Below are 60,183 nucleotides of genomic sequence, written 5' to 3'. Positions count from 1 at the left end.
CGGAATATAAATTTTTTGCTATTATCAAGCATGTTCTTATATTAAAAAATTGTTTCGAGAAACGAGAAAAAAATTATTTCACGTTCAAAAAATTATTTTCTCGAAGGAGAAACGGTACCCTTAGGCCCCGCATGGAAATATTTTTGTTTTTTTTTTTGTTAAATGCAAATAAAAAAAGTGTTTACGTTCCGAGGAACGGTTTTGAACAAAAGAACGTGTTTGGTAACGTTTGTTTCAGGAATAAAAAATGAATAAACACGTTTGGTAAATTTTTATTCTTTTTGTTTTTTTAATTTTTTAATATTTTGATTTTATTTTCCATTTTTCCTTTCTTTTTATTTTTCTTCTTCGGCGACGTGGCCGACGGGACGGCGGCCTCGCCCAACCACGGCGAGGCTCGTCGGCCCCAACGAGGCCAAGCCTCGCCGTGGTTGGCGTGGCTCTTGGGACCGGGCGAGCCTGAGCTCGCCCGCCCAAGGCGAGGCCTTGTCATGTGATCCCCGAGGTCGCCGAGGCCCACGGTGTCGTAGGCCCCGAAATACCTGGAGAGTCGCCATGTCGATCCCGAACTCCAAAAGAAAAAGAAGAAAAAGAAGAAGAAAAAGAGAAAAACGCTTATTCTCTCGAATTAACAAAAAAAAAAAAAAAAAAACGATTAAGAGAGGATTTAAAAAAGAAAAAAAGAAAAATACTTGCTCTTCCGGTAAACACCAGAAAAGGCGCACGGTTCGTCAGGCCACAAGCCTTGTGAAGTCCGGTCCACACCGCCCCGTCGTTTAGTTTCGACAACAAGCGCGATTCGGATTTCCCCGATCATGGCCGGAACCGGCGGCGATCCCCGTCTCCGGCCTCTCCGTGCGCTAGCCGTCCTCCTCCTCCTCCTCCTCCTCCTCGAGGCTCCGGCGGTCCTGGCCAAGTCCCGCATCCCGATCTCCGTAAGTCCCGCCGGCGCCGTTTCTTGATTTCCGCCCCCCGCTCGTTCGGGACCTTCGTCAGCCGGAATTTTTCGGTTGATTTTTCGTGCATTTTGTTCTTAATTTTTTTATGCCTTTTTTTTTGTTTTCGTCTTCATCGGACTAGGACAATGAGATCAGGCAGAAGAAGAGCGAGTGCTATGCCGATGTAGAGAGGTAATACATTGTCCCCATCTTCTTTTACGCAAGAAAGATGCGCCCCTTTTGATATCTGTACGATTCTCCGTCGTCGCCGATTTGGCCACTCGTTTTGAGCTTTTCGTGTAGTCTTGTGTGATGGGCAGTTAAAAAGCTGCAATTTTTTGGGGTTCCATGGCAGTCGGAGAGGGTTGAATTGAGCTTGAGGAAGCTGTTGTTCCTCTGGGCGTGTGGAATATGCTACATGAATCATTTTGGGCCGATTCAATGTGATCTGGTTCTGCTGTGTCGCGTTTATTGTCTTAGCACGGCTTCAAGTTAGCGAACGCCGTGTTCTTCCTTACTATTTGGAGGGAAAACTGAATAAATTCCATGTAGGAACTCATTCTTTACCCCCTCATGTTGAACTAATAGCATGCAGCCCTGTGAACTTACTACCACTTAACCATCTAACATCTTTAATGGGTGTTGTGACATTGAAGATATAGTAATTAAATCAGCCTACCTGACTTAAAGTTCTATCATATTTTTCTATTGATATCTTTATAACCTTTGAACATTAGATCAGAAAGCAAACCCCCAGACCTTTGAGTAGCTTGTGGTAATAATACCAAATTTACTGCCTTTTACTAGTCTTACAGAACTCAATGCATTTGCACTACGTTTCTTGCTTCCTTTTTAATTTCCGCGCTTTAGTCTTCGGCCAAATCTTAGCTTACACTTGTGGGGACATGTAATAGCATTTAAATATTAAAATGTCTTCCATCTGATAAGATTTCAGATGGATTGTCGGTAGGCCCACCAACTTCTACATGGCTTACATTCCATCATGTGTCTCTAGTTAGTTCCTCCATTTTGCGAAAGGATAAAGATTCACAGCATATCTTGTGATGCAATTCTATTGTGAAGGGGTATTCACAAATTTCTTCATTTTGAGAAATCTCCATTACTTTTGCATGAGTCTCCACATTTTCTATTCTTGCAGTGGCTTATGGGGTTGGCAATGCAAGTCTTCAATGATAGCGAAGGAAAACTGTGCTTTGAAATGCCTTTCTCCAACTTGTTATGAGATTGTCTATGAAAGTGATCCAGTAAGAGGAACCTCCATTTAGTCTTGCTTTATCTTTTATTCCAACTCTTGCGTAGTCCAGCTTTCTTAAATACTTATCAGGGATGTGTTCATTTTGTAGCTTGAAGAAGGAGAGAAAGACTATACACGGGGCCAGGAATACAAATACTGCATGCATAAGTAAGTTCTGTCTTGTAGATGCTCATTTTGGCAGTGATAATAGATTAATTACTAATTTCCGTTTGCTTGTGGAGATGGTAAACATCAAATTTTATATTGTGTACCAAGGCAGGTAGACTCATTGATGCTAGGGCATAGTTTTCCCCAAGTAGTTTTGAGAGTTTAATCTCTTTCTTGATCTTTTTACATTGTCTCTAATTAGTGGTTATGTGGTACACATGCAACATCTGATGAGGTTAGATTCTTGAGATTGAAAAAGCTAATTTATGGTTGAGTTTTACCTATATCAGGAACCTGTTAATAACTAGGTTCTAAGACACTCTGTAGTCAGCCGTCTTATTTTAAATGTACATTTTTGGCTTCTCTAAGCCCCAGAATATCAGCTTTTTTTTTCTATTGTGCTTCTACTCTATTTAAGCTTCTAGCTCTTTCAGCTGCCTTGTATATTTTCAGCAACTTACTAATAGGACATATTGCGTAGGTTTTTAGCAGGACATGTAATGGAAAAGTTGAAAATTGTCTTATCTGTTTAACTATCATATATATGATGGAAGATTCTTCGCTGAGATTACTCAGGGATGACCGTCGAGCAGATCAGAAGGTTAAACGAGATTGTTTATTCTATAATCCGGAATAAATTTTGAGAGCTGTTTGTGCATAAGAATAGGATGATCCTTGTTGAAGTACTTCAATAGATAGCTTCTGTTTTTGATGTAATGATGGGGTATCAACCTTCTTGAATACAGATTTATTGTAGGAGTATCTTTCTAGTCAATATGAGGTTGTCAACCAATAGGAATATCAAGGAAGAGATATGTGATCATATTTTACGAGAAATTAGTAGAAAAATTCATTTGATGATGTTAAGTTCTCTCCATTGCCTGATTATTTGGTTTCAATGGACCTTATAGACATGTAGTCACTCTCCACCTAGTAACTTAAGCTTTTGGGTTGGACAGTCTAATAGATAAATTGGGAGTGCCATGGGGTAGTGTCTTGTCATCCTTTAGTAGTTCCATAGCTCAAGTCTAAACGTTGAAACGGGTTCAGAGTTTAAATGAGGAAAAAAAGAGGTTTGTTATTGGAGGATTAGGGTGGCCTGTCCTGGATTATTAATGTGTTTTTGAGTGTCTTTTGGCTATTACAATCCAACTATAGTTTCAAATATAGAATCTAGAAGCTAAAAAGTACTATTGGTTATATAATAAAAGAAATTTGTAGGACTCTAGGTGTAACTAGATATATGTTTGAAAAATTAGGAACTTGCAAGTGTTGTGTTACAGTTAGAGTAAAAGCTAAAGCCACAACTTCCCCAAAGACACACTTAGGATTTTGCTTTCTAAACTATTGCGTCCTTTTAGGAACCTTGAATGCTGCAGGATATAAGTCAGCAGTCTTGCTTTAGGTGTGGCATCGGGCATATCCTGCTAAGCCAATCATTGAAGCATCTGCTAAAGCCTATTATATGGGCTTGCACAAATTGACCGGGAAAGTGTGGCAACCTTAAAAGTTACAAGTAGCCCTGGTTTTCTCCAGCAAACTTGCGAAGCAGGAAACTGAATCCTGTACAAAACATGTGGCAACATTTAGTTCTCCCTCGCCATCTTTCTCCACCCCGTTCCAATGAAATAATCAACTGACAAAAGACACAAGTGAGAAAATCAGACTGTACGAAAGGTCAGCATATACTTTGACAATTCTCATTATGCAGAGTCTAAACATGCAGAGTACCTTCCTCTGCTCATTCATGGTTGCGGATACCATCAAACAACTACATCTCGCATTCATGCGGGTAGAAACAATGTATAATCAGTAGAACAAGTGGATTTTAGACAGGTTAATGATTAAGACAGAAGTAAACTGTGGTTTCACATTTGAAAAGTCCCTCTTCTAGAATGTCCATTCACTATGGGCAGAACTAGAATCATAGATTAATCATAACACGGATTAAGGAATTAGAAAGTAGCAACACAGTACTGTTAGCACAATTTTTAATGTTGTGTCTATTTATGAGAATAAAGAGAAATTGATTAAGCCAATTAGTTTTGCCCTATTTGCTGGTTAACAGGGACAGTTTGTCCTAATTGCCTTGTGGCGATTTTGCTTTCATCAGCTAGTGAAAGCTGCACTAATAAAATCATCATCAGCCTCTACAGCTGTCTTGATTTTCTTCACTTTTTTCACTGTATTGAATATAATGCTCTCCTAGAATGGAGATGGGTTTCCAAAAGAATGTGCCCATCCCTTGATAAACTAAAACCAATCACCCTAAACTTTGCATTTGAATCTCATGAGCTCTGTCATTGAGCTGAGAAACTTGTATACGAGGCATGCGCTCTTCTCTCTCACCTTGTAAAATTGCCTGATGTGGGATTTCCGTTAGAAGTCTCCAGACCCTTGTAGAGGGAATGTATATTCAAGGAACCTTTCCTTTCGACAGTTAATTTAGCACCATCACTTCTGCCTTACACAAAACTTGAACTGAAAATTCCCAGTCACTCGCAGTACTAGAGGTTCTGTGATATCTCTTTATAATTTCTTTGCTGAAAATTCCAATTGCATTTTTATGTGAAATGGCTGATTAAAGAGAAGTGTATGTGAATCCCATGTAAATTGAGGACCATGTTCCTGCGTGTGATTCATCCTGTTGAGATGGATGGAGAACACTGTGTTTGGACTATATTTGGTTAGGCACTTGAGGCTTTTTAAAACGTGGTAGGTCCTCTTGTGCATCCACCACTATACTCGAGTGTGAACTTTCCCCACTATGAATTGGTTTCTGATGAATTTCTCCCCTTCCTAGATCAGTGTCAGCTTTTTGTATCTTTCAGCGGATTTTCATGCCATCATACTGTCCCACGTTTATTTCTTAGGGGCAAAGTGTTCTTTATATATTAGACATCATCTTATTTCATCTGTTTCTGTGCTTCACAGGTTATCACTAGGAGAGAGTCTTGAAGGCATCAGAGGATCCTTTGATTAATTAGGCAACTTCGACATCATTTCAGATCAAATTGCTAGAAGCAAAAATTGCGGATACCTTTGGCTGTGTTACTTCTGCTTCTGATATTGTCATGGAGGGCAAGCTTGTTGCAGCAAATGTACAAAAGAGATCGGTCTGGGTTTCTTTCTGGAGCAACTGGAGTCAATGATAACTCTTGTATCAATTTGTCTGATCACAAAGGCGCAACGACAGTAAATAAGAAGCTCACCTTTGGCTCGAAGGGCACTCTAGTTCAGTGGATGCTGATTTGAGTATGTCGTCTGAGTCTCATCTGTTTCTTGAATGGGGTCTAGATGCTGCAAAGTATGTACTGTAGAACTATGCTATGTTCCAAAAACGTCTGCCCTATACTCTTTATTGGTCAGTTAAGGTCTAGTTATACAGAATTCTCTGGTTCTTCGTAGTCCAAGACTGCATTTTGTTGTATCGTGATTCTGAAACCTCAGTATTCGTGCGGAAATTGCCTGAGTAGTTGGTGTTGCTAATTGCCAAAAAAGATTTGAAGGTATTAAAATTGTTCATGTAAAGAAAAGAGATGGGAAAATAGAAGAACTGAAGCGCAACGTCCAAGAAAGGAAGAGTGAAAACGAAGTGTGCTCAAGGAAGAGCACCGCTTTGGTTGGATTACTTAGGAAAAGGTGTCACCATAGATAACCCTTGGAGAAAGGTATTAAAAATGGAGGTTGCTTCATTCTTGTTCACATGTTACGTTGAGATCATGACCGTGTTAAGTCAGTTTCATTACAAGACGTTATTCTTTGTGTTGTGCATGCTAAAAAAGAAAATGACGTGTCTTAAATGTGTCGCTTCGTGTCGCTTTCGGGTTTATCGATATCTTTTTTCACACATATGCCCAATCGCATCAATTGCAATACAATGCGAGGTAATTTTGATAGAGTGGATGTACTCTAGCCAATACATAGAAGTGACTATACAATAAGGACGTGTTTCTATCAATTTTAAGTCACGTAACATTGAGTCGAGTTCTTCAGAACTTATAATAATCCCTAAACATTTACTTTTGGGAAAGCTCGTTGACCAGTGTCATGAATGTTTAATTGCTTCCCAGGATTGCTCATACAGTAATTTTAGGATTGATTGGATAATTTCCTTAAAAAAAAAAAGATTGATTGGATAATTTCCTTAAAAAAAAATACAAGTAGAGAGGTACTAATCCTCCTTGTGAAATTCAATTGTTTCGTGGAACTTGGTGAGCTGGAGCTTAGAATCCTAGGAAGCATCAATGACGATGTTTTTTTTTGAGGCCATAGTGACAATCATTGTAGGGCTGCAAAATTCATTAGGGCATGACAATCATTGACATCTTAGCTAATCCACTCAATCTGGTGCCTAATCCTTCCAATTGCTACACGCGTGATCATTCGTCAATTAAAATAAGGAGAAGGGCCAAGATAAAACATGGACATGTGCTCATATAGCTCGTAGGATCAATGTGCTTTCCTCCTGGAAAATCAGATGGTCGATCAAAAAGCATGCATAATGACAGCCACGACGCAATAGAAAAATCAATTAACATCATCTCAAGAGCACCAATTTCACCGTCCACTCAAGCCGATTGGGGTTCAGTGATTTTAGCTTGAATAAGACTGTCACAGATGTAGCTTTCTGCTTTTTAGGAACGCCTAATTACTTTTCAGGTGACCACCCTTGACTCTAGTAGTGCATTTGCAACTAGTTTTGTTATTAAATTTTTCCACGCGTCAATTATCTGACAACGAGCATGGAACTTATTTCTTGTATCGAGACCAGACTTGATAAAAATTCAGATATAAATTGATTATGCTTTGGACACCCGTGTGGACATGTCTGCATAATTAGGAGTAAGAGAGAGCTGGATGTATCAAGCAAAAGGCGCCACTAATGTATAAGTGACCCTAACAATTCATGGTACTAGAGTTTTAGTGACTTGATCTGGTGTAAGAGATGTCCAAATTAAAGAAATTTGTCATTTTCAGAACACTATCATCTAGGGTGAACATGATTCCGATTTCATTTTTTTAAGGAACCGCTAATTTTCAGAATATGCTCTTTTCTTGTGTTGATCTTGTATATGCTTGATTGCTTTTAGGCACTCTTTTTGGATCTTGTACCTGCGCGTGGGCCACGAAATGGAAGATTTTCGTCACTTGTTTGACTTCAATTGCATTTGCCTAAAAAGTGAAAACGCAATGTGGAATAAAACAAAAGTACGGGGGCCAAATGTCAAAAGATGGAAGGGCATTTAGACGAAAAGGAATATGGATAAACGCAAACATGGCAAGGGATAGGCTGCACTTGGACAACTTCTACCAGAAAAGTGCCAGAGCATGAGCTATTATGGTTAACCACCGGCTACTCTTATGTCCCAGTCCATCAATTATGAATTCTTGATCTTAAAGATTCATGTTTAGGTGTAAACTTTTGCTCCGAAAATCCATTCCGACACTTCATCCAGAAAAGTGCAAGGGCATGAGCATATTATGATTAATCTCTAGCCACTCTTATGTGCCAGTCCATCAAATTATGTATTCTTGATCTTACAGTTTTGGTTGATTCTACCATCACTACTCCATTATCTGGGGATCTCTTTTATGTGCATAAATGTATCAATAAATTGGGAGAAAAGTGTCAAAAAAGTCATAAACATTTATCTTTATGTTAATTTGTGTCAATTTAGTTATAAACATTTTTATTTAATGCCAATTTAGTTATAAACATTTTCACTTGATATCAATTCAGTTTTTTCTAACTAGCTTTGGCTGGATTTTGCTGATTGGGCATCGGTTGACTAACGTGGTGCGATCGACTTTGATGTGGAAGAATTTTAATAATATTTTAATTTTTTTTTTCAATTTTATTTATTTATTTTGTCATTCTCCTTCCTCCAGCTAGCCATTGAGGTAACGATCGGACCTAGCCAGCCTCTAGTGAGCCTCATAGCTACTAGCGAGGCTTGAGCCCTCGCCAAAGGCTATGAGGGCTACTCGCATTGGGTGGTGAGGCTCGCCCTCACCGGATCTAGTGAGGGTCAAGCCTTGCCCCTCATCCAACCTCTAGTGAGGCTAGCTCGAGTCAACCTCACCAAATCCGGCAAGGTTGAGCCTCACTCATGACTGGTGAGGCTTGACCTTCACCAAATCCGATGAGGGCGAGCCTCGCCACCTAGCGCAAGCAACCTTTGTGGCCTCTAGTGAGGGCTTGAGCCTCACTAGTAACTGTGAGGCTCATAAGAGGTTAGCCAGATTGACCTTGACCTCGCTGGTCGTTGCCTCTGGCTAGTTGCCAAGATGTAACGGCGGCTAGAAGAAGGAGGATGAGAAGAAAAAAAGAAAAAGGAAAAGAAAAGCAAATTTTTCTAAAATATTATTAAAAATTGTTCATATCAAGATTGGTTAGTGCACCAGCCATGTAACGTCAACCAACCAGTGCACAGTCAATAAAATTCGGCCACAATTAGCTGGAAGGATGAATTGGCATCAAATCAAAAGATTTAGGATTAAATTGACATAAATAAAAGATTTAAAACTAAATTGACACAACTACAAAAGTTCTATGATTTTTTTTTATATTTTCCCATTAATTGGATCAAATATCATTTTTTTTGGCTTCCAATATATTTTTTTTTTGATAATTTTCTGCCACGATATGCTTTGCGACGCTTCATCATGCATTTTCAGTTTCTGTTAATCTATTTATGACGTACTTAAAAATGTTCGTAATTATTTTGCATTCTCAATTATTTTTTACTCCTATCAGTTCTACCTAAACTCAAATCACATAAAGCATTTTGTTGTCTGGCCCAAAAAGAAAAAAATAAAATAAATACAAAGGCAATCTCAAAGGTGCAATTTCATTGATTGAGTAAATAAACGCGAAAGCAATGTGCGTTAGGGCTATTTTAGTTTAGACAATCTTGTAATAACTTCCAGGTTCTCTAGTGTACAATCAAGCCTTGAGGAGGCCAAAGTAATCCTTCTTATAACTAGGGTTTTTCCCGTATACATAAGAGTATTCTAATGCCTTAACTAGAAGAATAATTTAAAAACAGATCTAGAACTTCTTTCTAGTACGGGCAAACTTAACTTTCGATGATAAGTTCATAAGTTTTAGTGATTCAAACAATTCAGGCGACATTTCTCAATAGGGTTTGCGTAATATAGTTTTCATGCACGCACTTTGCACATGCGGAGATTTCACACTTTGTGAGGTTGATCGTGAGTGAGATATATAGAAGGAATTCATCTCCTGCCATCTCCTATAGGGGTGTGTATGGTCCGGGCGGGCGATTCCTGACCTAGAATCGAGAACCACCTGCTAAGGACCAATTTCAAAAAATTGGAACCGGGATTCACCCGTTTGTCGCATGGATCCACCCGGGAACCGGACCGCCAGTCCGGTTCGGTTTCCGAGTGGATCCATGGAATTGGTCTCACCAATAGAGAAAGGGATGGACCTACTGTTGTTGAGGGCAACATCAATTTTCTGGAGTGCCGAATAGAGAAAGGGACGGACGGACAGACGGACGGACAGACGGCTGTTGTCAAGGCGACGGCGATTTTTTGGAGGGCCAAATAAAGAAAGGAATGGACGGATCTGTTGCTATCCTCGCGAACCCTAGACCTATTCTTCTTCTCCTCCTCCTGCAACCTTGCTTCTTCGTGTGCGTGCGGATGGAAGAAAGATGGGTACTTGGGAGGGTTCTAGTACTTGGATTTGGAGGGGCAGAGGCGGTGTTTTAGGGTTTCTTCACTGCTATTTTGTAGCTCCCTTCTGTGCCGTTTCATCGGGAAGCGACAAAGCTCCGCAGTGTCGATGGAGGATTGCCATCTGGGGAACCTCAAATTTGAGATCTTTCGAGTTTTTGGGGAAGGAATGGAGCATGGAGAGCCGTAGGCTCTCAGGACTTGGTAAGGTTTTCGGCGGTGGGTCGACTAACAAGCATGAAGGTGAAGCTGGAAAATGGTGGTGATGGAGAGAGAAATTTGAGATCTTTCGAGTTTTTGGGGAAGGAATGGAGCATGGAGAGCCGTAGGCTCTCAGGACTTGGTAAGGTTTTCGGCGGTGGGTCGACTAACAAGCATGAAGGTGAAGCTAGAAAATGGTGGTGATGGAGAGAGAGAGAGAGAGAGAGAGAGAGAGAGAGAGAGAGAGAGAGAGAGAGAGAGAGAGCAAATTCGATAGGGTTTGTTAATTAGTAATTTCAATTTTTTAATATTAAAAATTAATCGGTTCGGTTTGGGTGAGCGGGTGGACGGATCTGCCCATGGAACCGAAAATCGACCGGTACCTACCGGTTCCCATAATTGGAACAGGGAACCGAATCGATTCCCTCAAGAACCACCGGTTTCGGGCGGTTTCAGTCCGGTTCCAGGCAGTTTGGATGGATCCCAGTTCTTTTGCATACCCCTAATCTCCTACTTGTTCTCACCTCAACTCTTACATTGTCATCTACAAGGGAACATGATACAATCATCTTGAGAAAAATTGTCTAAAAAATCATCAACTTTTTATTTTTATCAATTCAATCTTAAAACTTTCAATTTTGTCAATCAAATCCTAAACATTTTTACTTTTTATCAATTGAGTAAGTTAGGCTAATTTTGATCGAAAATTATTAAAGTGGATATCGACGGTGTCATGTAGGACAATTCATCGCGATGTAAATAATTTTAATAATATTTTATTTTATTTTCAAATTATTATTTTTCTTTTTTTCTTACTTCTTCCTTTTGCAGGTGCTAGCCCTCGCATAGGTGAGACTCAATGAGAGTTGGCCTCACCTAGGGGAGATCTAGTGGGGTTGACCCTCACCCAAGCCAGGGCGGCCTACTCTAATGTCACCCTCGGCGAGATCCGGTGAGACCCACCCTCACTTGGTTGGCCTCATTGGCCATAGCGGGTGGCTAGCCATCAACAAAAGGAAGAAGAAAAGAAAAGAAACCAAAGGAAAAAAAAAGAAAATAATTAATAAAAAATTTGAAAAACATTTAAAAGACTTTAAAGAATTATCCACGCAAAGACCATATCGTATAAGATGGCCATTCAACATCCACATCAGCAAATTTCTCCTAAAATTGACCGGATAGATTCAATTGGTAAAAAATAAAAGTTTAGGATTAAATTGGAAAAATCAAAATGTTTGGAATCAAATCAGTAAAAGTGTAATTGATTTAAATTTTTTTTAACAATTTTCCTTTTGTCTTGCGGCGGCACGTTTCTCTTATGATCGATACTTGGACGTTGCCATTTTGGGTCATCAACTCAATAGTGACCTCAAGCTAGGTAAGAGAGAGAGAGAGAGAGATAGGTACGGGGGATGGCCGTGGCCAATTGGTGGCACGTTGGTGGAGGAGGATAGTGGGGGTTGACAGTGGCATGGTGCACCATGCGAGGTCAGGAAAAATTTGATGTGACAGAAGGTTAAGAAAAGGAGAAAAGGAAGGAGAAGAAAGAGACCGCGATTCTATCATTGATATCATATGTACTAATGCGCCTTACTTTAAAAAAGGATGAGTTTAAAATGTTAATTCACCTCCTAAGTTCAGAGAAGTCATGTTCTTCCATACTTTATATCCTATTGGTGGTAGGCCTTCTTTGAAAATTTTAAGGTTTGGTTGCTAATGTAAACGCACAAATAATGACCTTGGCTAAAACGTAAGTCTCCTATGCTTCTATTCAATTTTTTCTCCGCACCACGTCCAACTATGTCGTTGTGGTCACTATGGTCATCGTCGCCTTCGCCGCCAATTGACCCTTGACAAATTGCTATCGAGGTTGTGCCTCTCTCTCTCTCGGATTGGCCCTCGACACCTCAGGTCAATGTCCAAGGTCGAGGTGGCGGGAGAGAGAGAGGTGATGCTTTTACAGGCAATGGAGGAGCCAAATCACGATGGAACTTCCGTTTAGGTTACATTTAAACATGTAGTCAATTAAATTGAAGGTGTTTTTGTATGAATAATTTTATTTTATTTTGCAAATTAACTTTGTGACTTTACGTGTTTAGTTTGCGGAAATAATCAATCAATGGAAAACCATTTACAATTAATTAAAATATGCATGTTAGGAAAAATTCAATGAGAACATATTTTTTAGGATCATTTTTCTTAATGACAAAGTTTTATCTGAAATAAATACACCCTGAAATTGTTTGAAGGAAGCTTTTCCCACGAGGGAAATATCGTGCAATATAAAGCATCCTCTAATAGAGATAATGACTTCCTTCATGTGAATCTTCCGTGTAAAAAGATTGTGTGTGTGTATATATATTAACAGTAGGATGATTGATATAGAAAACCAAAAAGGTAGAAATTCAAGACCGAACTTTAAGTTTTTTGGTATCATTTGTGGAAGGGACAATATATATAAATATCTTGTTTCACTAAAATTGCTCTAATTAGGATCCGTATAAAGCCTCACATCTCCAAAGTCATCAAACCAAAGCCTTCAGAGAAAATATTAGGTAGAACCTTAATTCTAGCTTGTCAAAATCCCAATTCATAAATCCCAATTCATTTATCGAGTGATACTTGTCATCTAGGCTCACCGCATCAGAACCCCTCTCCTCTCGAAAAATATGAGATAGAGCTCTAATACCAAGGTGTAAAAATCCCAATCCATTCATTGGACAATATGCGTTGTCGGGCCTACCGCGCCAGAACCCCTATCTAATATATTCTCAAGGCTTCCTCTCTTTCTCTTCTCAATGGCAACCCTGCCATCTTCAAGGAAATAACAGAGCAAATCTTCTTCTTCTCCAAAGGCAACCTTCACCTGCGTGCTCTCTCCCTCTCTCACCAGCCATGGACGTTGCAGACGCAGATCTCAACCTTGTCAACTACACGACCGACCACGTAATCCTACTCGCTAGCGTGGACCAACCAAAATCCATCCTCAAAGCCTCTCCCGCCACCACCGCCGCTGCCGCCGCCGCCGATCCAACCGTCCAACCCCCGTCCCGAACCAAAACCCTCCGCCGCCTCGCCTTCTCCAAACCCAAGTCCCGCTTCTCCGAACCCGCTGCCTTCCCGTTCTCTCCCAAACCAGCCAACACCATCTTCGAAGGCCCTGACGAGCTCCAGCCCTCAAACCCCCTGCCCGAACCCACCACCACCTCCTCCTCGTGCTCTTCCGACGACGACGACGAGGACAAATGGCTCGACGACGACGACGAAGACGAACACCAGAGAAAGCACCATAGGTGGCACCGCAATAACAAGATCAACAAGCGGGCCGCCATCGAGTGGACGCTCTTCCTCATCATCACCACCTGCCTCGTCTGCTCCCTCACGATCGAGCCCCTCTCTTGCCGAGACGTCCTCGGCCTCAAGCTGTGGAAGTGGTGCGTGATGGTGCTGGTCCTGTTCTGCGGCCGCCTCGTCTCCGGGTGGGCCGTGGGGCTTCTCGTCTTTCTCATTGAGCGCAACTTCATGCTCCGCGAGAAGGTCCTCTACTTCGTGTACGGCCTCCGGCGGAGCTTCCAGAACTGCGCGTGGCTCGGGCTCGTGCTCGTCGCGTGGGTGATAATGTTCCCGAACGTGCAGGGTGGCAACTACCAGGTGGTGAAGCGGACGTTCCGGACGCTGGTGGCGGTGCTCGTCGCGGCCACTTTCTGGCTGGTGAAGATCGTGCTGGTGAAGGTGCTGGCGTCCTCGTTCCACGTCACGACCTTCTTCGACCGGATGAAGGAGAGCGTGTTCCACCACTACGTCCTCGACGCGCTCTCCGGCCCGCCGCTGGAGGAGGCGGAGAGGGAGGCTCCACGGCACGGCTTGCAGGTGAAAAATGTTGGGATTTCTTGCTTCTACATGGTGCAATAAAGCTCAAATTATCTCAACATTTTTGTCACATCGATTTCCCGTGAGACTATACATATATAAAATCATTTGATTTAAGGACCATCGATTTTTTCTCCTTCTTCAATGAATATCCTTTTTACTTTCATAAGAATGAGCGCAAAACAGGCCATTGGCCATTTCAATTTAACCTCCTCGTACAAACGAATACTCAATTTGGAACTATTTGGTCTTTGAGTCATGGCCACCTTCGTTAAGTCAGCCTAACTTACTTTATTTTAGCTTTATGGTTATGCCCTAACTACGCTGAGCTATAATAGATTAATTAATTATGCTATGGGTGAAGTCCTGCAATTTTTTTTTTTTTTATAGTACTCATTATATTTTGAAGTTGCAAAGATAATGAGGTAGTTTTCAAAAAAAAAGAAAAAAAAGAAAAAAAACTATTGTAAAGTGGTGAATATGTGGAGCTGCTGCACGTTATAGTTGTGTTTTAGGCACCTTATAAAAGTTACAACACTCTTTTCTTATTTGGGATAAAATTGTGGTAAGAAAGTAATATTAAATAATAAAGAAATGATTAAATGACAGTATTTAGTTTACTATAATAATAACAGCGTGTTCAGAATAATAAAAAATTATTATAAATTATTATGAAATCCACTCTTTCAAGAATTTGTAACTCATAATAAACTGTTATTCTTATAATAACTCAAAAACTATTATACTAGCAAAACTCTAAATAGAATACAAATAAAAGTACTATTAAATCTACTTCCAGCAATCAAAGTTGCGTTGCAACCCCGTTGTGAATCCTTACTCAATGCACATCGCCAAGATTAGTTAAGGTGAAAACTGAGATACTCAATATCATCTAAGAGTGCTCCGGTTAGTGACCTCTTTGGTATAACTAGGTTTCGAAGTCTCTGCCGGCGAGGTTGAGGAACAACACGCCGGCTCAACGACAACTACTGATGGCGACGAAGTCCAAGAGGTTCGGTTCAAGGAAGATCGACATGGAGAAGTTGAAGAAGCTCAGCATGAAGAGCCGGCCCTCGGCTTGGACCGTGAAGCGGCTCATCAACTACGTCCGCTTCTCCGGCCTGTCCACCATTTCTCGCACCGTCGACGACTTCACCAAGGCCGAGTCCTCCGAGATCAACAGCGAGCGGGAGGCCAGGATCTGCGCCCACAGGATCTTCAAGAATGTTGCCAACCCTGGTGCCAAGTAAGTCTCTCTCTATACTGTACCATTTTTTATTAGAGCAAGCCGGTTACATTTCAAAAAATTCTGTGACCAAACCCGACACGATTTTCACTTACAAAACACAAGTTTTCGCTTCAAGAATTTGTGTAGATTAGTTGTAATTGGCTGTCCACCACGTTCCCCATAGACTGAGAAGATGCAATGGTTTCTCCCCCACCTTGGCTAGACAGTAGTTATTATCATTAATCATCATTGTATGGTGTCTTTCTTTAGCCAAACGTCCGAGGTGTTGCATCATTAAGGTGGCCGCTTATAATATTGATGAGGTGCATGACATGATCAAAAGTATCGACATTAACACTCTCCATGCGTGCCAGTTGCCACATAATTATAACGAATCGGGGTGTTTTCGTTCTTTATGTGACTCCGAAAGCGGAGCATGACAACGAAAGGTGGTCCCTCTTTTCGACTTACCCTCATTTTGCCGAATCTTCTATTAATTAGTGAACAGAAAACCACATATATGTATTATTATTTATCATATATATATGTGTATATATATGTGCGTATTTGATTGGGTGGCGGGTCTTGCTAAGTCACTACTCACTAGTCACTAGTTACCACTAGTTACCACATGTGCTCAAATTGATAGAGATGCCTAGTGACGAGGGTCACAAAAAAAAAGGGGCTTTTGCCATAGGCCTTATCCATCATTTCTTGTCAGGAGATGGGCGGCATCTTTTGTTGCATGTTTATATATTTTAGAGTCTGCTTTGAATAATGTTTAGACTAATTTCATTAGATTAGATCATTCGATCCGATTAACACGAAACCGGGTTAGAAGATCCCTCTAAAAGACATAAGATACTAACACAAAACCATGTTGTTTACGATGTGATTCAATTTTTGCGGGTAAAGATCCTTGAAGGAGCATCGTATTTGGTAGAGGATCCATGTCTGACCATCATGTCTCCCGTTAAACGGGAAGAAGTGGTACCGCAACTAATTATTGCACCCGCTTGCTATAACCAACCAATTCATGGTTGGATTTGCGGGACCTGGCAATCGAGCACACCACCAAAAAGGTCCCAACTTTTAATTCAAACCCCCTAAATTTGCCTTTTCTCTCTCCTCTGCCATGCCCTAGTTGCCCCGTCTCTAATGTCGTCGCCGACCCCGCGGCCTACCTCTGAGCTCGATGGCAAGAACTAGGCTGCCTAGATCCACCCAATTGCCCCTCTATCTCTCTCCTCTTCCACCTCCTCGCTTTGCATTGCTGGGTCGAGAACAGATGGTGATCATTGAAGTCGCACAAGCCACCTACAACATCTATTAACCCCGCTTCGACTTCGGATTGGAGCCGATTCTAAGTCACCGATGTAGGATCGATTCAGATTCGGGGCCGAGTTAGAGCCCTAGATCTTAGATTTAGAGGCTCGATCGAGCTCTAGATCTTAGGCCTAAGGCTCGACCGAGCTCCACCTGAGGCAGGCCTCAGATTTCAGGTTGTTGTGGTCGCCCGTGGTCCTGATCGACAAGGGAACTTATGGGTGAAAAACAACATATTTGTCATGTGGTTGTCTATGTCTGTGTCAAGGACAAGTTGACTCCCATATTGCGCCATATTGATTGGCGAGACTATATAGTAATTGTGGAAGTGGACCTAACAAAAAAAGCTGCAAACTTATCACCCACCATTAAAAGCCCATTGCCATCTTTTTAACATGCCATTCCATTCCCCCACGCGCAAGCATCATCGATCACAATCTTGAATCGAATTCGAAATTGTGGATCCTTTCTTTCATGCCCACCAAGGAACAGAAAAAAAAGTCAATTCTTTCTGCCTCCCTTTTCTTCTTTGCTTTTGTGTGGTTTTGGCAGTTTTGTGGATCCTCAATAACAAAAAAAAAACATGACGGATGCAGGGAGGGACCTCAAGGAAATCGCAAAATAAACGTGGCATTTTAGGGATAGGATGAAGGACAATGAAGTACTTTGAGTACAGTAAAATGCCCACATCAATGTTGAGGTTGCTTTTTCAAAAAGAAAAAAAAAACATTTGCTTTCCTATGTCGCTAATCTGAAAAAGAAAATTGATAGAGAAAGTTAACAGTCGCCTAATTTCTCTTTGGTAACTTACCACACTTTTACGAAATTAGAAACTCTTTTGCTAGTATGCAAATTACCGAATCTTTTATTATCTTTTACCAATTTTCAATTATCTTTCTTATTGGAACAAAAAAAATTGTCTTCTTTGGTATGAAACTGTATAATCCTGTGAATTTTATGTACCCACCATATGTTGGAAAGCATTATATTGTATCACAAACTGGTGTCTAACTATATAAGTTTTTCTTATCAAATTATCTCTAACAAAAAGAAAGCTAATTTGGAAGTAAGGCCGACTGATTTATTTTTAAGTGGGTAGACTTGTTTTGGGAGGTAATTTAGTTGAATTTAGGAGTGGTAGTTCAAGTGGTGTTATCATGTTCGTACTGGATATTAGTGTTATCACCAAAAAAGAACTTAACGTGGTCATAAAGTTTTCTGATTGAAAATGGCTGCAAATGTATCATTTCGTGTCAATTTCAAACTAACCGTCTCGTAAAATTTGAGTTACTCAATGAATTTATTGGTGTTTGAGTCGCGTGCTTTATCGCACGTAAAGAATTGCACCCCTTTCATTTCATTTTTTTTCTTTCAAACAGTCAAAAGCCCATCGTCTCCATGGATCTTTTTTATTTTTTTTCGTTATTTTGTTTGCTATCAGGCAACATAATATTGTTGAATTATTTGATATTACTTGCTTATGGGTTTCGATGGCTTTATGTTCATTTAGTCTTCCTCCACCTAATTATCTGCTTAAACTTTTGGATTGGACTTTTTAATACCGTGTGTTCTACAAAAGTAGCGAAGTGAGTAACAAGGGGAAAAGGCTTGTGTAGATTAGGCGCATGACTGGAGTTTGATCTCTTACATCTCATGTTTGAGTTTCTTACCAGAACCGTCTTGCGTTTAACCTGGTTCATAAGGTTTTGAGGTGTTGGGGCTGAAATTTACCGTAAAGTGACTTCTTTATCATTTTTTAAAAAAGGATAAGATCAAAGATATGCATGCAATGAGTATACTGAGGATGACAAGCTTAGAGTAAGCAGTAAATTATATGAGCCTGGATATCCCTTGTGAGATCAGCTTGGCTGTCGAATACGGATGTTTGAGGAGAAACCCTTGTTAGGTTAAACAGGTCCTTTGGCAGCAAGATACTCTGAGCTAATGCGTTATTGCATACAACGTGACCACTGACCATGTAATCTCCTTCATCAGTGGACGCATGTTAATCACAGCTTCATCCCGAGGAAAGATTTTTACTCTAATCTGGACATACCCATGATGTTGAAAAAGAAGTTTTCTCCTCTTTTGCTCTAGAGTCACTAAGTTGGTTGTGCATCTGATCTCTCGCCTGTCTCGTGATCGCCGCGACACAGGTACATAGAAGAAGAGGATCTACTGAGGTTCCTGAAGAGAGAGGAAGTACACACCATATTTCCGCTCTTTGAAGGCGCAATGGAGACCGGAAGAATTACAAAGTCTTCCTTCAGAAATTGGGTGGTAATAATGCTTTCGTAAATTTTTTTCATTCTAAGTATGCTTTGGAAATTTATGGAGGGAAAAGGTTAATTGAAGCCTCATTTTGGCAATCTGCAATCTTTTGATTCTCTGCAATGGTAGGTGCATGCCTATTTTGAGCGCAAGGCGCTCGCGCATTCCCTCAACGACACGAAGACTGCAGTGCAGCAGCTGCACAAGTTGGCGAGTGCCATCGTCGTGGTGATCATAATCGTCGTCTCTCTCCTGGTCATGGGGCTGGCCACCACCAAGGTGATCTTTGTGGTCACCTCGCAACTGCTGCTGGTGGGGTTCATGTTCCAAAACACCTGCAAGACTATATTCGAGTCCATCATCTTCGTCTTCGTGATGCACCCTTTTGACGTCGGTGACCGCTGCGTAGTCGACGGCATTCAGGTGGCACTTTGCTCAAAATAACTAAGGATTTATAATTACAATCCCGAAACCGCTACAAGAGATGGTCTTTTTCCTTTCTGCAGATGATTGTAGAGGAAATGAACATTCTGACGACCGTGTTCCTGCGTTACGACATGGAGAAAATTTATTACCCGAATTCGGTCCTCCTCACGAAGCCGATTAGCAATTTCAGGAGAAGCCCGGACATGGGTGATGCTATTGATTTCACCATCGACGTTTCCACTTCGATCGACACCATCAATGCTCTCAAGAAGGCCATACAATCGTAAGTAGAACTGATGCCATCAATCTGCATATGTGACAATGAAGTTACATATGTTAAAAACTTGTCAAAACAAGGTGAAAAGCACGCCATGCTAATTAGCAGGATGTGTGAATTCAGGTACATAGAGAGCAAGCCGAAGCATTGGAGCCCTAAGCACGTGGTGCTAGTGAAGGAGATCGAGGACGTGAACAAGATGAAGATGAGCCTGTGCGTCCAGCACACGATGAACCACCAGAACTATGGCGAGAGGAGCAGCCGGAAGTCGGAGCTCCTCCTGGAATTGAAGAGAATTTTCGAAAACTTGGACATCAAGTATCATCTCCTGCCTCAGGAGGTCCATCTCTCCCAGATCAACCTGCCTGCTGGCGCTGCGAGATTTGCCAATGTCATTTGATTTTGATTTTGATACGATGTATTGACTCTCTCTCTATAACGAGCATCGTGCCTATGCGAATGTCATATATTGGGGTAACGATGAGGATTGAAGTCATATTGAGGTGTGAGTAATGTTATTAGCGAAATGTCAAGAAACAATGTGTTGATCCATCTTGTACAATGGAACTGATAAAGTCTTTAGTATTCAATCGTACTTTCTGGTGTACTCAGTCTTTGCTCATCGTGAGACTACTGTAATTCTGCAACCGAATCAATGACATGACTGATTTATCCAAGAAAAAAAGAGAAAATTTCCCATGTGCTGATATAGGCCTTCGTCGTTCAACCTTAGAAAGGAATCGTCACTGTTCACTGGCAGCTTTCTGCTGAGAATATCCCAGATTGCAGTTTGTGCTGCTGAGAAGAACAAGAACATTGGAATCAATGTATGAAAATCCATAAGCAATGTTTGCAGCTTTACAAGCAGTCAGACAAAGCCAAAAGATGGGCGAAATGTTTACTATATTTAAATATAATTGACACCCTTGATATTTGAAAACTCACTGTTATAGTGCACTTTTGGAATGTGTGTATCATGTAGGCTTTCCCGAATCTTAAATTTTGTATCTAAAAAGCTAAGTGAAGCTGTGTTATAGTATTTTTCTTGTTTCGTTAACTTACAGAACTTGAAAGTTAATTAAAAAATTTGGGTTTTGTTGATGTTATTCGAGCATTACATATACAAACAAGATTCACGGACGACGGTTGCATGTCAAAAGTGCAAAAAATTATTGCATGCACCCAATTTAGTTGGGACGGTGCACATGAATTTTATATGGGACTTACTGGTCTAATGGATGACGTGTTGAACTTATAATTTTCTTAAATTTGTAGCTCTAATATAATTTTGGAGAGAAATGAGAAGAACACTGTCCTTTCATGCTATGGGGAAAGACGATCTATGTTCACAAATTTAGTCCGTGGAACAGAATGACTTGTTGATCCGATTCAGAGAGAGGTGATCTTCAAGGTGCTTAATTAAACAAAAAAGAAACCTTTTAGATCATAGCCCCCACCCCCCAAAAAAAAAAAAAAAAAACTCTGCTGATCATTATGTTTTTAATGACATTGTTGGCAATTTCTTGTTTAAATTTATGCAATGTAAACATGTATAGAGATAATTAGAGAGTTAATCTACTACATAAATAAAAAATATATGATATTTATTAAGAGAAATGATATCATAAGTACCTAATTTTTTTTCTTAGGGTGCAATTTGGCCTTATTCAATTATGTACGCATATCTTTTTTTGAAAAGATATTTAATTGGATGAAGAAAATTGAGCATAAGATTGTAAGAGATTTACATGCGATGGGAAGTGTTAGTATAATTGTGTGTTGCTTAATACATGCTTATGACGTGTCTTATATACATCTATCTAAGTGATGTGGGATCATGAACTTTTATATAAAATAAAAAAAAAACAAAAGTGATTGTTTACAACTTATATTACCTTATTTTATGAGGGTTGATGCCCACCATTTTATATTAGTAGATGAACAAAAAAATGTCAGTAGCTCTTCATCCACTTTAGGATGATCAATTGTGTTACCGCATACCAAAATCTTGCTCATGTTATATAATAGACAAGTGCAATACGTCAAACATGATTTTCCAAATTATATACGGACTTTTAACTTTGTGCATTGTACAATGTTCACTCCATCTAATTGTAATTAAGTTCAACAGATCTTGAAGCATAAATTCATAATTTTACGACATTTTGCCCTTCGAAATTGAAAAGCATAACATCTTAAAATAATCTTTGCATTTTACAATGTCGCGAGGCTTAGTTGTACTCAAATGCAAATGTGAGCCCTCACCCTATGCCATTTCGTATGATTGAGAAGTCAATGTATGGTTAAGTATTTTTCTTGAAATTAAAGTGATAACTAGTACCAGTTAGGGCTAATACCACGAAAAACCTCAAATTGGTAAATTTATAACAAATTTACTCAAAACTAATTTTTTGACTACCATAAGCCCAAACCGATAAATCTGTGACAAATTTATCCTCCGTCAGTTTCCGTTAAATTTTATAGTCAAATTGCTGAGTTCAATAACGTATGAGGTAGTGGAATGTACCAATTTGAAATTTTACCATTTGTTTGTCATATGTGTACTAATTTGTAATTTTTTGTAGTATTAATTCAATTTAACATAAACTAACAAATGACAAATTTGTCACAAACATACCAGTTTAGGGTTTTTGGTGATAAAAAAATTAGTTTTGAGAAAATTTATCAAAAATGTATCACTTTTGGGTTTTTTGTGATATAAACTCTATTTAAAATCTAATTGGTGAGCCTTCTTCCATAGTTGATTACTTTAGCCCGCACATATAAAACCTTAGCTAAAACAAAGTCTCTTCTTCCTCAACTCATCTTTTCTCTACACCACGTCCAACTACTACGTTGTCATGGCCATCGCCACCTTCACCGACGATTAAACTCTAGGGGTGATCGGTTTCTAGTCCGATCTAGTACTACCCAGGGATCGGGCACCAAATTGGATGGACCGGTTCCTTGTTTTTGTAATCGAGAATTGGACCGCCTAGTCCTAGGACTAGCCTGATCTGGCTCCAGGGCAATTCATTAGAAACAGTGGAAGAGGGAGGGAGGGAATGGACGTGAATGAGCCAAACTTTCTTAACTCCCACTGGAATCAAAGTCATGCTCACTAGATACATGGTGCAAGAGAGGTAGTCATGCTCGCTAGATGCATGGTGCAAGACAGCTACCTCTCTGAACATTAATCACATTATACCTGAGCCATGGGTCAATGGGATAAAAAGAGCGCACACCCAACAACGAAAAAATGTTGGATTTGCATAAACTGGAAGGATCCAAGTCAAGACCTGATCCCAGATGCCTCCCAATCCCAAAGCAAGAGGCGAGAGGCTGAGAGGTAAGACCGCTAGAGGCAAGAGGCAGAGCGATTAAGTTTAGACATATAAAAAATAAAAAATATATATATTTTTGGTTTGGTCTAATCTGGGTGGTTCGGTTCCCATGGAGCCTGGAACCAGACCAAAAATCATCGGTTCCTATTCTGTGAAATTGAAAATTAGACCGAATAGTCTGATTCCAGCAGTTCTAATTTTGTCGGTCCATGTTGCCTCACACTTATTGAACCCTCATAAACCGCTACCAAGAAGGGTGGTCAGTGCTTTTACAGGCAACGGCGGAGCCGATGGCAGTGGACCAAATGTTGCAATGAAACTAGGTGTTGGTTAGCGATGAGGGTTAGAACACTGACTGGTTGGAGAAAAGGCATGGGCGTTGCTCTTTTTCTTTTCATCTCCTTTTTGTCTTGTCAAGCTTCCATTTAGGTTACATTTAAACATGTAACCAATCGATTTGAGAATGTTTGGAGAAAATTTCCTGTGCAGCACAAACTAGAAGGAAACCATGGAGAGAACCATTGAATTCCAAAGTAGATAGAGAATTCTTATCAGATCGATTGTGGATATAAACGATTATTGCGATTGGATGGTCGATAAGTGGAAGAGTGGGGTTTCAAAACTGGCTTTAGACAAATATATCATTTACCGAAAGGTGAACATATGAATTCTTTTTTTCTTTCACCCACGTTTGATTTGATAATGATCCACGTGGAACGTCACGTCTCCAAAGCGAGCAAGCCAAAAGCTACCTACCTTTCTCTTCCCAATGACAATTGCAATCAACTATATAGCCATGCTATCTTCAAGGAAAACAAGCAAGCTCCCACTTCATCAAAAGCGAACTTGGCCTGCATAGTCACTTTCTATCACCACCATGGACGTTCAAAACGCAGAGCATGACCTTGACAACTACATGAAGGACCACGTAATCCTACTCACTTGTATAGACCAACCAAACTCGACACTCAAACACTCGGTCGCCGCCGCCGCCGCCGCCATTGCTGAACCGACCCTCCATACCCCATCCCAAACCAAAACCCTCCACCGCCTCCCCGTCTCCAAACCCAAGTCCCGCTTCTGCGAACCCGCCACCTTCCCGTTCTCACCCAAATCCACCACCACCATCTTCAAAGACCCAGAAGAACTCCAACCCCACCCCCATCCGAACCCACCACCTCCTCCTCCGATGGTGATGATGATGAGGACGACGACGACGAATGGCTCGATGATGATGAAAACGAACAGAAGAGAAATCACTGCAGGAGGCGCCGGAATAACAAGATCAACAAGCAGGCCGCCGTTGAGTGGATGCTCTTCCTTGCCATCACTACCTGCCTTGTCTGCTCAATCACGATTGAGCCCCTTGCAGACCGTGTCGTCCTCGGCCTCAAGCCGTGGAAGTGGTGCGTGATGGTCCAAGTCGTCTTCTGTGGCCGCCTTGTCTCTGGGTGGGCTGTGGCGCTCCTCGTCTTCCTCATCGAGCGCAATTTCATGCTCCGGGAGAAGGTCCTCTACTTCGTGTACGGCCTCTGGCGGAGCTTCCAGAACTGCGCGTGGCTCGGGCTTGTGCTCATCGCGTGGGTGATTATGTTCCCGAACGTGCACGGGGGCGATTACCAGGTGGTGAGGCGGGCTTTCCGGACGCTGGTTGCGGTGCTCCTCGCGGCGACCTTCTGGCTGGTGAAGATCGTGCTGGTGAAAGTGCTGGCGTCGTCATTCCACGTCGCCACCTTCTTCGACCGGATGAAGGAGAGCGTGTTCCACCACTATGTGCTCGACGCGCTCTCCGGCCCGCCGATGGAGGAGGAGGAGAGGGAGGCTCCGCTCCGACACGGCTTGCAGGTACAAAATATTGGGGTTTCTTGCACGTACAAGGTGCATGTGAACTCATAATACACTATTAGGAATAATTTGGTCTTCAATTCATGTTCACCTCCGTTTAATCAGCCCAAATTATTTTATTTTAGCTGTAATTATGCCTTAACACTGTTAACGCTATAGTTATGCTGTGAAGTTAAGTCCTGCAATTTATTTATTTATTTGATAGTACATAAAATAGCTTGAAGTTCCACCAAAGATGAGGTATTTTCCACAAAAACTATTGTTAAGTGCTCAATATGCAGAGATGCTACGCTATATAAGCTGTATTTTAAACTCTGTATAACTACTATAGTACTCTTTTTATAAGATAAAATTGTCATAAGAAGGTTATACTAAATAAACTCCAAACGAAAAATACGGTCAAATCTACTTCGAGCAATCAAGGTCATGTTGCAAACATATGTCGACGTTGTGAGATGATTGTGGAGATTAGTCAAGTTGAAACATCCTATCCTCAATATTATTTTAAGATAATCCTCCACTTCATGACAACTTTGGTTCCACTAGGGGTTCAAGTCTTTGCCGGTGAGGCTGGGAGACGGGACGTTGGCTCAGCAACAACCGCTGGTGGTGACGAGGTTAGAGAGGCTCGGGTCAAGGAAGATCGACATGGAGAAGTTGAAGAAGCTGAGCATGAAGAGGCGACCGTCGGCATGGACCGTGAAGCGGCTCGTCAACTTCGTCCGCTTCTCCGGCCTGAGTACCATTTCTCACACCGTCGATGGCTTCGCCAAGGCCGAGTCTTCCGAGATCAACAGCGAGCGGGAGGCCAGGTGCTGTGCCCACAGGATCTTCAAGAACGTTGCCAACCCCGGTGCCAAGTAAGTGATTGCCAAACAATGCTAATGTGAAATTACCTTACCCTCTGTGCTTATTGTTTGCTTATAGCAGTTTACTACATCAAATCAAACACACTTTAAGGATCTGTCATGGGATCTACACTGGTACTCACTTGAAAAGAACAAATTTCCACTTCAAGAATTTGGGGATAATTAACAAATGAATAAATCCTAAACCCGTTGTACGAATATCATTTTAGTGATAAACTGCCCAATTTTGCTAATATAGCTCTTAAGTTTTTGCGCGAAATCCTAATGTAGTTCTTCCGACCAATTGTCATTGAAAATTGCTAATGTAGAATTCAATAATTGCTGACCATCATACATGATGGACTGCAATTGACAACTTTACTCTAGATGAAGTCCTACATGTATCACCACATTAGCAATTTCTAATAGTAAATTAATTGAAAAAATTACATTAGGATTTTGTTCAAAATTTTAAGACAATGGTGGTAAAATTGCATAATTTAAGAATGAATTGGTATCCGTATAATAAATTTAGGACCGAATTGATAGTTACATACAAGAACTTTGTGTGATGGTTGACCATCCACCCCATTCCTAGTAGACTAAACACTTCCAATATTTTCTCCTCGTTGAAACTGGATTAGTGAGTAATTACATCATTAATCATCAGTGCGTGGTGTCTTTCTTTAGTCAAACGTCCTAGGTTTTACATCACTAAGATGGTCTTTTGGACATTACTAAGGTGCTTTCGTGGATTGTGTGGCTCCGAAAGTGGAGCACGATGAAGGAAAAGATGGCCCCTCTTTTTAAGGAAACTCTCATTTTGCCCCCATCTTCTGTCAATCAATGTACGGGAAACCCAAAAAAGAATTACTTAAGTATGTACCACGGCTTCTATTGAGTGGTGGGCCTCGCTAAGTCACTACTCTCGCCACAATGCCGAATATTTGATTGGGACATTAGGGACGTGCGTCACAAAGGGGATCCCACTTGGAAAAAAACCACCTAAAAGTCTAATATTATGTTAATTTGCAATATGATTGACTTTTTGTCTTTTTGCAAATCAAGACATTTATTCATCTCCTCACGAATCTCATCTATCTATCGGTAAGAACCTTATTTTCATCAATTGAGTGGTTAAAATCCATCGAGACCTGAAAGGAGCATTGAATGTGATAGATGATTCATATTTGACTATCACGTCTCCCATAAAATGAGAAGAAGTGATGGTGATATCGATTACTATACCCACTCTTTATAATCATTATATTGATTGTTGGATTTATGGCACAAAAAAATTGAACAGACCATGAAAAATAATCACAACCATATGTTAAAACTTCCAATTTCCTCTTTTCTCTCTCATCCCTTAGTTGTGCTGTTGCCATTGTCCCAAAGTCCCAATGTCGTCGACGAAACTGAGCCACCTAGATCCATCCATGTGTGCCTCTATCTCCCTCCATAAAAAAACAATCACAACCATATTAGTAGGTACTCTGTTCTCCACTCAAAATTCAATTTATCTAATCGAATTATTAAATAAACAAAAATTAGCTCTCAATAATTGTACTCTCTAAGTGGATTTTCATGATATATTAAGTCGAGGGATCTGTAATTATGTAGTCTCGAAACCACCCAAACTCTTCATCAAAAGGACAGGACTAGATGGGTTTTTAAAATTATCCCGTGAGTTCTCAGTTTATTAATCCTCGGAAATGTCAAAGTCCTTGTCTAAAAATAGCTTACGTAAGGGTGGAAAAACAACATATTTTTCATGTGGCTGTCTAGGTGGGTGTCCGTCGAAGACAAGTTAGATTTCCACATTGCGCCGCATTGATTGGCGATTATCATTTGCTAATTATTCAAGTGGACCAACGGGAAAAAAAAGGTTGTGGAATTACAATCCACCGTTGAAGCTCGTTGTGATCTCTGCGTATAATGCGCAAGCGTCATCAATCACAATCTTGACTGGAGTTTGAATTGTGGATCCTCATTCATTCATGTCCACTAGGACAAGAAAGAGACCCGCGTGGTCACTGAGAAAATAGTAATAACGAACAAAAGGTGACATTCACAGAAAGAGACCTCAAAAAGATGGTAAAAGAAATGTTGCATTTTCGAGATAGGAGGAAAAAATTATAATACTATGATTACAGAAAAATGCTCAAATCAATTTTAAGGACGATTCTACTATTCTGTCGAATGATTCTTTTGCTCTGTTGGCAAACTTAAAAAGGAATTGGTCAGTGTCTGAAAAATATTGGCAAAAAAAATCGCCAATCATAGAATTCTTGGATAACTTGTTGGTAATTTACTGTCACATTTACGAATTGACAACTATTCTTTCTTAGAATGCCAATTACCAACTTTTTTTTATCCCTTACCGACTTTCAGATATCTATTTTATCAATGTCTTAAACTTATCAATTCTTACATGAATGGATCAAAATTTATTTGAGATGTTTACTAGCTTCTTTTCAATTAAATTATCAACTAGTTGTAAATTACCAACTTTCTTTTGAATTACTTACCAATATTGATTTGTTTTTAACCTTCTCAACTTTTGTATGAATTTTTGATAACCTTTATTCGCATGACTTAACAACTCTTCTCATGCTAGGTTATTTACTAGTAATAGTTTGCCAAATCTCTTTTGAGTTGCTTACCAACTTTAATTATTTATCTTTAACTTTACAAACTTTTCTATGACTTACCAGTTTTTATTTGTCTTACTTACCAATATGTTAAATTTATCAACTTATTTTAGATAGTACTAACCTTAATTAAAGTGATTACCTTCTTTTTTTTTGTCAATTAATGCATCAACTGGTTTTGCATCATCAACTTTAACTTAAGTTAGTCACTAACGTTTAGTTGATTTTATTTAAATTACCAACTATTCTTATCTCCGACCAAAAAACAAACACTCCTCTTATTTGTTAGAAACTTTCATTTAACCTTTTCCTTACCAAGGAATTTAATTTATCGACTATTAAAATTACCAATCTTTATGTGAATAGCGTACCAATTTTCTCCAACTAAATGACTTACTAGTATAGATTATCAACTTTGATCTAAGTCGTTTACTAATGTTTATTTGCTTTTTTTAATACACTAATGTTTCTATAGAGTTACCACTTTTATTTGTCTTGCTTGCCAACTTTTAGGATTCATCAACCTCTATTATAGTGATAACCAACTTTTTCTCCGATTAGATTATCAATTGATTTTGTATTACAACTCTTATTTGAGTTATCTATATATATATATAAAAGGCTTTGACATATAAAAATGGAAACTTTAGTGTAATGACTTGCCAACTTTTGTGTAAATTCAACTTTTGAACTTTGCAATAGCTTGTCATTCCACAGGAGTAGCTTAGTGAATAAAAAGTGACAATGTGTGTATGGATTGAGCACACAACATAGATTCGATTACTTACATCGTCAAGTGTAAGCAATCTTATGTTTGAATCACCTACCCAAAATTTAACTTGGCCCGTAAGATTTTCAGGTATTGGAGTGGGGCATTACTGAAAAAGATTTTAGGTGATTAGAAAGAGCAAAGACATGCGTCGATGAGTAAACTGAGAATGACAAGCTTATAGTGAGTTGTATATTAAATGAGCCTGGATATCCTTTGTGATCAGCTTGGCTGCTGAATTTAGATGTTAGATAGAAACCATCGTTAGATAAAAAAAGGTCCACTAGCAGCAAGATACTTGAGCTGATCATAGGCCATGCCAAGAAAGCAAATTAATGTGCTACCTCAACTCCGGAGAAAACTCCGTAGAAAACAATGCAATTCAAGTAATCTTCTTCATCAGTAGATACATGTTTGGTCACAGCTCCATCTCAAGGAAAGTTCATAACTTAGTCTGGACATAAGAATGATGTTAAAAAGCTATTTTTTCCCTCCTCTTTTGCTTCTAAGAGATGCATGTGGGTGCGCATCTGATCTCTCGCCCGTCTTGTGATTGCGGGCGACACAGGTACATAGAAGAAGAGGATCTGCTCAGGTTCCTGAAGAGAGAGGAAGTGCACACCATATTTCCGCTCTTCGAAGGTGCCATGGAGACCGGAAGAATTACCAAGTCTTCCTTCAGAAATTGGGTGGTAATAATGCTTGTGCAGTTTTATTCATTCTAAGTATGCCTTGAAAATCTATCGAGGAAAACTGTTCATTGAAGCCTCATTCTGGCGACTGCAATCTTTTCATTGTCCGCAATGGTAGGTGCATGCCTATTTCGAGCGCAAGGCGCTTGCGCATTCCCTTAATGACACTAAGACTGCTGTACGACAGCTGCACAAGTTGGCCAGCGCAATTGTCGTGGTGATCATAATCGTCGTCTCACTGCTGGTCATGGGGCTGGCCACTAGCAAAGTGATCTTTGTGGTCACGTCGCAATTGCTGCTCGTGGGGTTCATGTTCCAAAACACCTGCAAGACCGTGTTTGAGTCCATCATCTTCGTCTTTGTGATGCACCCTTTTGATGTCGGTGACCGCTGTGTCATCGATGGCATTCAGGTGGCACTTTGCTCAGAATAATTAAGTATCTGTGATTATAATCCAGAAACCGCTGCAAGAGCTGATGGATTATCCTCTTCCATTTCTCCAGATGATTGTAGAGGAAATGAACATTCTGTCGACGGTGTTCCTGCGGTACGACATGGAGAAAATTTATTACCCAAACTCAGCCCTCCTCACAAAGCCAATTAGCAATTTCAGGAGAAGCCCGGACATGGCCGATGCTATTGATTTCACCATCGACATGTCCACTTCGATCGACACCATCAATGCTCTCAAGAAGGCCATACAATCGTAAGTAGAACTGATGCCATCAATCTGCATATGCGACAATGAAGTTACATATACTGAAAACTTGACAAAACAAGGTGAAAAAGCACGCCATGCTAATTAGCAGAATGTGTGAACTCAGGTACATAGAGAGCAAGCCGAAGCATTGGAACCCGAAGCACTCGGTGCTAGTGAAGGAGATCGAGAATATGAACAAGATGAAGATGTCCCTGCGCGTCCAGCACACGATGAACCACCAGAACTACGGCGAGGGGAGCAGCCGGAAGTCGGAGCTCATCCTGGAATTGAAGAAGATGTTCGAAAACTTGGACATCAAGTATCATCTCCTGCCTCAGGAGATCCATCTCTCCCAGGTCAACCTGCCCACTGGCACTGCCAGATTTGCCAATGTCATGTAATTTTTATTTTGACACAATGTAGTGTCTCCTGTCTCTCCCTCTCTCTCTCTCTCTCAAATCTTGTGGTGTGTGAATGTTATTAGCAAGCTGTCAAGGACAATGTGTTGATCCATTTTGCACGATGGAACTGATAAAAGTCTTCTGTCTTTGCAAACTCAGAAAGAGGTCGTCATTGTTCAATTGAGAACGAGGCTTACGCGAGATTGCAATTCTTGCTGCTGAGATCAAACATTAACATTAGAATCAAAGTACTAAAGTCCACAAGCTACTGTAACGAGTGTCATCTTGGTACTTAGATATGTACTTATCAATGAAGGGGATCGAGTAATTATATATTTACCAACCGATGTCCCACACGTAAAGACAAAATTCGACCTCCAGCAATGTTTGCTGCTGTACAAGCATTCAAACGAGACCGACCGACGGACAAAACCTCAACTACATACATATAGTTGACACCTTCATGCGCCCGATTCCGTTGGGAGTAGCGCACGAGATCCGTGTAATCCAATGGGGTCTACATGATCTAACGAACGATGCACCAAGGACTATATGTTCCGTTGTAGCTAATAATTTTCTCAAATAGGTAGTTTTGATATTTTTTGGAGTGATAATGATATATATAATTATTGAATTTTGACTTAATATGTAATGTGATTCTTGAACTCTTAACTTTTTTAACATAATTTCTGAATTTTAGCTCAACGTGTAATGTGGTTTCTAAATTGTTAATTTATTCAATGTGATTTTTGGACTTTTAGTACATAGTTAATTTAATCTTTGAATTCTATGAAAATATTTAATATTATCCTTAACCTTAAATTAATGGATGGACGACATAAAAGTCTAGAAATCACATTAAAAAAATTAAAAATTCAAGAATTACATTATCGATTAAGCTAAAGTTAAGGATCCTATTGAATAAATAAAAAATTTATAAATTATATTGACTATCGAGTCAAGTTCATGGACCCGTTTGTGTCGCTTTCCTAGTTTCGGGATGATTTCATTGCCTAGAAATAAAAGGAAAGCGCAGAAGTAAAAGGTCTATGAAAACCCTCCAAAAGCCCGCGCCGGAGCAAAACGGACGGACCGGACCGAGCCGAACCGAATCGGTTCGACCGGGCCGCGAGTTTCAGAGCTTGCCTCTTTGCCTCCTCCCCTCTTCCTCCGCCACTCCAGCCGAGAGCTGGACGAAGAAGAAGAAAGCAGCAGCAAAATCCCCCGCCCGCGCCCCCTCTTCCATGGCGCACCCCAAATTCTACTGATCGAATTCGCCTTCTCTTCTCACTGCAAAACCCTAACACGCACGCCCTCTCCCTCTCCCTCTCACAGCTCCCAAAATGTCTGCTCCTATGCTGGAAATCGAGGCCCGCGAGTAAGTCCTCTTCTCCTTCGTTTCGGCCGTGCCTTGCCGTTCGTTTTGGGGTGTTTGTTCGTGGGTAGGACAGATTTTCTGTAGCTCTGGTCGTTTTGATCTTAAAGTTTCCGTTTTTCTTTTGTTCTTTTGGGGGGGACAACTTGTGTCGTCCTCCTGGTGCTCTCTGTTTCCGCGTGCTTGAGCTTCCTACCGTGCGGCGATACGTTCGCCTCGAGTGACCGTGAGAACCCTTTTGCAGCGTGGTCAAGATCGTGCTCCAGTTCTGCAAGGAGAACTCGCTGCACCAGACGTTCCAGACCTTGCAGAGCGAGTGCCAGGTCTCCCTCAACACCGTCGACAGCATCGAGACGTTCGTCGCCGACATCAACAGCGGCAGGTGGGACGCCATACTGCCTCAGGTCGCCCAGCTTAAGCTCCCCAGGAATACGTTGGAGGATCTGTATGAGCAGGTGGGTGCTGATTGATCTTTTCTTGATGTCGGGTCGGTGTTTTCCGTTGACGTGCCTTTGTGGGATGTGATTACTATTGACGACTTAGAGTGGGAGGGTCTAATGTTCGCCAACGTATGATTGAAGGGCGAGGAGGCACTAGGGAGTGCTTCCTTTGGCCCTCTGTTGGTTATGTTAGAAAAGTGATTGAGGAAAGACCAAAGTGCCTGGCTTGGCTGTCGGAACCTGCCTTGCTTGACGTTGGACTTCTAATATTTATATACCATGAGAAAATTAGAATAGTGCTATATTTGTGGCTTTACAGTGGTAGTTGAGGTTTGATAAGGATATCCTGCTGGCCCGTACTTGTTGGATTGACATTTGGCATAGTTGTAGGAGCAAATGCATTACAAAGATTTGAGATTTTTATGTAAAAAGAGGAGTTTAAAATGGTCACTGGGATTGAGATGAGCACATCTTTTTTATGGGTTAGTTTGATGGGACAAACTGGAAACTTGGCAATGATGAGTGATTTTTGCGGATATGATTCTTTACTTTGTGCTTTTTGAGTTTTTCTTTTTCTAATTCAGTAAGAAGATAACTCTTATTAGTGGGGTACCAAAGGGGTGCCGGCTTCTACACAAAATTTATGCGAGGCAAATTATCCTTGATTAGTGTTGTAATTTGCATTGCTTTGTATGGCATTTTGCCAACTTGAAGTGTTGAACCAAGAATCCTTCCAATGGCCCAGGATCCGTCTCTTTTCCATCGAACATTCTTCTAAGTCTCTCTCTGTAGATCAGCTACTAAGTTGTTTAAGGAATATGGAGGAGAAGCTTCTTCCCTTTCTTTTGTACACGGGTGCCCCATCTCAGAGCCTTAATTTCTTCTCCATCATCATTGTAATTGCCCAGGTTAAACCAACTACGGTAAATATCACGTTTTATAATTTCGTTGTTGAGGAATAACACAGTTGCAGATGCTGCATTGTTTCAGCTGAATTCTGACTTCTCCTTCTTTTCTGAGATTACCAATTATCAATGGTCAAATACTCGACCAGAAAGCTTCCCACTTACAGTCGATTGGATAACTAAAGTGTCACTTAGGCTTCTTTTCTTTTTGGCATGTCTCTTACTTGAGGTAATTTAGGATAATAGTGTGGTACATGATATTTCTTTCTTCTTTTTTTCTCCAGATTGTATTGGAAATGATTGAACTTCGTGAGTTGGATACTGCTCGTGCAATTCTAAGGCAAACTCAGGCAATGGGTGTCATGAAGCAGGAGCAACCTGAAAGATACTTGCGACTTGAGCATCTCCTTGTTAGAACATATTTTGATCCCAATGAGGTTAGGGTTCCTGTTTAATGAAACACGACCATTTGTTAGTGCAAAGTTTTGTCAATTTTAGCTTTTAGCTCTTTTATTGCTTTTCTTATATTAAGGTAAGTTCCTGCTGCTTTTCTGTCAGTCACATTCCCTTTATCAAATCGATGTTTTGGGATAACTTATATGATGTGATCATATTTCTTGATGGGGTCAAAGAATGAATCTTGTAAAATTGCCTAGATTATGTTGACCTTCTCAAGTTGGTTGTCATTTGGGCATGAAGATTTTTAAGGACTCTTCTCTGCTTTCAAATGTACGTGGGCGTTTCTTCCCACTCAGAGTACAAATTAAAGTAGTGAGTTAAAAAATTTAGCAAGTATACACAAGGAAGAAGCCGATTCTGGAAAATTGCTTAGACTTTGACTGAACAATTTCATCATGGTTGGAAATTTGCTGGCTTGGATTCAGCACTCTTTTTTGGCCAATGGATGTAGTCTGGTGACTGCGACTCATCAGATGTTAGAGAGCACTTGAAAATGCTAGGTAAATTAGTAGGATCTTAGTTCCTAACATTGTGGCGACCACAAAAACAAATGAAAGAAAATGCCATGCCATTGTTAATCTTTATTGATAAACCTCTGGATCATCAAACTGTGCTGAATCTAAATAAGGATGAATTTCATGATCATTGTCATCTTGATCTTAGTTTTGCATGAAAAGCTAGGTGTTTTGACTGGAAAATTGATAGCAACAATGTGGTGGCTGGTTGTTTCGCAGCCAGGCATCCTTGCTTGTTGTGTGTGGGAGTGCCTGTGTGGCTACTTTTTCGGGTGCACATGTGTGCTTGTGTGTGTACACATGTACACATGCTATGTGTCAGTGTGCTTGCATGCTCGTTTTAGTTTATATATTCCTTTTACAAACTCAATTTGGATCTATGTTTACATTTAATACAAAAAAAATTGTTAATTGGTATAAGCTGATTTGGATGCATGTGAATATTGTTTAAATTATTATTCTATTTTTGCTACATTTTCTCCTATTATCTTCTTTTTCATATATGCTTACATGTTTTGTAGCATGTCTGAAGGTTGCATATTCTTTGCCAGGCTTACCAAGACTCCACAAAAGAAAAACGACGTGCACAAATTGCCCAAGGTGTAATCCATCTCCATTTTTCTTTCCCACTAAAATGTTATGGGGTTTCTCAATGTAATCTAATGTTCGACTGTTGATTTGACGAGTATAATAATGCTAAATGTATGGTTTTGCCTGCTGTCTTCTGTAAAAGAAAAAGGAATTCTTTCCTGTCTCGTTTACATGGTACAGCAGAATACTTGTATTTTAGACAGTGATGGAACTAATTTTTAATCTCGTTGACATTAAACTTACTTTAAAATACTTTTATCTAAGGTTTTCATTGTCCTTTACATGAATGACCTGAGAAAACATACTTTGATCTTCCTCCTAAACTCAGTTCATACATTGGACTGGGTAGAACAGGCAATTAGTGTTACTGAAAAGTGAAGGCTCATAGTACCAAGCATGTACTTTCTGGCTTGGAGTCTAGTTGTTACTTTATAGAAATGCTGCTTTCTTTTCTTCTTTGGTGTGGTAAAAGATGAGCAACTGCCTTTTTTGCCTGCCCTGCGTTTGATCTTTTATGGTTTCTGGCTTCAATTATAGCCCTTATTCTGGTTCTTGACTTGAAATTTCAACTCACACTTCCATTGGTTTTCCTTCCTTCTGCTCTTTGGCATTTCTAAGCTCTTGCTGCTGAAGTTACTGTAGTGCCACCTTCAAGATTGATGGCCCTAGTGGGGCAGGCGCTCAAGTGGCAGCAGCACCAAGGTGTGGATGCAGATGCTTTCTCTTTCATTATTTGTCAAGTTTATATCTAGATTATCGTAATTTATTCTGCTACATTACTTGGCAGCAGCTTTGCTTTTTTTTATAGATTCCTCTTATCCTCTTCCCCCACTCTTAGTGCTTCTCTTTTCATATAATCCCACACCCGTATTTTTAAAGTTAACCTGTTTGGTTTTCCTTCATATATCTTTCTAATTAAAATAAAACTTAACTGAAGAAATGTAATTTTTGAGCAAATTATATTAGACGTTGTCCTTGGCTTTCCATGGCATGCATGACTCAGATGAAGTGGCAAACTATAACTGTAAATAAATAGGAAAGAGGATTATCTGGTGATGCTTAAGGTTAATACTTCATTTCCTTGCTTTAGATTAAAGTTTTACTGAATTGATTTTGAAATGTTCTGCATGCCTTTAGGATTACTACCTCCGGGAACCCAATTTGATCTATTTCGAGGAACTGCTGCTATGAAGCAAGATGTGGATGATATGTACCCTACAACTCTTTCACACACCATTAAGGTAGGCTTTATTGTGTTTATTTTCCCTTAGCTTGATTGACTCTTGCTGCTGAAATCTTGTCTCCATATATTTCACATAGACTCTTTTTTTCACCCATCGAAACTTTTTAGAATAAAATTAACTTTCTCATGCTCAAAGCTGGCCTGCTACACTTGACATGATGGAGGCTGATGACTGATACAACAATAGCAACCACCAAGTGGTGTTGGCTATGCAGATTCTTTTAGGGAATTGCCTTACATTATATAGCACATACTTCCTTAATATAAAAAGGACCAAAAATCTCTCTTCAAAGTAGCCTCCTGTCTCTTTTGTTATTCTCTAGTCCCTCTTACCCTGTATGTTGCCCATGAAGTCACATAATCTCTTTATAAATGTTAAAAGTCCATCTTCGCATGTACAAATCATCATCAACAAATTCTCTAACATTATCCTCAAGTAGAACCATGCCAACCGTTCTTCCTGATCATGCAACATACCAAATGCACTTTTTTCAACACATCCTCTTTGCATGTAGGGGATTTGATCCATGACAAGTTCTCCATTCCTTTGTAAAGTGGATCCAAGTTGCTGAAATCACTTGCTTTGGTATCTTCAAGTGTCAATTTTGGCTAATACTTGGGTTGATTCGCTTAGTTTAGTAAACATCACCTCCATGTACTCCCTTTTTAATGACTCAAATAGAAGCCCTTGGATTCCAAAGTTTTTCTACATGGTTCTAGCTTCACATGAATTGTATCCACCAGTGTGATATCCTTGGCTAAAAGTATACATCAGGGAATATTCCTGTTATTAGGATATCCTTTGTTCTTCCTCCAACAGCTTTATGAATGTCTGTGATTGTTTCTTCATAAGTAATGTGAACCCCTTTATTCTCTAATAATCCTCCAAAGAACTTCTAGGAATTTATTATATACTTTTTCTAGATCCATACGATCTCATCTTGATGTTATGCTTATGTGATTATTTACAATTATGGTAGTACCCTACTTACAATTTATATGCTGTTCAAGTTGATTATATTATTCTGACCCCCCCAAAAAAATTGATTATATTATAATCCTCGTTTATATCTTGTAATGATTCTTGTATAGGGTTGGCACCCTTTCGGTGCTAGTTCAATCAAATTGTGTCTTAACCAATTGTAAGAAAAATGATTTCACTCACTATGAACAATGATTTTCGGTGCCACTTCAGTTGAGACAAAATAGTTATCATCAATTGTTTGAATCAAGATTTCTAAGTAACAATGCGAAATAGGAACCAGATACAACAACTACCCTGACTAGAATACAATGGGCACTCTCTTTTTCATTGATGCCCATTTTGTGAATGAATTGGTGTAGTTAAGTCAAGTTAAATCATGAGACAAATTTAGATGAACAGCTTCAAATAGTATAAAACAGCAGAGTCGTTGCAATGTTGATGAAATGCAGAAGAATCGTGAGGAAGATTTCGAAAATGAAACTTGCACTTTTTTGTGATCAGATGCCAAACTCTACTAATAAAGTCAACATTAATTTCGGCAACTCTGTCGATAATTTTGTAGTAGTCTTGAAACTTTTTATATGAGCTTCTGATGTCATGTACTTCGTGCTGCTATACTGCAGTTTGGAACCAAAAGTCATGCAGAGTGCGCTAGGTTCTCGCCAGATGGACAGTTTCTTGTTTCTTGCTCTGTCGATGGATTCATTGAGGTAAGTGAGTTCAGAAAATCTAGGTTTAGTTGTCATTACACAAAAAAAGGAAAAGAAAAGGAAAAATGATTTCATTTGTTGTTGTGGCTAGGTCTGGGATTACATGAGTGGGAAGCTCAAAAAGGATCTTCAGTATCAGGCTGATGTAAGTGCTTACTTTCTGTAACTTTTTTTGAAGATTGATGCTTGTGTTGTCCTGACGGCAGAAAAAGAAATTGGAAATGGTTTTACTTCACTTCGGATGGGCATCATGTGATTAGGCTTGGTGGTGCTTTCTTCTATCTTATTTAGATGCTAGGGTAAATTATTTTTTTATGCCTGATGATATCTTGCTCCTATGTGTGAAATACACTAGTTTATGTCTTTTTCCTTTTGTAAGGGCGATGTTACTTTGGTACTGGTTATGTCTGAATGACAAGATACCACTTTCAGAACTATGGTCAGAACAATAGACTTTGTACTAAGGTGGTAGGTCGACGGTATTAGCTTAAATGCACTGGTGCAATGAGGATGTCTAGGAAAATTTCCTTGTATTTTAGGATGTGGTCTTTTTAAATAATCTTAACATGGAGTTCATAGGAGGCCCAAGAACAGTTGGTCATGCTATCTAACTATGAAAGAGTCTTAGATTTTATCGGAGGAAATTTCTTCTTATGCTTTGGCAATATGTGGCTTAACATTGTTGTGACTTTTCTTATGGCCTCTATTCAACTTTTTTGCAAGAGCCTTAAATTCATGCCAACAGTGCACCAAAAGATTACTCTCAAGTTTATCTAGATAGAGTTGGAAGTATCTCTTTCTGTTGCATCAAGATGCCCCTCCTCCAAATATACTCATGTATTTTTTATTTGTGCTTAATATCCTTGTCCGATGCACTTTGAATTAGTGAAAGCAAAAGCCTATTGTGGGAGAAGAAATTAAAAGCTGCTCAAAGTGGGCTCTAGCCTTTAGCCTTATAAATAGGGTAATGACTTTTGGAAATGAAACCATATTTTTGTTTTTTGCAGGAGACCTTCATGATGCATGATGATCCCGTTCTTTGTGTTGATTTTAGTAGAGACTCGGAGATGCTTGCTTCTGGGTCGCAAGATGGCAAGATCAAAGTGAGTGAAGTTTCAATTGCTTGTGAGAATATACTATTTTTTGCAATTAAACTTAGCATGCATATTAAGAGCTGTTGTCTCTAGAACTCATTCTGACAAGTATGTCACCCTAGGGGCGATTCCAGAATTCCGTTTGGGAAAAATGGAATAACTTTCCATTCGTGGTAAATATGTAACATTAGTTTTAAATTCTAAATCATGGTGGTAAAATTGTTCTCCAGTAACTTGCTGGTGAGGTTACCACTAGTGGTTTATGAATTGTGTCGGCGATTTTCAATCATCAATGAAGTAGTAAGTAACCTACTATGTTATATATCTAATAATCAAAGCTAAATAATAATGGTGAGTGGTTATATACTGTTCGCTATTTAGATAGTAAAGTTATTTCATTGAGTGGCAAATAGTTAAGCACTCACTTGTAAAATCTAAAACAAGTGGTAATCTAATATTAGGTTTATGGATGGTAAATTGTTATTTTATTGATAACTATCGAACAATTATGTGACCACTTGTAAAATCCTTAAACAAGTAGTAATTTATTATTAGGTTTGTAGATGGTAAAAATTAGTCTTCCATTAATAACCAAATTAATCAACCCTTTACCAAAAAAAAAAAAAAAAAAAAAAAAAACGGTTGCACACCTGCTAAATCTAAAAGAGATGGTAGTTTACTATTGGGTTTGTGGTGGTAAAAATTTTTCTTTTGTGAGTGGTAAAATTGTTAATTCATTGTTAACTTACAAACAGTTATGGGCTCACTTGTAAGATCTAAAGACAAGTGGTAATCTACTATTGTGTTTGTGGATGATAAAATTTTTATTTCATCAGTAACTTACAAGCAATTGACCAGACTAATAAATTACAGTCACTTTTTATTTATCATCACATTTCAAATTCACCACCGGTGTTACATATTTACCATCCATGGAAAATATCGCATTTAACAAAAATAAGATATCGTTAGGTCTCTCATTGTGATGGTGGAGGGAGGTAAACTAGATATGAACTATTTGTCCCTGTCCCGAGCCTTATGAAGTTCTTTGAAGTGATTGACTAGATGTGTGAAACACTGCATTTTGCTCTTCAGGTGATGTTCAGATTTTATGACTTTTTAGTAGTTCCATGTGCATTTCTAGATGAATCTTATGGGGAATAGTGATTCTTTCAAGATATGTGGTCATACACTCTCGCTTTTGGTTCATTGGCAAGTTAAATTTCATAGTTACAGCTTGTTGGGATTGATCATAAGAATCAATTCATAGTTTTTGTATATGGGGTGGCTTCCCTCTGGAAGTCATTTTGTGTAAGAGTGGTAACCCCTTTTGGTACTTTTGCTATAGAAATTTTGTTTATTAGAAGCTTCAATTAGGGACAGTAAAGAGTTACTTGTGATGAAGGGGTGAGTGCAATTAGTGGAACAAAACTAAACTATCAAAATTATGGAAGTGGCATTACCTTTAAAGCATAGAACATCAAGGGCAGATGAATATTAAGTCGTATTGCCTTCAAGACATGAACTTCATGTGTTGTCTTCTCTTTTTGTTTTATCAAGAAAAAGTAGCATCCAGAAAGTTACTTATTCAAGAAAAAAGCAGATGTCTACCATGGAAAATAAATACGCAGAAAATGACTTTTTATTTTTGGACAGATGTGGAATATGACTTATATAAAGGAAAAATTGATGTTTTTACTGTTGGTTTCTTTGTCATCAATATGTCATAAAATACACAATTTCTAATATCTTGTCAAAAGTTATTTCCAAAAGCTTCATATCATGAGTGTGAAAAGATGCATCTACTGTATTTTCACTTCAACTTGATAAGAAAGGCTACTGTATTTTCACTTCAACTTGATAAGAAAGGCTACAGATCTCACATGGAAGATTTCACCTGTTCCTCCACTGTTACTTTTGCATCTTGTCGCATTACTGAATGTAATCTTAAAGAGAGAAGGCAGCAAGAAAAGTTAATTTCTTTGAATTTTGCATCTTTCTCTTCCATCTGATATAAAGATCTGTTTTCCCTTTCCCTTTTCGCATTGTATTATGTAACTGTAGTCTGTATGTAATCTTAAAGAGAGGAGGCAACGTGAACTTGTAACATGATTGTGTTGCCATGTTGCATATGCAGGTAGTCACTGATTTCTCAAGTTTATTGTTTATTTGTTGTTGGACAACACGTGTTAGATTTGTAGAAACTTTTTGCTGATGAAAAAATCGGCAGTATCCAGATCCGCTCGATGAGTGGACGGTGTATCCATATCTTACAGTCCTTAAATAAGTGTCCATGATGACATCATTGTTTGTAACGCAATAAGATTATGACCCACCTCTTTGGTATTGTGTTGGTTAATAGCTGCTGCTTTTTCAGGTTTGGCGAATAAGAACAGGTCAATGCTTGCGTCGTCTTGAACGTGCACATTCTCAGGGTGTCACAAGTGTCCTCTTTTCCCGTGATGGCAGTCAGTTACTCAGTACCTCCTTTGATGGCTCAGCCAGGTAGTTGCTGATTTGTGAAGCTTCTTGTTTACAAGTTGTTCGAACATGAAACTTTGTACCTCATATTATCTGTTTGATATGCTTTTGTCATCTTATTTTGAGTATCTTATTCATTCTAGCCTATCATTGTATTGAAGGCCCCAATTGGATGATTTTGCTAAGAACTTTGGAGTCACAGAGAGCACATTAATATAGAATTATTCATGCATACTTGTGTTAGGCTGTGGAATAAAGATGTTTGCTGACTTGGGAACATGCAACTGTTTATTTAACTGCCATGATTCTTTGAGAATACTTGGATGTTTGTTGCTTTTGTCATACGTTTACGAACTACATGCAAGTTCTGGTGATGCAGAATCCATGGCCTTAAATCTGGGAAGCAGCTGAAAGAGTTTCGAGGCCACTCATCTTATGTGAATGATGCAATATTCAGCAATGATGGCAGTCGTGTTATTACCGCCTCAAGTGATTGTACTGTAAAGGTAGTACTATTGTTTCTCAAGATTTCAAATGGTTCCTTTCCTCTTAGTAAGCCGCTGATCCTATCTGAGCTCTTATAGGTCTGGGATGTTAAGACTTCAGACTGTCTTCAAACATTTAAGCCTCCACCTCCATTGAGGGTAATCACTCCGGAAATGGACATTTTTATTTTCTTTTGCGATGTCTATTTTTACCTAATATTGGTATGATCCTGTCTGACTTTCAGGGAGGTGATGCTTCTGTTAATTCTGTTCATCTCTTCCCAAAGAATGCTGATCACATCGTTGTTTGCAATAAGACGTCATCAATTTATATCATGACTCTACAGGGACAGGTGCTGGAATCATATAAAGATCTGTTGACTGTTGCTTTTATTTTGAAGTCCATATCAGTAGCCATTAACTCAGTTGCAGAACTACTATTGTTGCGTGAGACTGCTCCATCATTTCAATATCATTACATCCTTTTTTCTTCTTCCGTTCCTTTTAAATTGATCTATCCTAGTAGTCGAGCATGCTGGAAAATATAAACTACTTCAGAACGAAGCTATATCCACTTAATGAGTTGAAGACATGCATTCTCTAAAATATACATAATTTTTATTTCTAGGACAGTGTAAACATATGAAGAGATTTCTTGTTTGGATCATCCCTTTCTTGGTCAATTTTTACTAGTGTGCTACCCATCAGATGATATGTTCCATTGGAGTGGTCAGAGATAGGAAAATTAGTGTTAGGTTTTTTCAGTCGTAAATAGTTAAAGAATTACTCGAAGGGCTTTCACATGGTTCTCATCATACATACACCATTAGAGGTTCTGTTTTTGTTTGGGATACTAGAAGAGTTTATTATGAGGTTGTGAAGCTCAGTGAGTTCTACGGTAGTATGATCTGATTACTTAAGCTTTTCACTGGTCTCTTTAATGATCATTCTAAAATAAGAATCTAATGCTGATACATAGATCTGCACAATATCATGCATGATTTGATGTGATCTGAAGTTGACTTGGTGCATCATGTCAGCTGTGCCCCTTTACCCATGTTTCGCTTCTTGTTTTGCTGTTTACTTCTGTATTTGGAGTAAAATGAGATGTTACCATGGTATACCTTAAATTTGGCGCCCCACTGCTGCACCTTAGCTGGCTGAACTGCCAGTTAAGCTAAAGGATATGATAGATCTAGATGGAAGCACAATAGAGAAGAATTGCATCTCTTTTTGTTTGTTGCATTTGTCTTTCCGTCGCTATCTGTTCTGATATCACTTTCGGGTTTTGATATTGGCACAGTATTTCTTGTTTGCATTGTTCCTTGGCCCCTTTTTTGCAAGATCTTTTAGTTGGTCATAAGTGGGAAAGCAAACGAGTTAAAACTTAAGTAATTTAGTTTTTCTGTTTTTACATCAGCAAACAAAGTAATTCTTTTGGGAAACTACTCTACAGGTGGTGAAGAGTCTTTCATCTGGTAAAAGAGAGGGTGGAGATTTTGTGGCAGCCTGTGTATCACCAAAAGGTGAATGGATTTACTGTGTCGGTGAAGACAGGTATAGTCTTGATTGCTGCTTCCTTTTGATTTCTCATCTGTATGCTCTGTGTTGGAGCATCACGATTCCCAATCCAGTCAACTATTGTGTATAGTTCGGTGACTCATGCAAGCAAATAAGCAAATTTCTTCGGTATTGTTGAAATGAACATTAAGAGTACATTTTCACACTTAGTTCTTTGCTTGTTTATCATCTAATTTGGTTTATTGATTAATGCTAGTCTAGCTTGTGAAGTCCTTCCTGATAGATAAATACTGGTATCAGCTCTATTTTAAGGCAGAACAGAAGGGCTGCCCAATCCTGTATGCTGGCCACTAGAACAACCCAAAAATTGGAATAAGAAGATGACCATAAAAGAGAGTACAAAATATGGAAATTACAGGATACTAGTGAGTGCCGAATTTCCTTTAGGAGTGTTGTTTCCCTTGTCCAGTGAATCACTGATACCACACTTCTGCTTAGGAGCAGTTAAAAGTGTCTATCATGAAAAATTAATCTTAGATTTGCAGTAACTGCTGACAATTTGTAATTTTTTTGTAGTTTGGACCTGTATAAGCTATTTAGATTATAGTGCTTGAAACTTGTGGGTTTCACATTGTGTCACTCTACTGGTGCCGACTAGTACAGATAGACCCATTCTATGAAACTATGACAGACATATTACCAATACACGGCAGATTTAGTGCTCCGATAACATCAAGAGAGGGGGTTAAAGTATCCACATCATGGGGTTGCGTTGGCCTTATATTTATGTCATCTTACTCCAGCTATCAACTTAAGCTTTTGGTCGGTGTTCTAATGGTGTGGATATTAATTTTTGGGTAATTAACAGTCAGTATCTTATATTTAAAAAAAAACTGTTGACTAGTGGCCGATCATAAGATGTTCCATGGACTAGGTTGAATTAAGAATTCTTCTCTTCATTAATTGATCATGCAAGGGGTGGAGCAGTTGTGCCATTTAGTTATCATCAATAATATGATTAGATTGACTGGATTCCGGGTTGTTGTTATGGTTCCTCATGGCAGGCCGGTCAATGAGTTCTATTCCTCAGAACTTTTTATCAGTCATTTCTTTGTTCTTATTCATCATTTATGAGTTTCTATGGAATTGCTCTAATAGTGGACAACTTGCAGGAATTTGTACTGTTTCAGCTGCCAGTCTGGGAAATTAGAGCATCTTATGAAGGTAATATCATTGTTAGCTTGCCACAAAGTCATCATGGCATTTTGGAGTCGCTAATGAACTTTTAACTGCAAAGTTATGCATTGTGGTGCTTGCTTTATGCTACTAATTAGAAGCTGTGGCACTTGCCTCAGCTAATAGTTTTCTTTCCAATCTTTTGCTTTGAACCTTCTAAAATCCGATGCAATAGACAGACTGCATCTCACATATTTACGGTGTTTGTCTGGAGTGATACTATTTTCTGCGATCCTTCGTACTGCCAAGACCATTATGGCTATAACGTAGTACATTATGCAATAGCTGTTACATATCCATAAGAGCTAACGTATAATAGAGATACCTTAATTGCCCTTCTCTCTTTCCTCCTTTCTGGAATGGTGGTGGGATAATTTTTTATTGCTTCATCTAGGCTATATATTCAAACGGGATTTGAAATTCTGGATGGACTGCGAACTGTACCTTTTGTTTTCGGAATATAGACGAATTGTTGTTGGGTCGCACTTCTTCATGTTGATTCACTTTCTTAAAAAAAGAAAAAAAATAGCAAAGACGGTGTGAGACTCATTTTTCCTTGGTATTGGCAGGTTCATGAAAAGGATGTAATCGGCGTAACACACCATCCCCACCGTAATCTCGTTGCAACATACAGCGAAGATAGCACAATGAAACTATGGAAGCCTTGACGTATTATTTCTCATCTTGCGACTTTGCAATTGTTAGACTGTTGTAGATGTAATTGTTATTTCATTTATTGACCGGTGAAAGATTCCGAGTGTATTTTAGTGAAAGAGCGGTTATAATCTCCTCATTGGCCAACATTTTGTTGATATGCGTTTCAGCAGGACCCTGTAATGCATCGGGTTAGACCCTTTCAAACCTGTTGTGTAACATGCATATATAGTTCAATGTTGATTGGAAAATGAAGCAAGAAGTTGTCGTGCAGTGACAATTAGGTTCTACTGTGACATTGCGATGTGCCGAGTCTGTGTTGCCAAGACTAATTTGAGAATCGGGCCATTGGCCGGGGGTCGTTTGATATTGAAGACCAGGCTTTGGTCAGGTCGGGCGGCGCAAGATGGGTACCGAGACGGAGTCGACTAGAGTGAAATGTTAAGATCATGGCATGGCACATTTTTGAGTTTGATGAGCGACCAATATTGAATGATACTTTAGAGTTGAATGCCCAGCAGTGCCATGATAGATTGTGTCATGATTGAAGTGGCTAGAATGGGCAAACTTGAATTTTGATTTCGGCTAAGGTCAACAATGAGAAAAAAGGAAAACCTGAAAAGGGATGGGTGACAAGCAAAAAGCAGAGGAACTCGGCGGTGGAGATTAAATGAATTCACCTTAGGATACGGCTGCATCAATAGACTGGACGGAGGCTGGCGATACTTCGGCTCGAACCCGCCGTTCAATTCAACGATGCTTCTCTTCCATCGGTGCCTTTCAAAATCACTTCAATAGGGACAGTTTCCGCTTGCTCAGAATCGAAATCGAGGAAATGCATGAATTGGGGAAGCAAAACGTGATACTTTCTGACAAACCATTATCAACTCAAAGGAATGGTAACTCGACACTTCTTTAATTTCAGTCTCCACATGCGGAATTGTGATATCACGAAACACCTCGTAATCCGTTTCTCCATGTATAGCTTAACATCCACCACAAATCTCACTTTCTGGGGGAGACATGAATCCACGGTCTTCCAAGCAAGAAGCTGAAATTACCCAGTATGTCGAGAACTTGAAAGGTAAGCGAGAGGCATGAACTAAAGGTTCCGCCGGGACGTGGAACTTGTCCATCGAGGGGGAAACAGCTCTGAAGATCTTTTTTCCTTTTGAAAGTTTGAGGAGCGAAACAATCATTAAAAATCAATATTTTTTATTCTTCCAATTTATCATTAACCGGGAACACCAAAATGAATTCACAAACTGATAAAATCAAACCATCAAAAGGGTTTTTTTTTCTTTCGGTTCAAGCTGAGAGCAAGAAGCCGAGCTGAGGGCAAAAGTAGAGACTTTGATCGTGAAAATCAAACCACAACCCGATTGGGATTGTGGATTCAAGCGAGGGAGAAGAAATTGCAGTTCCTGAAAAAAAGAGGTAGGCACTAGCACCCATTTTTTCGCATCCACTATAATCATTTTGGGCTGGACGGAATTTTTTATTTATTTATTTATAACTTATCTTTTAGGCTAAAAAGTGTACTTCAGTTTCTTTTTTCTTCCAAATCAAATCTATTATTGTACTATTTATGAGTTTATAGTATGAAAATCGAATTTAGAATGAGAAATTTGAATATTACGATATTATACGACTAATCCTGATTTTGACGATATATGATTAAATTTTAATAGAAATATTCTTTAATTCTTTAAAACTGATAACGATATTCAAATAGTCTAAATATATATAACTTAGAATAATTAGCATTTTGCTGTGGAACCGGTGCTCTAAGGGAAGTTCACCACAAATTGACATGTGGTACTTCTTTGTAGCAACACATTTCTCCCCGTGAAAATTCCAAATTCTTCCTTCACAAAACTCCAACTTTACCTTTTATTTAACATTTAAGTTTCTCCATTAATATTATTTTACTGCATCTAATGTTTTCATGATCTAGATGTGATACACAAAGAAAAGAAAAGAAAAAGTAAAAAAAAAAAAAAAGGGTCCGTGCGAAGAACATGCTATTGTACATTTTTACAATCTGATCATACATACCAGTTTCTTTTTTTTTGCTTGTTACCGATATCCATTGGTTTTTTTTTTTTTTTACCAGTTTTTTTTTTTTTTGCTTGTTACCGAGATCCATTGGTAAAAGGAGTTTTAATGAAACTACTATAGTGGAGAAAAAAATGAGAAAATTACTACAAAAGTTCTAAATCTATTATAATTATATCAATTCAGTTATAAACTTTTTTTTAGCTAATTGAGTTCTAAACCTCTTGTAATTATGCTACTTCAATTCATCCGGTGAAATTTGGCCGATTTGTGCTAATGTGGCATGTCTTACTTTGATGTGGATAATTTTAATAATATTTCAATATTTTTAAAATTATTAATTATTTTTTTTCTTTCTCTTAATTTGTTTTCTTCTTCCTCCTTCCTTTTGGTCGATCATTGGACTAAGGAGGCGACCTTGTCTGCCAATGGCAAGGCGAGACTAGGTTGAGCTCACCCTTGCCCATATCTAGCGGAAGCTCGCCTTGTGAGTGCCTAGGTAAGGCCGACCTCGCTAGATCTAGTGGGGGCTTTGCCTCGCCACTAGTCGTCAAGGTTGCCTTAGTCCAACGACTAGCCCTCATCGCTAACTGGTCGCCTCGGTTTGGCGACCACCAAATGAAAGAGTTAAAAAAATAATAATAATAAAGAGAAAGAAAAGAAAAATAATTAAAAAATATAAAATTGTCTATGTCAAAGCATCAATTGGAAGGTTAGGGTTGATTAGCCAAAATTAGTTGGATGGATTGAATTGGTGCAAATGCAAAAATTTAAAATTTTATTAGCAAAAAAAAAAAATCAATGAAATTAGCACAATTACAACAAGTTTAGAATTTTTTTTGGTGATTCTCTCAAAAAGAAATATCGAAGATAATGTAGAATTAGATAAATATATATATATAATTAGATAAAATATATATAATGATGCAATGAAAAGCACGTGCAATAATACTTTTACTATTTATTGCAATGGTTAATTGCTAGAAATATTGATTAACAAATGGAGTTTTGTGTGGGAAAAAAACCATTAAAAATCTCAAATTATGTCAAGTGTAAAACATTCATCATTTTTTTTTTTTTTGTAACACCAAAACTCTCAAGATACATTTACCTTTACTTAAAATTTTACCAATGGATATAGTTACAAAAGCTGCTTGCATGGACAATGAAAGATAAATAATATTGATACTCACATGACTTAAGTGAAATGAAAATTACGTCAATTCGGTTGTAATATCTGATAAAACTTTGAGGGAGGATAAATGTGTCGTAAATTGGAGTTTTTGATATGGTAAGAAAAAGTTTATGGCAAATTTGTTATAATGGGATAATTTGAAGTTTTAGATATATAAATGGAAGAAACCATGCAAAGCAAGGACAAAGACCCTAATATTTCTTCAGGGTCCTCTGCTGGGACTCAAATCCAGCATAAGCGGGAGATACAGGAGAGAGAGAGAGAGAGAGATATGGAAGACGCCAAGCTCGATCTCATGAAGGAGGTCAACTCTCATCTTCATCTTCATCTTCATCTTCATCTTCATGTGTGTTCGTGTGTGGGTGTATCTCCTGAAAATTGTACCTTTCTACTGATCACAAAAGCCATGATGGTATCGGATCTCTTTCAGATGAGAAGCCATGAAGTCGCCATCGCCGAACTCAATAGCCTTCGGCCTTCTCGGGTACACCCTCAAAACCCTAATTTCGAAATCCCTTGCACCCCTCTCTTTTGAGCATTCGATCGTCCAAAAAAGCTGCGATCTTGATCCTGACCCGTGCGCGAACGAGATGGGTTTTATGGGTTAACGTGCTTCTTTTACACTGTGCGAAGTGACCCATGATAGATACTGGGATTGGTTTATGTGGGTTGTGCTGATTCAGTCGAATTGGGTGTTGATGAGTGCATATGTTGTAGCTGCTGTTTCTTCAGAAAAAGTTATTTAGAGAGAATAGAGAAAGCTTCTTGCTGCAGTAGGAATGAATTCTTCGTAAACGGATGCTTTTTTTGTGTGAAGATCATTGCAGAATAATGTGGCAATTTCTTCTATGTTCCAGAATAGATCGAAAGCTGTTGTTTTTTAGTGACGTTGCCCGATGGACCAGTGATTTCTCTCTTTGACATGTATTTTAAATTTGATTCACAATCACAAGAAAGAAACACCCTCTGTTTTTTCATTTTTATTATTTGGGAGGGGAGTTTATTTATGTCTGTTTTCTTGGTCAGTCTGTTTATCAGAGAAATGGGAACATCTACTTCAGAACGACTGTCCAGAAGGCGAAAGCGTCGGAGCAAAGTATGTGATCTGTCCTGTCAATCGGGTGACAAGACTTTTATTCTGTGATATTAGCTTATATGATCATTGCTGATACTGCTTGGCAGAGCAAGTCGATTCAGCCAAAGCGAAACTGGAGAAGCTAAATGCACCGTGAAATTGGCACAACCTGGCAGATGGCAGATAGCTGACTCTAAAGCTTCTTCTGTTCTTCAATCTTTAGCAACAAGGTACTCGAGATGATCGCTTGACTATGAACAAAAGTTTGATGAGAAGCACCTTTGGAGCTGTTGTTTTGCGGTCTTTTGCTCTGGATCCCATTTGAATTTCTCTCAGATGGGTCAGCTAATGGTTAAATAGAGAGCTGCCCAGCTATTGTAATAAGCATAGTGGATGGTACTACATGCTTGGAGTTCAGACTGGTATCAGAAACGATCAATGCATTTTCTATACTAGTCTTGTTGATATTGAGTCACTGTTGCCATTTTCGTTGACTCGTGTGCCTGCTTGCCGTGTACATTCAGATTGCCATATTCTCTGCTTTTTCTCAACACCACCTCTTCCCTGTGCTAATTTGTGCACACTCCCCCCAAAGAAGAATAACAGAAATAATTAAGAATGAAAATCCTATTATTCAACTTTGGCTACTGATTATTCAAGAACAGCAGTATTTGGTCTCCTGCATTACCTTTATGTATAGAATCTGATTGAAATTCAGTTAAATATGTTGCGAACTTATGGACTGGGAGTGATGCACATTGAGCTAATCTAAGCAGCCAATGGGTCCACCTACAGAATGAGATTTTTCCTTCTTCCCCTCACTCCAGTTACCAAACATAAGGATATTCGGAGATAAAACAAGGTGGTTTCTGGATATGTAGCATGCTAGAGAAGGCACGGAAATGAGTGATAATCGATCTCTTGTAATCAGCCATGGTACAGCTGACTAAGGTTTGTTCGGAGGGTTTCTGCATTTCTCTTCTAGAAACAAAACGAACTGGGTACTACCAAGCCGACTCATATTCAAATTCCTAGTGAAACCAAATTTACTTGTTTACTTCATATTTACGAGAAGCGAATGTGATGAGATGTCGCTAAGCAACCTTGCTCATTTTTAAATGTTCTTCTCCAGGACTGAAGAAAATCAAGAAAATGAAGCAGACCTAACTCCACCTAAAAACGTCTGTACTTGCAATTCCTCAATAGACATCATATGCTATAAGTCATCCATAGGATGTTGGCTTTAATTAGGCTCCCAAGCTCAGCACGGCACAGCACAGATAGCAGCTGAGTCTGTGCAGCAGGTGACGATATCCTGCTGCTATTATCGGCGACAGAGACCATTCAACCATTTGAATATTTTCACAAATAATCAATTGAGGCAAAACAAATATCATAATTTCAGCAGTTAAGTTTTTAACATCTGTTCCGCAAGTGACGTGTGCAAAACTAACAATATTATGCTGTAGATTGTAGATGTAGATATCCAATATCAACACATTGAACTAATTCGAATGTTAAACCTCCTGGATTGGCTTCTGCAACAGCACAGCACAACTGCCATAGTCACAAGTCGATGCATAAACTGAATTTGGTAACTTTGGCACCACTTTGCCAAGACTCCTGGGACACCGTCCGTGGTTCTCTTTTTCACCATTGCATCAGTAGGTGCCATGACCAATGTGACAATTGGTCTCTGACCGACGACTATAATTGTGTCCGATTTTAGCCGTGGGATGAACCTCACGAATTCTTCACGATCAATTTCTCTGTCCAGGTTGACATCGCAGTCCTGTAAGCAAGGCAACGATACGACTTCCCAGCAGAAGCACCGCTGGATGCATGCGTCAGTTAATTTGTACATATTCATTCCACGATTTTCTCCTCCTCCCGAACCCATCAATCAAACACCAAAATGAAGGCTACAACAACCATCATATCAATGAGGATCCTTTCAAGAATTCCAAATGAAACGCTTTTCAGACTTCCACGGAGAGACACACCCTCGTTTGAGTTCTTCAGGCCTCTTCAGTTCAACTAAGGAGTGGGATCAAACATCTTGAGTTCAACTAATCATCGCTAATGTCCTATAACCATTAAAGCCATAAGTTCTACAGCTTGCACAGCGTGATCATCCATATCTTCCATGTCAACATCAACTTACATGATAACTAAATCTGCCTTCAATGTGATTGGAGGCCATACGCATTTTAGCACCACTGCTTGTTATAGTCATTGCAGAGCCCAACGCACCTTTTCTCTGGGAAGCTCGGAGGTAGCAACTGAATGGCATGCCAAAATTTCACGGGCCACACCAACTTGTCTCAAATAGAGATATGAAACTTTAATAGAACACTTCTTCAAAGGAATCCGTACTCTGAAAGTCCAAAATCCCGATGCAGTAATAGCTGTGTAAGGAAGCTCACATTGCAGAGAGAGAGAAGAAAAGAATGTAGAGCAGTAAACTTCATTACAGTTGTTATGGACTTTGGGAGTACCATTATGGATGCAAGAAAAGTACCTATTATCGTAGTTCGGACTCGGTCTTTTGAAGGAGGATCAAAATGTGGACCGGGCGGACGCTTGTTTATATCACTACGAGGGAGAAAACATTCAATCTACGGGCCGGGTAAATAAATATAAAGAGGTGTACGCCAGAGATTCTTACTTGTACACAAGCAAAACAGCATAATATGTTGTAAAATCTGTTGGAAAGTATGAAAAAAATAAGGACAAAGAACAAATGTCGGAGATGGGCAAGCCTTTTTGGATGATGCTGCTCCTCGAAGTATAAAATTGGATAATTCCACTCATGAAGTATGAAACTCGGTGCTATCATTTCTTGCGACAAAGCCCGCAAAGGAGTTGTGGATACTGCTATACGAAAAACTCCATTGGTTTTCCTCCCAAGATACCACAGATCATCCTCTTTACTTCGCACAAAATAATTAGAAGAAATGAGAACAACTTCATACGTAAAATCCAACAAATAAATAGAAAGAAAACGGAGAATTTCTTGGTTTTGGTATCTTTTGTTTCCGATTTAGAGATTCTCTTTATAGGCAAATGAAGGAAAGGGTTTATAAAGAAACAAATCAACTCAAACGTTGTAAAACATTTACAAATTGATTCAGGTCAAAATTTCTATTAGAGCCATTACAAAACAAAGTCTTTGAACATTTCAAAACTACTGAAATATCCAACAATTCCCCACACATTTCAAAAGGTTTTGAAGATAAAATAATATAAAAGCTAGATTAAACTCAATTGAATGTAATGCATCTAAATTGGTGCGTTTTGGGATATGAACCAAACCTAAAAAGAATAAAATATAATTCACAAAATCATTAGTGAGATTTAAAACTTCTATGAACCAAAAACTTCTTCTTTGAAATATAATTTTTACTAATCATAGTACACCCACACACTTCTGTTGTATAACGCAGTTGTGTGCTAATAGGTTATGTGCATGCTTGATTTATTATTAGTGCTCTAGAAATTTTGCCGAAATTCTCATAAGAGCAGTCCCAATCCACAATTAAATAGTTGATTCATCGAGTATATATTGCAATTTAATACATCGCCAATAATAGATATGGAAATCATTAAGAGCTTTATTACGGTCTTGTACTATTCTCATCTTAGAAGGAATAATAACTTTTGATAATGCATCAATAGATCGACAAATAATTTGTTATTACCCATATAAACCCACTTCAATCACAACATATGTAGTGTTATCATCATTAATGATTTTTCTCAATCGGCTTGAGTTCCATTCCCCTTGATCTATCATAAATTAATTTCATTATCACCCATATGAATCTACTTCATGGGATCACCAATCAGAGAGGGTGGATTACCATCATTATTGATTTCTCAACTGACTTAAGTTTCATTCCCTCAATATATCATAAATAAATTTTCTTCCCAAAGGTTTAGTTAGATTATCGACCAAATTCACTTTTGAGTTTATATAATCAATGCAATTCCATCTTTAAGTAGCTTCTTTACCACATCATATCCCTACAGGATGTGTCTATTTATGCATTGAAAGTTTTATTCTTTGATACAGAAGATGTAGGTTTCATTCCTAAAGGAATATCTACTAAGAAGTAAATTTAACCATTTCGCCACATTGCCAGCCAATTTTAGAGCTACAAACTCTTACTCCATTGTGGACTTAGCAAATATTGTTTGTTAGGCCGATTTCTAATACACTTCCACCAATGATGAACACATATCACTAATATATTTTATCTCATTTGAATTTGACATCTAGTTAGCTTCATTGTATCCTTGTAATGCAACATGAAATCCTCTATATAAAATGCCATAGTTTATGATTCCTCTTTGATATTTCAATATTTTGTCCAAGGTAGTCCAATGATCATGATTGAGATTTTGTTTATAACTATTCAATCTACACATAACATAAGCTATATCAGGTCAAGTGCAATTCACCAAATGCATCAAACTCCCAATAATCTTAGCATACTCAAATTGATCCACTTTATCTCCTTTATCTTTCACTAATTGGGAATTAGCATTATCAACAGTACAAACATGAGTGGCATCAAAGTATTCATATTTTTTTTAAGTAGTCTGTCCACATAATGCTCTTGAATAAGCATTAGGTCATTATCACTTCTTATTATTTGAACACACAAAATAACATTAGCTTGTCCCAATTCCTTCATATCAAATTTATAAGTCGAAAAACATTTTGTTTCATTCACAACATTAATGCTGGCACAAAAAAAAAAAATGCATGTCGTCAATATATAAGCTAATAATTGTAGTTTTAGCACCAACGGTTATTGTGTACATAGATTTAACTATTTTAATAGAGCAAAAAACATATTTAACTACAACTTGATCAAATTTCTCTTGACGTTGCTTTGGTGTTTACTTTAAGCCATATAAGGATTTAAGGAGTCTACATACTTTATTTTCTTGTCCAAGAAGAATACAATCCTCAAGTTGTAGCATGTAAATTTCTTCTAGTAAATTATCATTTAGAAAAGATGTTATAACAATCCTCAAGTTGCAGCATGTAAATTTCTTCTTCTAAATAGTGTTGTCCAAAACCTTTTGTAACCAATATTGCTTTGTATTTATCAATGTAACCATTAGGATTAGATTTCCTTTTAAAAATCCATTTTCAACCAATTGATTTCACACCTAGTGGTAAATCAATCAATCTCCAATTTAGAATAATCATCAATTCACATAATATTGTTTACCTCCTCTAGTCATAATTTGTTTCAAATCACCTAAATCAATATGAATTAAACTCAGCAATTCGAATCCTCTATCTATATAAATATAAGGCTTTTTAGTTGCACATATTATACATTTACTAAAACATGTGTTTCTAATCCCAAAAATCAAACATTATTTTTGCATTTTCTTAATATAAGTAATACTAACATGTCCTAATTTATCATGCCATAAATCAATAGATTTAACCAAGTAAGCATAGGTAGTATTTTCAATGGTAATGCTAGAAAACAAAAAGTCCATAAATACAATATAACCCTTTCCAAGCAAGGACATTATTTTTTACCATTATAATCTTGTCAGATTCAAATATCTCCTTCAATCCAACCTTTCCCAAAAGAGATACAAAAACTAGGTTACCCTTATATTAGTGCATCATTTATAGACAAAGTCGTGCCAAATGTGAGTTCAAGATTAATTTTCTATTTCTCAAGAACTTGAGCAATTCTCGAATCACCAACATAAAAAATCTCTCCTCCTTCCCCTACTAGAGTGTAGAAGGAAAATGCATTTTTTGCTTACACAAATATACTTGGAAGCACCCGAGTTTTCATTCTTTGACATTGGCCATAGTATTGGCTTGAGAAATGACCATAGTGATGCCGTTAGTCATTTGAATTTGGTTTACCAAGATTATCATTTCTCATCTCATTCTACATCGCGCTGCATAATGACCTGGTTTACCACAAACATAGTAGGAGCCTTTCCTTTTGAAGGTAGGGTGACCAACTTTGGGTTTGTATTTAAGATTTTCCTTATTATTTTTGTTTTGACGATTTTGTGGTTTGCCTTGCATCAAGTTTGCCTGGGTAGCAATGTCCGTAGCTTTGGAAGCCTTGATCACCTTGTGGGCTATGTCCTCATTGAGAATATGAATAACTAGATCGGCCAGTGACAATTGCTCATCTTTGTGCTTGAGTTGTTGCTTGTAATCATTCCAAGATTCCAGTAGCTTTTCGATCAACAACCCCACAATAAATTCTTCTTGTAAATTGATGTTTTTTGCCTTCAAGTCCTCCACCAACTTGTGATATTCATTGATCTATGTCTCGATCTCCTTATCATCAGACATTTCCCACCGACAATAATTTCTTATCACACTTTTTTGTCTACCCATATCTTTGGCAGTGTACTTTGCAATCATGGAGTCCCATATTTTTTTTTGCTTCTTTATATGGGCAATAGACATCAAACAATTCATTAGTAAGCATACTGATAATTGTGTGCCTACAAACCTTATTAGCATGTATCCATTGTTGTCGCAGCTTATTGTCAGTTGATACGGCCTCCGTAAGTGCGAAAGCTACCCCATGTACATCTAGAATGGAGAAAACTCTTTCTTGCCACCTTTTAAAGTTGTTGCCATTAAAAACTTCAATCTTTGATATGCCTAGAAGTGCTAGTGGTGGTAGAACAATAGGAGTGGCAGGGATGGATGCATCAATGGTGGCGGCGGCGGCAATGGTACAAGTGGTGGTAGCGGCAATTATATGGAGTAACCACATTGTTGTAAAACCTGTTGGAAAGTATGAACAAAAATAAGGATAAAGAACAAATGTATGAAGCATACAAGCATTGTCCTTAAAGATAATTAACAGTGATCCTCCTAGGATACAATAGATCTTTCTCTTTACTCCGTACTACAAAAATAGAGGGAACATGAAGAACAACGTTATATGTAAGACCCAACAAATAAATGAAAAGAAAAGAGAGAATTTCTTGCTTTTGATATGTTTTATTTGTGATTTGGAGATTCTCTTTGTAGGCAAATGAAGGAGAGAGTAAATTAAGAAACAAATCAAATCAAATCAGAAGCTACAAAACCGTTATAAATTAATGAGAAATGAGTATATAACCGTGTAATAGTGTCACGGTCATACCTCAACCACAAGTGTTATAAATGGTAAAACAAATATAGAAATCATGGGAGGACCCGCCTTTGGCCTTGAGGCCAGCATTCCACCGTGAGACTGTTACACAGTTATGCTAGAGGTGTTCTAATTGCGGTCAACATTTCCATTAGAGTCACTACAAAACCATTGAAATATCCAATAATATAGATCTTTAAACCTTAGGTTAGCTCTTTCAACATCTCTCACCGCTAAAATTTCCTCATTTGCCTTTGCCCCCATTCCTTTCCTAAATAATATGCTAGAACTGTCGAAAGCATCTAAAAAGTTCACTAACAATCGCTTGCGTTTATCAACTAATGTGCCTTGTCTTGGGTACTCTATTGCAAAATCGAAGCATGACAGGAAAATATGTATGAAGCATCATAAACACACGAATAATGGAAAATTCCATTAGAACTTAACCAACATCATATACAAGATCAATAGCAGAATGTCCTGCATCAACAGCAACGAGGGTGCTGCTAGACAAAAACTCAATAATTATTTAGTTTACCTAGACATGAATTCTGTGACTGTGAGAATGAACTGAACTCTTACAAGTCAAAAGGATCCGAGAATCACTGGCAGAAACTTCCAGGAAGCATGGATAGGACAGTAACCTCTAGTAACTGAAAGGGTTTGATTTAAAGTAATTCATTCTGCAGATAGAAAGGTGACGATTGGATCCTTGTTTGGGACTCATTGAGTGGATTCTTTATCTTAAATAGCTTGGACGGTTCATATAGCAACGGTTGTCACCCGCGGTGGTGGTTGACATTGGTTTTAACTAGCATCATTGAACTTACTGAACCGCAGCAGCGACAACAACACAGCCAACTAACTAAAACGATTTGAGCTATGGGAGGTACCTCCAAATTTGTATGAAATTATAAGCAATGCATCGAGCTCTACCGTCAATTGAACATACCCTCAATCACCTTGGCTATGCAAATTTTGTAAGCTAAGACATATTGAGTATACAAGCTAGTCCCCGTAAAAGATCTGGCAGCTTCAGGGAGATAAAAGCTTTTCAAAAGATTGGGAACTTCCTCTCAACAATATGAAGCACTTCCATTCATTAGCTTCCCTATCATCGATTAAATAAAAGATCATTGGAGCATCTTCCAGGAAAGATGGTCCTCAATTCCAACTCCACTAAAAATAGATCAATTTGTTCTTGTCAATACCAGCATCACACACCAATCTGAACGAGGCCAATTACACACCATGCCACAATCAAGCATACTCAGTTTTTTTAACATGACACGGTGTCAAGCGACTCCCACAGCTCAAATGCACAATGCGTATATACCGCGAACGGCGCAAAGACAGGAGGTTAGTGAATCATTACTTTCCTGGTCCGTACCACACACTCGCGACATCAAAACGCAACGACAGCAACAGAACACAGTCATAGTCAGACTCATATCGATTTGACATCAAAATGAATCACCATGGAGCAAAAACTGTCTCACAGAAACTGGGATCGTCCTGTTTATGGATGGTTGACTACTTGGAAATGACGAAACGGAGACAAAAAGAGAACAAAATGGCGGGTCGGTACCTTGAAGTTTGCCCAAGATCTGTCCCATGGCGTCTTTTAGCGAGATGGGAAACGTGAAGTTGACTCTTTCTTTCTTTCTCGATCTGATGATTGTTTCCTGGTTCAAAAAGGAAAGCGGGAGGTCAACATAAGAAGTCTGGCGGTGGGAACATGCTGGCTCGCATGTTCCCTATTGTTGGACCCGTCCCGATCGCATTGAGTTTCAGTGGACTCCTAAGTACGAGGAACTGTCCTGGGAAGAACTGAAGAGAGCGCACGGGTCCCACTTGTCTTTGTTTTCTGGCATAAAACTGGTTGCCCCGCGCATTCCAAGCCACTTCTGTCCTCGTCAAGCATCGCTTCTTGAATTTTTCAAAATTTTTCATTTATTTTGGATAGGTTTGTTTTGGAAGAAAGAATGATTTGAAAAGAAATTTAAAAAAAAAATTATCGCCCATATCACTTACAAGAATGGATGAATGAATGCACGGAATATATTTTTATTTTCTGCGAAAATATTTAGACATAATTTCAATCAATGATGAAAACATTTTTTAATGATTAAATATTTGAAGTTATAAATTTTCTAGAATGTATTTTTCAAATTATTAATTTTTCGTGAAACAAACAGATTCTAATTTCTAGAAAATTATTTTTCAACTTTCTGATATTTGGATGACGGGAAATTAATCGATTTAAGGAAAATGTTTTTCATTGACTGTAAACAATAAAGTTAGATTTGAAGAAACGATTCCCCTTTCAATAAGAATGAAATTACTTTCTTTAAACCACCAAACAAGTGAAAAGTAACTATTTTTCTTAAAGATGATTTTCATAAAAATAATTTTTGTATTATGAAGTTTACAATAAAACAAATACACCACTATTCTTAATTGACTAACATAGTAGACGAGGAAGGGATTGTGGTCCCTCTATTACGCGTTGACCCTCTTTAACACGCATCATCAACATGGAATCTTACTCGCTGGCAGATCTTAAAAAAAGCAGAAGTTGCCATCAACAAAAAAGTCAATGATGTGTTAAAAACCCACCAGTCAGAAGGGACAACCTCAGTAACACTCCCATCAGAATCATAGCTCCGGTGGCATTGAAGATGGCCTGAGGACCACCTCTGGGATAAAAGGAATACATAGACAACCAGACGATTGCCTGGCGTTTCTGGTGGTCCTGTCCAGTCATATTGTGAAACTAGAAATCTTGCAATGGATGTTTCTTGAGAAAAGAGTAGTCTTAAAAAGATCCAGGAACATCTATTTCGACGGCTTCACTCCTTTGAATGAAGCATTTCCCCTCTTTAAAGACATAAAGGCCGTGAACTATGTACATGATATATTGCTGTCCAGATAAGAAGATAACAGCATATATCAAGAAGATCAGGGAATTTTGGATCGCAGAAGCTTTTGATAGCTAAATCTGTGACGATGCACGTCTTTGGCAGATGAGATTCATGGAAGAATTTCAAATGCTTAATTGGTGGTAACTATCAAGAACTAGTGCATCTA

The 60,183-nt window shown here is 38.7% G+C and overlaps 4 protein-coding genes and 1 non-coding gene across 5 annotated transcripts; all 5 read left to right on the top strand.

Moving 5' to 3' along the window:
• The first annotated feature begins 715 nt into the window (after positions 1–715).
• On the top strand, positions 716–5,850 carry LOC104444541. Its single transcript, XM_010058233.3, has 5 exons — positions 716–935; positions 1,081–1,130; positions 2,098–2,203; positions 2,303–2,361; positions 5,296–5,850. The coding sequence occupies exons 1-5, from the start codon at positions 816–818 to the stop codon at positions 5,342–5,344; spliced, it is 384 nt and encodes a 127-aa protein (XP_010056535.2). The 5' UTR covers positions 716–815; the 3' UTR covers positions 5,345–5,850.
• Positions 5,851–12,984: 7,134 nt separating this feature from the next.
• On the top strand, positions 12,985–20,274 carry LOC104444538 (mechanosensitive ion channel protein 10). The gene is made up of 6 exons (XM_010058230.3): positions 12,985–14,139; positions 15,072–15,385; positions 18,850–18,973; positions 19,094–19,387; positions 19,471–19,673; positions 19,791–20,274. Exons 1-6 carry the CDS (start codon positions 13,165–13,167, stop codon positions 20,065–20,067), a joined length of 2,187 nt encoding a protein of 728 aa, XP_010056532.2. The 5' UTR covers positions 12,985–13,164; the 3' UTR covers positions 20,068–20,274.
• A 4,048-nt stretch (positions 20,275–24,322) lies between these two features.
• LOC104446430 (mechanosensitive ion channel protein 10-like) lies at positions 24,323–30,938 on the top strand. Its single transcript, XM_010060283.3, has 6 exons — positions 24,323–24,856; positions 25,403–25,716; positions 29,696–29,819; positions 29,938–30,231; positions 30,323–30,525; positions 30,644–30,938. The coding sequence occupies exons 1-6, from the start codon at positions 24,323–24,325 to the stop codon at positions 30,918–30,920; spliced, it is 1,746 nt and encodes a 581-aa protein (XP_010058585.2). The 3' UTR covers positions 30,921–30,938.
• Positions 30,939–32,048: 1,110 nt separating this feature from the next.
• On the top strand, positions 32,049–45,876 carry LOC104444537 (suppressor of mec-8 and unc-52 protein homolog 1). Its single transcript, XM_010058229.3, has 16 exons — positions 32,049–32,298; positions 32,540–32,750; positions 33,925–34,077; positions 35,166–35,214; positions 35,824–35,907; positions 36,343–36,446; positions 38,057–38,143; positions 38,235–38,288; positions 39,151–39,246; positions 41,615–41,742; positions 42,098–42,224; positions 42,303–42,362; positions 42,449–42,556; positions 43,660–43,760; positions 44,897–44,948; positions 45,530–45,876. Exons 1-16 carry the CDS (start codon positions 32,264–32,266, stop codon positions 45,626–45,628), a joined length of 1,548 nt encoding a protein of 515 aa, XP_010056531.1. The 5' UTR covers positions 32,049–32,263; the 3' UTR covers positions 45,629–45,876.
• A 3,177-nt stretch (positions 45,877–49,053) lies between these two features.
• Positions 49,054–50,436, top strand: LOC104444536. Its single transcript, XR_005550370.1, has 4 exons — positions 49,054–49,171; positions 49,298–49,351; positions 49,894–49,963; positions 50,050–50,436. It is a non-coding gene; the product is annotated as a hypothetical protein (transcript).
• The last annotated feature ends 9,747 nt before the right edge of the window (positions 50,437–60,183 follow it).

Source organism: Eucalyptus grandis, chromosome 4 (assembly GCF_016545825.1).
Source record: "Eucalyptus grandis isolate ANBG69807.140 chromosome 4, ASM1654582v1, whole genome shotgun sequence".
NCBI classification, from domain to species: Eukaryota; Viridiplantae; Streptophyta; class Magnoliopsida; order Myrtales; family Myrtaceae; genus Eucalyptus; species Eucalyptus grandis.
This window is presented reverse-complemented; position numbering and strand designations above follow the sequence as displayed.

What these genes read in the sequence shown, in the direction of transcription:
- LOC104446430 (XM_010060283.3), top strand. Translation starts at nt 24,323, where the DNA reads ATGCTCTTCCTTGCCATCACTACCTGCCTTGTCTGCTCAATCACGATT. An exon ending in GTGTCATCGATGGCATTCAG is followed by an intron (nt 30,232 to 30,322) that starts GTGGCACTTTGC and finishes CCATTTCTCCAG; the next exon opens with ATGATTGTAGAGGAAATGAA. An exon ending in CTCAAGAAGGCCATACAATC is followed by an intron (nt 30,526 to 30,643) that starts GTAAGTAGAACT and finishes GTGTGAACTCAG; the next exon opens with GTACATAGAGAGCAAGCCGA.
- LOC104444541 (XM_010058233.3), top strand. Translation starts at nt 816, where the DNA reads ATGGCCGGAACCGGCGGCGATCCCCGTCTCCGGCCTCTCCGTGCGCTA. An exon ending in AGTCCCGCATCCCGATCTCC is followed by an intron (nt 936 to 1,080) that starts GTAAGTCCCGCC and finishes TCATCGGACTAG; the next exon opens with GACAATGAGATCAGGCAGAA. An exon ending in TGCTATGCCGATGTAGAGAG is followed by an intron (nt 1,131 to 2,097) that starts GTAATACATTGT and finishes CTATTCTTGCAG; the next exon opens with TGGCTTATGGGGTTGGCAAT.
- LOC104444537 (XM_010058229.3), top strand. Translation starts at nt 32,264, where the DNA reads ATGTCTGCTCCTATGCTGGAAATCGAGGCCCGCGA. An exon ending in ACGTGCACAAATTGCCCAAG is followed by an intron (nt 35,215 to 35,823) that starts GTGTAATCCATC and finishes GGCATTTCTAAG; the next exon opens with CTCTTGCTGCTGAAGTTACT. An exon ending in TCCTTTGATGGCTCAGCCAG is followed by an intron (nt 41,743 to 42,097) that starts GTAGTTGCTGAT and finishes CTGGTGATGCAG; the next exon opens with AATCCATGGCCTTAAATCTG.
- LOC104444538 (XM_010058230.3), top strand. Translation starts at nt 13,165, where the DNA reads ATGGACGTTGCAGACGCAGATCTCAACCTTGTCAACTACACGACCGAC. An exon ending in CTTCCTTCAGAAATTGGGTG is followed by an intron (nt 18,974 to 19,093) that starts GTAATAATGCTT and finishes CTGCAATGGTAG; the next exon opens with GTGCATGCCTATTTTGAGCG. An exon ending in CTCAAGAAGGCCATACAATC is followed by an intron (nt 19,674 to 19,790) that starts GTAAGTAGAACT and finishes GTGTGAATTCAG; the next exon opens with GTACATAGAGAGCAAGCCGA.